Consider the following 72,089-nt stretch of genomic DNA (forward strand, 5'->3'; position numbering starts at 1 on the left):
GTCACATTGACATTATCACTGACTCTTACATTGATGTTGATGTTGATGTTTACAATCACATTGACGTTTATGTTGAGGTTGATATTCACGTTGACATTGATATTTACATTAATATTAATATTGACAAAGACATTCACATTTATTACTACGTTGATGTTGATGTTTATGTTGACATAGTCATTGCCGATCATGTTGATCTAGATGTTTACATTTACGATGATGTTAATATTGACATTGATGCTGACGGTAACATTCACATTGACATTAACATTAATGTTCACATTGTTATTGATGATTACATTGATGTTGACGTTAACTTATTGATGTTGACATTTATATTGACATTAATGTTTACGTTTAGATACATGTTCACATTAACATTAACTTTCACGTTAATGGTGATTTTGATTTAGACGTTCACGTTGATGTTGACGTTAACATTCAGGCTGACAACATAATATGAGATTAATGCAAAAGATGATATCAATCTCAAATGAGCCTAAGTAAATGTTACCAAACCGTACTCACTTATGAAAGTATAAAGTTAATGAAGAGACAAGTCTCAATGAACATTCTGATGAAAATACTTTGATTAAAACACTTAATACTAATGATGAGATGAGAAATCATCTGTTGAACTATGATGTACTCATACTAGATACAAACTTCCATGACGTATGAGTTGAACGTAATGGAACTTTATACTGAGCACCGGTAGACAAGCTATGAGTGGTGATGCCTTCTTAGGGATTCCGGGTATTGTTCTCCGGATAGACTGTCCGACGTGCCGGGTATTGGTCTCCTTATATCTCATAGTCTTCAAAACAATACTGCCAATATAGGCATCTAGCGAGGTTCAATTCCCATGTACCCGAGCATGTTTTGGGTCACTTTGTCCAGTCATTCCACCTCTTTTCGGTGTGGGATTTTATGATGCTCATATTATGAATGTCGGTTAAAGTTAAAGATCCCAATGAATGAATGAGGCCAGCCTCAAATGATGCACATAATGAAACAAATGATACCAAAGTTGTTAGGATAGGATAATGAAGAAGTGAGTTAGACACAAGTAATGAAATTAGGTCATTCTGTGTCATTTTACAATTAACCAGATGAAAGTCTTCAACTACATCCTAGGTATAGCTGGTGTTTTCACTTGACCATGAATGAAATTAAATAAAGTGCGTATGAATGAACAAAGCATACTTTGTGTTTGCTAAAGCAGACCCTTTAGTTAAGGTAACATATGTTGAGTCCTCATTTTGGGAAGTCTTAATTTCCAGTCTATGATTCCAAGGTCTCATGGCATACGAATAACTGAAATGAATAATGTTATGTGTTATATGAATTATGGTATGTGCAATGTGTACGCTGTTGTGTGATGTGTGCAAAATGTTAAGTATGATGATGTATGTTATTCTAATGGCATGAATTTCGTAATAAAAATTTGGAAAGCTCCTTCACTTTTCTAATCCAAATATTGAAAGATCATTAACATTCCTAATCTCAATTTGGCATGTCCACTAAGTTGACTTTCCATAATCATGTTTTTAGGAATGAGCTAATCTTACTCATGCATTTCCTTGGCGTTTGATTTCATATAATCATAGTTAGAACAAGGGTGTACTAAATTTATACAACTATACAATTTTTTGTGCAGGCACAGGTGGACTCTAGGAATTACACGTTGAAATTGGATCTATCCGTATGTATCTCGTTCATCCGGACTTGGTAGGACCTCATGCTTTCGAGGATGTCACAGTTACTATCCATATTAGATGTAGGCTTTCGCTAGTGGAGCATGTTCCAGTAGTGTTTCTTTCCACTTTCATTTGACACTTTCTATTAGTGCACTTTTTGCAAAAATACGTTTAGTGAAGTTATGAATTGCTTCTTTCATTTGTTATCACTATATTAGATTGTTGATTTGTGAACTCCTATGATGTTTAGTTTAAAATGTTTAGCATGAAATAACAAAGAAAAAATTTCAAATTTTTTGTTAAAATTAACCTAGATGAAGTAAGAATAACGTATGTAGGCTTGTCTGCGACTTCTGAGAGGTCAACAACGCCGGGCTCGTCTAGGTTCTAGATTACGGTCGTGACAACCTTTAATATGAGATTCATTTTATTTTGATACAGTTCTAGACATACGTTTTAACATTGGGTCATCAAGTTACACACCCTACATGTTTCTCATAATCATATACTTAATTTGGACTTAAACTAGGTCAAGCATGCAATTCAAGCTACACCAAAATACAATACAAGAACCATTTCCAATATCTTCATTTCACATGTTAGAACTTCAAGATAACTTATTCAATCATACTAAATTAAACAAAGTTCCTCAATTAGAACAACCATCCATAAGATGGACCATACCACTCAATATTAATTCATAATACGAAATAAAAAATGATAGAAACTAAAGATGAATTAAAACGATCATCACTCATAAGCAATATATCAATATTTTGCAATATTAAAGCCCTTAGGGAAGTAGCTTCCCCAGCATGACAAATACAAGATGACCCAAGTTGATACTCTACTCAAATCATACTGACATAACCCATTTTAAAGCCAAAAGTTAAAGTTTACATAAACAAGAGTTTCGTAAGAGTTTTAACATCAAAATCATCAATTTAACCCAAACTAAATAAATTTAAATCATTAAAACAAAAATACAAAAATATTCCTACAAGAAATCGAAGTTAGAAGGAGTTTGAGTTTAGAAACCCTTTTTGGAAGTTGGCTTCTTAAATTAAAAATATTCAAGAATGGATAACATACCTCACTCAAGGATGCAAAATCGAAGAGTTTTTGATGAAGAGAGACATCAAACAAGCCCTCCTATCCTTCATTGACCTCTAGCTTTCAATGTAGTATTGAGAGAGTATGTCTATAGAGGGAGAGAGATTGAAAATATTGAAAAGAGGGGTCTTGTTTAGGTCTAGGGTTTAAAACTATTTTCTTATAACTGAAAAACACTAATACTATCAACAAAGAGTCATAAAATACTTGGGGTGTATTTACATAATACACCCCTAGTTTGTAGGAACTTCACAGATTTAGAGGCCTCACCGACGGACCTTCACCAACGGACCATCGTTGAGCCAAGGGACCGTTGGTAGGGTATAGTTGGTGGATACTTAGCTCCAAATGGACGATGGAAAATTTGAACTCACTGGTTCAATCTACGCCTTGTTCGACGGACCTTTGAGGGACCAACAGACATATGTTGGGGTCGTCGATGGCCACTATTTTTGGTAGATTTTGCCCAAGTCTTGAGCCCTTCTTCTAGGGTCCCTTTTGGGACCTAGGTGGGGTCGTGCACAAGCGTTAAACCCCTAAAATAAGTCCTCTAGGTCTAAGTAGCATGTAATGCTTGTTTCAAGTAAAACTAACACGTAAAACTCGTCTAAACACAACAGGACACCCTAGTACATTCTAAGGCATACTTTCCAAACATTATGGACATTTTTTGTCGATTCAACTTTAAACATAACAAATCTTCACACGCTCCCTAAGGACACTAAATTTACTTAGTTTAATTTTAAATAAACTTACCAAACAACCACGATGCTCTACTTCACCTAGTTCATTTTAGGGCTTTACAACGACTTCTAAAGGGACCCACAAGAGGCCCCAAAAGAACGACCAAAAACTACCTAAGACGCTGCAAGGATGTTTCCATTGACGGACCCAACGACGGATTGTTGTTCCCCAAACGGATAATCGAGCAGGTCTCATCGAAGGATACATGACTTTGGCTGGTCTTAAGCAAAAATTTTTCTAAGTGTCAGGCAACGGAGTGTAGGAACGGACGTTCATGACCTCGATGCCCCGTCGTTTCCATCGTCACGAACGTTATCACCCTACTCTAGAATCCTCTCACACCATTGAATACTTTCCATCCAAAAACATTTCCCTTTAAACCTCCATTGCTGGTTAAATTTATGAACTTCTGGGAGCTGGGTTTTGTATGGATGAATCATCATGTTTTTGAGGGTTTTAACCAGAAAATGTATCTTTATAAAATGGTTTTGAACAACTGAATCATGATTAATTTAAGTTGATACAATGTTTTTAACATGAATTTTTCTCCAATTAAATTATTTACCCATGATCAATCACCAAAATGATTTAGCCTTGCATGGGCTTTGTGATATTGAATGTCTATCAATTGAATTATGATTCTATTATGTTGAAGTGATTGTATATGTTGTTATCAACATGAATTTATGTTGACTTGATGTTGAAGAATCCATGAGGATCAATGTATTAAGTTTTGAGCGTGTTTACCTTAGTTTCCATGGTTGATTGTAACATTGGCATCAAAATGAATTAACGTGGATTTCGATTACGTTAGGTTGGTTTTATCTAATATTTTGTGTCAGTATCATGATTATATTATGAATACAAATCTTTTATGATTGAAGTAAAGATGGCTTATGTGAATTGACCTAGTCTTCTAGTCTATCGATGGATAATTTTATATACATGATGATATCTTGAATTTTGGATAGATGAAGCATGATTTCCTTTGATGAAGTGATTTATGTAGCTGCTTCCTATTATGTACATTATTTTAAAATGTTATTGAATATCAAGGTCTTAGAGAATCAAAAGGTTTGGTTGATTTCCTTTCTACATTATAGCGAATTGACAAGTCTAATGTCTATGTTGTAGCTTGATCTTTAAGTGGTTTAAGCATGATGCCTTTATGATTAAAGGTATTAAAAGCTACCATCTTAGATTGACATTATATATGAGATATGACTTAAAATCAATCTAACTGAAATTAGCGAGTGATTTATGTTCTTTTACTCTCCTAGTATATGGTGTGTTGTATTATGTTATAAATGTAGGGAACTTGTACATGGTTTTTTATATATTTGATGTAAATTTAGCTACTTCCGTATTTATGAATTGTTGATGAACAAGGTTTATTGATCAATGATGATCAAATGGTGAGAAATTTTTAAGAATGCTTTTCTCTTCTAATTTTTGTATAGTATTGAAGTTGATGAAGCCTTATAAGGAACTGTGTGGTATGGTCCACTTATGGTGGTGGTGTTTACTTTATTTTCAAATCTCTATATGTGCAGACCATGTCCATGAAGACAAATTGATGAAAATATGAGCATGTGCTTATGATGATACTATGTGAAGCTTATGCCTACTTTCTTATTTTAATTGTGATTTAGGTTTTATGTCAATTGTGTAAGCATGTGTATATCCATGACAAGGTGAAATATAGGTGTTTCTATTGATGAGTTAAAAATGGTTAATGATCCCTTACCTATGTTCCCCTATGTGAATGCATGAATAGCACAAGTTAGTAGTCTTAAGTGTAATATGAAGTTGGCTTGTCCCCTATGCTATTGTGTGTTGTGTGCTTTATGCTTGAAGGTATATTATTGTCTAAAAGGGTGGATGCCTCAATATGTTATTTATATCCATTGTGTGATCATGTTGGACAATGTACACACACACTCCCTCACATGCATGTTACAAGTAGTATAGGTCATGGTGTCTAAATGAAAGGTAGTTCTCATATTCACTAGTGTCTACTAGTATGTATGTTAAGATGATTTTTATGAAAGCATGTTATCTGTTTCCTTAGATAGGATGACTTGATAGGTATACTAGTGTGGTCAAGGGTATGGGACTTTGCCTATGCATTCCACATGTATAGCTTGATAGAATAATTCTAGTTTTGATTTGTATATGTACATGAATATGAATATAGGGTCATCTGTAGTTTTAATGTGTTATTTGAAAGGTTTGTTCACATCTTTGTATAAATACACACACATGAATGATGATCTAGTTAATAGAGGGACATTGAGAGGTGTGCCGAAGAATACTCTAAAATAGATAGGTGCTTGAGTATGCTTATAAGCATATGATAATCAAATATACTAAGCCTATGTTTCATAAATAAATGTAATAAAGATTTTCAATAAAGGAAACTTAAGCATTGCACCGAGTGAACTTGACATTGAGAGGTGTGACTTTCTTTGGAGGAAGATTCACCATTTTTTCCTTATAAAGTGCTGACTTCCCTCAGAGGAATACTCACCTAAGGACCCACATGAGGTTTTGAATTTCCTTGGAGGAATATTTACCCCTGTTTTCTCATGAGGTGAGGCCCCAGTTACCTAATGGTATGAATAGGGAATATCTATCTCTTAGTTTCTTAAACTATTCTTGCCACATTTGATCTAGCAAGGTGAATTCACTTAGGACGCTAGGATATATGTTAATTTTCTACCTTTGCTAGGTAGGAACACATTCCATTGGTGTGAGGATCTACAACATCAAATTCCATGTTTATCATCCATGGTCTTATTATCGGTCAAGGATATCCTCTAAAGTAAAATTGAGAATAGAAGTAATTGAATAGGATCCTAACTAGGAGGACTTAACGTTAGTTACTTAGGGCCCGTTCGGATGGGTTTAATACAAGCATCTTTAGCAAAGTACTTTTGAAAGTGCTAAAGCTTATTTTAAAAATAAACAATTATACGTTTGGATAAAAGTGCTAAAGTTGCTATGCCAAATGTTAAAAGGGAAAAATTAAAGGAAGAGATGTTAGGGTTATGTGGGTAATTTGGAGATTGTATAAAAATATTAAGGGCAAAAGATAAAAATGTGGTCAACTTAAAACAGCTTGTAAGCTTTTAATAAAAAGCATCCCTACCTCATCTTTTAACTTTTGTCATAAAATAAGTTTTTGTTAAACTTAAAATAATTATTTTTGAGTACTGCCAAACAACAAAATAAGTCAAAAACCAGCTGTTAAGTAAGTTTGACCAGCATTAAGATGAGCCAAACATGCTCTTAGTATAGGTGGAAGTAATGAACCCACCTAGAAAATGCACAAGTAGATTATTAGGAAATCCTAGGAAGGGGACCTGAAGTTTTATGTTTATGCTTCTGTCCATATGCATGAATTTGTATTATTGGTCTACTTGTAATGAAGATGTACATGAAATGAGTCTCTATGCATGATGTTGATCTTGTTGACTCTATGATGAGGGTCTTGACTTAACTATGCCTATGTTGTATTATACTTCTATGATAGTATTTCTTTTCTTATGTAGATGATACGTATGATTATCATTGTGATCCTAAGGTGATACATTGAACCAAGTATCGTTAAAGGATTACTTAAGATACTAATAAGTTAAAAGGAAGAGCTTCACTGTAAAGAGGAATGAGCTTACTGTAAAGTGACCTCAAATTGGACTTAAATTTTATATGTGCTTTTCTATGATGTTTTGCCTTTGTTTGTGCTTCTTTGAAGTATGAAAATGATATAAATGCTATTGTTTAGATGTTTCATAGGATTTACTCAAAAAGGCGTGAAATATAATTTTCAAGAAAAAGGTCCCTTTAAAATGCATGTTTTTGCATGGTTACCATACTTAGTGCATTCTTGTACTAATTCCATTCTTCTATACATTCTACACAATGTGTAGCTTATGGATACATAAAGAATGTCATGAATGATGAAGAGCTTGTTAGGTTATTCCCTATCTCAAGGAAAGGAATTCTTAAGTCCAAAGATGTCCTAGTGTGTATTCATTGTAAAGTCTATTAAAAATTGTATAGCTTTGTATTATGTCTTAAGGGTCGTGTCCCTAACATATTCTAATGTTGTTGAGTCTAAGATGACAAATAGACTTAGAATCTATATATGTCTTATGACTTATATTTTATATGTAAATTAAGTAAATTTTCGTGCATATGAGTTGTTATGAAAGTTCTAAATTTTTCGCTTAATTTACTATGGCGATATAATAAATGATAACTATGGGCTTGTATAAGACCTCCAAGAGATCAAGTACGGCATTTTACTTTTATGGGTGCTCCCTAGTGGTGACATTCACATTTATGTGGATGTTGACTTTCATGTTCACAATGACATAAATGTTCACATTGACATTGACATTGAAGTTGACGCAGACGTTTACATTTATTTTGATGTTGACGTTCAAATTTACATTGACGTTAAAATTTACATTGATGTTCACAATGACATTGACATTAATATTTATGTTGACATTAATGTTTACGTTGATGTTGATGTTAACGTTCACGTTAATGTTGACCTTGACGTTTATATTGATATTGACGTTCACGGTTACCGTGATATTGACATTCATGTTGACATTGAAGTTCACAGTTATTCGATATTGACGTTGAAGTTCACGTTTAAATTTACATTGATGTAGATAAAAATATTCATATTGACGTTGACGTTAACATAGATGTTCATATTGACGTTTACATTCACAAAAATGTTAACATTTACGTTCATGCTTATGTTGACATTGAGGTTACCATTGTAATTTACGTTGACATTGACATTGACATTTACATTGATATTGACATTGAAGTTGATGTTAACATTCATATTGATGTTCTCCCTCACATTGATGTTAACATTCACCTTGATTTTGACATTGACATTTATATTGATATTGACATTCACATTTACATTTACCTATATTTTTATGTTCATATTAATGTTGATGTTCACATTCACGTTCACATTGATATTGACGTTCATGTAGACATTTAAGTTGGCGTTCATGTTAATGTTAAAGTTGACGAGCACGTTGAAGTTCACATTGACATTAATGTTCACGTTCACGTTGGCATTCAAATTTATGTTCACATTGACATTGACATTCATGCTTACTCTTACATTTTTGTAGACATTGATGTTTATGTTTACGTTGACATTAACATTTATGTTGACATTCACGCTGACGTTAATGTTCAGATGGATATTCACATTTATGTCGAAGTTCACATTTACATTGACGTTAACATTAACATTGATGTTCATGATCACGTTGATGCAGGCATTTACATTTTCATTGACGTTCATGTTTACATGTACACTGACTTTGACAATTACATTAACGTGGACGTTCACATTGACATTGACGTTAAAATTCATAGTGTCATTGACAATGATGTTCACATTATAGTTCACGTTGGCATTCGCGTTAATGCAGAGGTTCACCTTGACATTGACATTGACGTACACGTTCTTATTCACGTTGATGTGTACATTGATGTTGACGTTCATATTGAAGTTAGCCTAGACATTGATGTTGACGTTTACATTGATGATCACATTAACGTTCACATAGACATTGACAATTAAGTTGATATTCACATTTGATGTTCATATTTATGTTGATATTAACTTTTACTTTGACTTTGACATTCATGTTGACGTTGATATTAACGTTTAAATTAACGTTTATATTGACGTTCACATTCAGACATTGATGTTTCCTTTGATGTTCACGCGAACATTTATATTTATGTTGACAGTGTCATTCACGTTTATATTTACGTTGACGTTCATGTTCATGTGGAGTTTACCTTCATGTTGTTGTTAACGTTGATGAAGACGTTTACATTTATGTTGACATTCACATTGACTTTAATGCTGACATTGACATTCATGTTAACGTTGATGTTAACATTAGTGTTGATGATATATGTGACGTTCATGTTAACATTGACGTTGACGTTCAGGTTTTCTTTCACATTCACGTTTATGGTTACATTAATTTTAACATTGATGTTCATAATCAATTGACATTGACATTCACCTTTATGTTAATGTTTATGTTGTTGTTGACATTGACTTTGTTTTTGATCCTGACATTCACATAAATTTTAACGTTTACATTAACTTTAATGTTTTCATTGACGTTAATATTATAATAGTCATTGACGTCGACAATGACGTTCACGTTTATGTATTTATTGAAATTCATATTGACCTACATGTTTAAATTCACCTTGATATTTATTTTTATGTTGAAGTTTACTTTGATGTAGATGTTGACGTTCAATCAATCATTGATGTTCACATACACGTTTACAATAATATTGACGTTAGCATTCATACATACTCTTACGTTCATGTTGACATTCAAGATTACCTTGATGTTTATGTTGACGTTGATGTTTACGTTTACATTGACACTCTCTATAACTTTGATGCTATCATTTACTTTGATGTTGACGCTCATGTTTACGTTGACACTGACGTTGACGATCATATTAACGTTGACATTCATATTGAAATTGATGTTAAAATTCACACTTTCATTGACATTGATGTTCATGTTCACATAGGTAATCGCTTTAACGTAGAGCTTCACCTTGAGGTTGACATTGACGTACACATTCACGTTCACGTTTATGTGTACATTGATGTGGACATTCATATTGAAGTTAACATAGACATTGACGTTAACGTTAACATTGACGATCATTTTAACGGTCATGTACACGTTGACGATCATGTTGACATTCACATTGACGTTCTTATTTATGTTGATATTAATGTTGACTTAGAGGTTGACTTCTATATTGGCGTTTACATTGACGTTGACATTAATGTTTCCAATGACATTCACATTTATACATTGATGTTTCCTTTAATGTTCACGTGGACGTTTATATTTATGTTGATATTGTCATTCACGTCAACATTAACATTGACAATCATATTCACGTTGATTAAAAGGTTTACATGTATGTTCACGTTTACATTTACATTGATGCTTACTTTGACATTTACATTGACATTGACATTAACACTGATGTTGATGTTAACTTTTACATGCATGTTAACATTGACGTTTATGTTCATGTTGTCATTCACATTCACATTTATGGTTACGTTGATGTTGATGTCCTGTTCACAATCAATTGACATTGGCCTTCACGTTCACGTTGATATTTATGTTGCTGTTGAATTTTACGTTGACGTTGATGTTCACATTGACGTTTATGTTGATGTTCATATTGACATTGACGTTTATGTTGGCGTTCACACAAATTTTGACATTTACATTTAATTTTAATATTGTCGTTGACGTCGACAATGACGTTCATGTTTACATTGATATAGACATTCATATCGATGTATATGTTAACATTCACCTTGACGTTGATGTTGATGATGACGTTCACCTTCATGTCGATGTTGATGTTCAACAAGACGTTGATGTTCACATGCACGTTTACAATCACATAGATGTTAACATTTATGCTGACTCTTACGTTTATGTTGACATTCGCGATTACATTGGCATTTATGTTGACGTTGACACTCACTCTAATATTGATGCTTTCATTTACTTTGATTTTAACTTTAACATTTATAAGCTCACATTGACGTTCACTCTCATATTTACATTAATGATGACATAGACATTGACGTTGATGTTGAGGTCATGTTTATCTTTACATTTACATTGACGTTAACATTTATGAAGTTGTTTCTGTGTACATTGACTGTATGTTTAATAATGATGTTTACATTTACGTTCACGTTTATGCTGACATTTATATTGACATTCAATTTTACATTGATGTTCACATTGATGTTGACACTAATGTTTATGTATCATTTATGTTTATGCTGATGCTTATGTTAATATTTACATTCATGTTTACATTCATGCTTACGTTGGCCTTGACCATCACATGGACTCTAACGTTTATATTGATGTTCAAGATTATGTTAATGTTCATATTAAAGTTGAAGTTAATGTTCACGCAGTTGTAGGCGTTTACATTGATGCTAATAATATTTATGTTGATGTTGACATTCACATTCTCTTTCATGTTGACATTCACATTTATGTTGATGTTTATGTTGATATTCACATTGACGTTCATGTTGACATTTATATTAATATTAACTTAGATGTTAACGTCAGCGTGGACATTGAAATTAACATTGATGATCACATTCATATTGATGTTTAAGTTGACATTCACATTGACATTTATATTGACATTATCAGTGACTCTTACATTGACTATAACACCCCATATCAAAAAAAGAACATAAAGCAGTTTTTAAGAAATATTCAGGTGCAATGGATGGACAGTAGCCTGACCCAGAGTTCGTCCTGCTCATCCGTTGATGGAGTAAGAAACCCCCAAAAATCATAGCCCAAAAAAATTTGACTAAGTGCTGAACGACGGACGGACCTACGGTCCTTAGTCTTGTTTGTCGATCAACACTCCATTTATCGATTCTATGATATGAACCACGATTGAACAACATAGATCATTGTTTGAACTACTGTCCGTAGGTCAGACCGTAGTTTTAAATTAACAAACAGATATGGGGGAGCGATATAGTTGGATCAACTTCATTTGATCATAACACTTAGCACAAAATGAATTAAGTGTCCCATGACATACCTACAAATACATAATTGTATTAGGTTTCCAAAGGCATTAACCATGCCAAAATAAATCATTGAGTATAATGTTATGCGCGTTTTAATAAAGTCCTGTCGAAGAAATTCAGCCTATAGACCCAAAACACGGATGGTCGATTGAACGAAGGACGATCAATCTAGGTCGTCATTTGGTCTAATAACAACTAACTCATGGGGTTTTTTGGTATTTTCCCACTTCGTTTAAACCCTGAGATACATAATTTTTATCCTTAATCATAAGATTTTTGTCAGCTTAATCGTAGAAACAAAACTAATACTTACCTAAGTTAAATCATTAATCAATAAGAGAAAATTAAAAGCAAGAAAGGAGAAAAAGCTCAAGAACCCTATTTCAAGAATGCAACAAAGTTCCAGCAGTTCTTGCCCAAAATCTGAATATTTCTCTATGAATTTCATCACATGTTATGTGGTATTTCACTAGTGGGTTTAGTTAACCCATTGGGTCCCTAATTTTGAGTCAGTTTTTTATTCTCTTATCATGGTAAAAACTAGGGTTTATAATTACTCGATAGAACTTTATGAATTAATTAAATATATGTTCCACATCATATTGTTATGTTACAATTCAGTTTATCACTTGAATTTCAAATACATAGTTAAGTATTTCTTTGATTCTTGAACTACACATGCTTGGTAAGATATTTCAGTTATTTCGTTATACATGCCTAGTTATTCACACATCATTACCATATTAAATGTTGCATCCTCCGTTTGTATGTTCAATTTTGATCTATCTACTATTTATAGAAATTCTGACATAATTAGTTATTATATAAATGTATGGGAGTAGCATAATACTCAGTAGGACTAGGGTTTACCTTACCCAAATAGTCTCAGAACTACTAGCCAAGTAGGTTGTAAGTCCTCTATGTGTGAATTAGTTTAATTATTACACCAATATGCCTTAATACCTCCTGCAGTGTATATTGGGTCATCTCGATGCGGCGTATACATCAAACTTCACATTTAGCTCATGTGGTTTTAATACCTGACGCATAAATGCTCTACATGTTCTCTTGTTGATGTTAAGGTTCTCAGCATCTACATCACGCTTACTTAGATTTTAGATCTCCAATTCAGCAAATTCAGTTGTGATTCCTCATTCATCGAGGAAAATATCAATGAGTTCAGTTATGTCTTTCAGTCATTTAGCTTCAGTTTTTGCTAGACTTAGTTGCGGCTTGTCTGAGCATTTCTAGTAAGTTAGATGCATATTTCAGACATAGTTACATTCATATTAGTATTGAGTTAATATTTCCTTTGTATTAAACTCATTGTTTTTCAAATATGTTAGTTATAAAAAATGGGTAGTCCCTATCTTTTTGGTGTAAATTATGATTTAGCTTCCGCATTTAGTTTATATCTTTGGTATGCTAATGATCATACCAGTAGGGTTAGCTTGGGATCAGTTGTGGTCCTAGGATTCGTGTATGCGTCTGGGGGAAGCTCGGTGCTTGACAAAACTTTGTATCAAAGCACTACATTTAGGAGTAATATCATGTATGAAGATCCACACTAAGTAGAGTCCGTTTCATTGGTATGAGGTGTAGCACATCTAATGAGAGGGAGGCTATGAAATGTTTTAGAAAAAGTTCACTTTGTTGTTACTTTTATCGTGCGTAATGTATGATTATATCCGTTCTAACATGACGTTCTACATTTCAGATAATTCTCACTTGTAGAGCTAACACTAGGAATTTGAATGCCAGGAATGAAAGTCACTCAGAATGATTCGGGTGAGTTGCATCATACAAGTTGAAGGATGTTGCTCATATCTGGTACACTTAGTGGAGGGAAAATATAGGTGCAAATGCAACTCCTATTACTTCGGATTGCTTCGGGGAGACTTTTCTTGACTTGTTTTCCCAGTGAAGATGAGAGAAGCAAAAGCTAAGGAATTCATGAACTTAAGGCAGGGAAACATAACGGTCCAAGAGTATGGGATGAAGTGTAACGAACTCTCCAAGTATGCCTCTCACATGGTTGCTAACTTCAAGGCTCAGATGAATATGTTTTGTATGGAGTGTATTTTTTTGTGAAAACTGAGTGAAGAAATGTTATGTTACTTAAACATTAAAAGATCTCTAGGCTCTTTATTCATGCTCAGCAGGTTAAGTGTGATATGATTAGGAAAAAGGCCAAGGAGAATAAGAAGGCTAGAAATGGAAACTATGAATATTCTTAACAAAAATCGTGTGGTGGGAATCCCTCACAGAGTCAGCAAGAGATTTCAGCTCCAGTCACTTCATTAACTAGGGTTCCATCCTCTCAGAAGAGGTTAACTAGAAGGGTAGAGCACTAGGCTCTACGTCGCAATGATGTGTTTCAGGAACAAGGAGTTACCTCACTTGACCTAAGTATGGTAAAAACAATCTTGGCGAGTGTCTCTCAGGAAAAGAGGGATGCTTTGGGTGCGGTCAGTATGGTCAAAGGCTGAGACATTGTCCTTCTAGATAGGGTAAAGAATGTGGAAATGGTAGAGCTCAATATACAACTTCATTATAACCAACAAGTCGCCTGACTTAGCAGGAAAACTCATCCGATACAGGTGTTCGTAAAGTCAGAACACGTTGTAAGATCTTCAGGCTCACCAGGATCAGGATGATTCTCTTGATGTAATCACTGGTACATTACAAACATTGACCTTGATTTTTATGTATTGTTAGATTTACGGGATAATGTTTGTTTTGGTAACCCCCTACATAATAGTCCAATTATTTTTTAGTGTATAAGCTCTCGCAGAACCTTTCTCAGTCACTAATCTTGTCGGTCACCCCGCTAAACTAGACGGTTATACGGAAATTTCCCTGTCATAGTCTCTAAGAAAGTCACCTCAGCAGTTCTTGTAGAGTTAGAAATGGTAGACTGTGATGTCATTCCAGGCATAGAATTGTTACATTTTTGTTATGCCTTAGTCAATTTTAGAACTAGGATTGTTCGTTTTCAGTTTCAAGATGATCCAATGTTAGAGTGGAAGGGTAGTAGGTTAGGGCCTATGGGTCGATTCATTTCTCACCTTAAGGGGAGACATAAGATCTCTAAGGGTTATTTCTGTCATCTAGTTCGTGATAAGGAATGTAGCTTTGAAATCCAAACTTTTGAGACAATTTGAGTAGTTAGTGAGTTTCTAGTGGTGTTTGAAGAAGATCTTCTTATAGTCCCTCTTGAACGGAAATTTACTTTGGAATTGATCTCCTTCCTGAATCAAGCCTATTTCTATTCCTCCCTACTGAATGGCTCCAACAGAGCTTATGGAATTGAAAGAACAGTTGAAAGACCTTCTAGATATGGGATTCATCAGACCTTGTATTTCATAATGGGGTCCACTAGTGTTGTTCGTAAAGAAGAAAGATGGCTCTCTCACAATGTACATTGACTATAGACAGTTAAATGACGTCATAATAAACAATAACTATCCAATCCCTAGGATTGACGACTTGTTTGACCAACTTCAGGGTGCTAGTAGCTTCTGAAAGATAGACCTCAGATTGGGTTATCATCTACTTAGAGTCAGAGATAGTGACATTTAAAAATAGCCTTCAGAACTCGATTTGGTCATTATGAATTTCTACTTAAATCGTTAGAACTAACCAATGCTCATGCAGCTTTCATGGATTTGACGAATAGGGTGTTTAAACATGTGGAAGAATCTCCTAATGCATATAATTCTCTTCAACCCTCCTAGGTGGTGTCCTCCTCATATTCAGCTTCCTAGAAACACAAGGAAAACCATAAAAAAAGAGTACTCATAACTTTTAATATATGGCACCACATAGGAGTAGAAAATAAGGGAAACTCTATCGTCCTATAGCCACTCTCCAAAGGATGTGTCGAGACTCACACTGATGGTCAGGACTCTACTATATTTGACTTGATGAGACATTTTGATCCCTAATTCTACTTTCACAACCTATGCTCTGATACCAAGCTTGTTACACCCTGAGACCACAAAGTATAAGATATGGAACTCTTGAAGTGCAATCGGCGTACTTGACCTATTGGAGGTCTTATACAAGCCTATAGGTATCGTTTATGGCATATAAATAATCAAAAGTAGTGCGGAATTAAATCTTTCCACAAAATATTTTGTAGCCTTTAAAATATCTTTCACATAAAATCGTAGAAAATAGTAAGTCTCAATCTCATAAAACCTAGACACAAGAATACTTTACGGACACAGCCTATACAATACTAATATAGAAATACTTAGTCTATTACAATACTTTAAAAATTACAGACAAAAAAGATATCCATATATGCCCTCGAGTCAATTGAGGACATACTTCAACTTCACTTGAATGATATTATGAACCAAGTAATGCTTCCCAAATTCTCCTCACTTACCAACAACTATAGAGATAGGTAAAAGCATTGAATTTGTACAACCACATTTACTACGTATGGCATTATGTATAAAATATTGAAAACAGAATTTATTAGAAATGTGCATCTTTTCGTTTAAAAATCATATCATAATCATACTAATAACATTCATCAACTTAGAAATACATAAGGAAACTCTTGAAACAATTAACAATATTTTTGGAAGCACTTAACAATATCTTAACTTCATAGTTAAAGTGAAGTTACTAACCTTCAACTAAGACATCTTTTATTATGTACTTACCTCACTACAAGCTATCCTAAGACTCTCTTAAGTCATAAAAAGAGAGACCGCACATACACTTATCCTCAAGACTACTCACAATGAGATACATACACACTTACTAGAAACCAAAACATGTAACATGTATAATATTACATTTTCCTTACCAAAACTTTCAAAAGACATACTTAAGTAAATCAAGAATATAGACAATGATTAACCTCTTTAAGAGTAAATAAATAATCCTTAAGAATACCTAAGGCTTATATCATGTCCACATAATCAACATCTTCCCTAACAAGACTCATTCATAAGACTTATATAGGTATGGTACGAAGTGACTATTCCTATGCCCTTTCACACCTTAACTAGACAACCCTTAAATACTCTAGATAAGTAGTTATGCATTTAAAATAAATTCTTTAATAATTTAAGTCGTTACATTCATAAGTTCATTTAAGACTCCATCATCACGTAAGGACATTAAAGTAATGGTCTTGGACAAGACCAAAGGAATCTAATCAACACTTTCAAAGCCTATTGTGTAATGTCTAGATAGCGTCGTATGCCACCACCTAAACTTCATAGAACTTCTCTAATTAGTAGGTATCCGATATGGTGAGAATTGTAACATTCCGGTAAATCATATGTGTAATGAAGAGACTGTATGCCCTTAGGATAGCTCATTAGGGGTACATAGGCACCCCAATGCCCAATATTGAGAAATATTTGGCATAGTTTAGAAAAATTGGCTAAGGGATATTAGGTAATTTTCTATATATAAGTAAGAAATATACTTTTTAGGGTGTCATACCCCAATACAAGATTGTTGTTCAATAAATGTACCTGCAATGAAGACCCTAAACTAAAATGCTTTTTGTGTTAACTCAAAAACAGGTACGAGGCATCCAAGTGGCAAGTCTAGATACCATGTAACATGATCAATTAAAATGATCATGTAGAGTGATTAGTGCCCAAGGACATAGTGAGGATCCTTGGGAAAATAAGTAAATATTCTCAAAGGAACCATGAATAATAGTTAGTTAGGAATGTACAACAAACCCATGTGCAATAACATGTGCAAGACATGTGAAGAAGTTAAAAGGAGGGGACCACTCTAAATGAATTCTGTTAGGGTAGTTAAAGGACCAAAACGTTCATAAGGGACTACTCCATGTTGGACCTAACTTCCTAATTAATTTTGTACTGGAACCTATTACCCCAACTAGATAACTAACGTAGTTCTAACTGAAATGCAACCACTAGTGCACCCGACAACCTAGGACATAAACTTGGTTGACACTAACCTAGTACTAGTTAAAGAGACAACTTAGTACCTAACCTAGGATGGTCCAAAAAGATAATTATGGTTCTATGAACTAATGGGTACTTTAGTAAAACCCCCTAGGTTACCTAATTAATTTATTTAGCAAATTAATTAATTAATTTTAAAAGTATAAAACAAAAACTACATAGAAAATTTCAGATTTTGGTTAAGACAAGAAAGAGACAACCTAGTACCTAATCTAGGATAGTCCAAAAAGTTAGTTAAGGTCCTAAAAACTTAGGGATACTTTACTAAGTACCCTAGGATACTTAATTAATTATTTTAGCAGCTTAATTAATTAATTTAAATTGTCATAAGCGAAATAACAAAAAAGTATCTAGATTTTGGTTGACACAAGAGTAAGACAACCTATTATGTAACATAGGATGATCCAAAGGATTAGTTATGGGTATAAAAACTTAAGGGTACTTTTGTTATTACGCTAGGTTACTTAATTAATTAAATTATACATTTAACCTAGGATGGTCCTAAAGGGTTGATTATGGTTCCAATAACTTAAGGGTACTATAGTACTTACCCTAGGTCCCTAAATTAATTAAATTATGGATTTAATTATTTAATATAAATTAAAAATGTTTACCTAAACCTCAGTAAACATAAAAAATTTAGATTTTCGGTTAAGTCAACATTCTCCTATGTTTAGTCAATTTAGAAGGGGTTTTTTAGTTATTAGTTGATTAATTTATTTAATTAAATTATTAAACCCTAAGTTGAATAATCTAATGTCATTTCCTAAACCTAAAAACCACATTCAAACTCAAACAAATACACGACTAAAACCAGAAAACAAGCGTGAGAAAAACAGTGAACAAAACGTAAGAAAAATAAACAGAAAATTTCTTAGACGATTTTTCAAGCTTTCTTCAAGGTTCGTTCAAGGTGGTATTCTGAAATTATGTTCTACTTAAGGAATTGGTTTCTCTCCTTGACTTCATTCTTCAAGAGAGCATTCATTCGAATGATTCAAAGATCTTGAAAACTAGGGTTGTTTCCCGTTATTCTTGTCAAACTCCCTTCACTAGTATCCTTTTTACAATTTCAATGTTGAATAGATTAGAAATCATGTTATTAATGTGTATTTGAATGAATAATGATTCAATGAATTTATTAATTTAACTCGTTTGATGCTAAGTGTTATTATGTGAACCAAAAGAATGATACTATGTTAAAGATATGTCCGAAAATGTTATGTATGAAGATGTTACGGTAGGTTGTTTATAGTTGCTGTTAATATGACGTTATAAAGACTAGATACTCATGAAATGCTAATATGATTCATTCCAAGATGTTAAAAATAAAGTTATCCCCAAAGTTATATTATAAGGTTAGCTAAAAAGGATCTCCGTGAAATCATAATTTGAGTGAATGTTTGACTAATGTCAATAAAATATCTAACAAAAACATTTTTAAAAATTTAAATAGGAATTGGCTATAATGTTATCTATAAATAAGTAAAAGATTGCCTAATGTATAATGCATATAAACTTGAGCATGTTTCACATGATGTCACGACCCAAACCGGGTTGCGACAGGCACCCACACTTACCCTCCTATATGAGCGAACCAACCAATCTAAACCTTAACATTTCAATGTAATAACAACACAAAATAATGCGGTAGACTTACCTCATTAATAAAATCAATTCAATAACTATCAATATTCAACATCTATTATTCCCAAAACCTGGAAGTCATCATCACAAGAACATCTACGATCAAATGACTAAACTAAGAGTATTCTAAAAGCTAAAAATACATAAGAAGCAAGTCCATGCTGGAAGTTCAAGGCATCAAGACTTGAAGAAGAAGATCCAGTCCAAGCTAGAAGCATTAGCTCACCCTGAATTTCCGATGTAGTAAGACTGGCTTGAATTACTGTTGAGTTGAAGACGATGGCACGTTTGCTGCACTCCACAAATAAACAAGAAGAAAACATAAAAGTAGGGGTCAGTACAAAACACGGGTACTGAGTAGATATCATCGGCCAACTCAAAATAGGGAACAATATATATTAATATTATCGTAAATCAACTATAAAACTCATCATGTAGCCACAACAAGTATTATAATCATCAACAAGTACCATCAAGTTCATCCATGAGGGCTCAAGCCTCAACACCATACTCATTTGGGAATTATGTTCGTTAGATTGAGTATATTAACATCTTTCAAGATTCATTATCTTTAATTGTCTTGTGTCGGTACGTGACACTCCGATACGTCATATTCATTATTCCTCTTGTGTTGGTACGTGACACTCCGATCCCCTATATCTACGTGTCGGTTCGTGACACCCGATCCCCTATATCTACGTGTCTGTTCGTGACACCCGATCCCCTAATTCTACGTGTCGGTTCGTGACACCCGATCCCCTAATTCTACGTGTCGGTTCGTGACACCCGATCCCCTAATTCTACGTGTCGGTTCGTGACACCCGATCCCCTAATTCTATGTTTCGGTTCGTGACACCCGATCCCCTACATCATTCTGTAAATCATCAGGCCTTCTCTATACCAAGGCATCATCAATCCCATTACTTTAATTCATCAAGCCTTCTTCTATACCAAGGAATCATCATTAATAATGTATATTAAAGTTTCCTTTCAAGATTTCGGATTCAATATTTGCATCATGCTTATCTTATCACAATCACATAATCATATTCACGCAAACATACAATTAAGCTTATAGTAGGGTTTACAATACTACCAATACATATCATTCTCTATTAAGAGTTTAGTATGAAAGCATGAAAACCATAACCTACCTCCACCGAAGAATTGAAATCAAGCAAGTTAATCCTCAAAGCTTGGTGTTTTCCTCTTCTTCTCGATCGTTTCTCTCTCTCCCTTCTTGTTCTTTCTATTTTCTTATTCAAACCCTCTTTCTTTTACCCTAATTAGTATATAATTAAGAATAAAAGATGGCAATAATACCCCACTAATTAACTTAGGGTTACCTCTTTTAACCCCCAAGAATTTGAGTTATTAATATAAACCCACGAACTTTATAATTAAGGCAAGAACAGTCAAAAACGTCCCTTAAAAACTTAACCAGAAATCCGATTCTGCCTGGGATTTGCGCAACCTGTGACGGGTCGTCGTGCCTGCGACGGTCTGTTCTGCAGGTCGTCGCAGAGTTCAAAGACCCAATATTTCCACCAAGGGTCTGTGACGGTCCGTCCTGCCATTCCATCACAAAGTTCAGAGAGTCGATTTTCAGTACCCAATTTCAGATTTCCTCCGTCGTGGGGTCCGTCGCTTCTGCCAATTTTTCCAGAATTGAAGTCTGTTGCTCAAAACGACTAAACGGGTCGTTACATTAGATACCAATTTACCCATCGTTCGTCCCCGAACGATTAAAAGAAGGAAAACAAGGGCGAAAATGAGTACCTGAATCTTTAAACAGATGTGGGTATCTTTCTCGCATATCTGCCTCCTACTACCAAGTGGCTTCTTCAACGCGTCGATTCTTCCGTTGCACCTTGATGGATGCAATTTCTCTTGACCTCAACTTGCGAACTTCTCTATCTAAAATAGCAACAGGCTCCTCCTCATAAGACAAGTTCTCATCAAGCAAGACTGAATCCCAACGGATAATGTAATTTCCATCCCCATGATATCTTTTCAACATAGACACATGCAATACCGGATGCACTCCGGACATCCCTGGAGGCAAGGCTAACTCATAAGCCACCTCCCCTACTCGCTTAAGTACTTCAAATGGACCAATATACCTTGGGCTAAGTTTACCTCGCTTACCAAATCGCATCACCCCTTTCATTGGCGAAACCTTCAACAAGACTTGTTCACCTTCCATGAACTCTAAGTCTCTAACCTTTCGATCTGCATATTCTTTATGTCTACTTTGCGCCGCTAGAAGCTTTTCTTGAATAGACCTCACTTTTTCCATCGAATCCCTCAAGAGATCAGTACCCCAAGGTCTGACCTCGAACGCATCAAACCAACCAATGGGAGACCTACATCTCCTACCATACAATGCTTCAAATGGGGCCATATCAATTCTTGAGTGATAGCTATTATGGTATGAAAACTCCGCTAAGGGTAAGAAGCTATCCCAATGACCACAAAACTCTATCACACACGCACGAAGCATATCCTCCATCACTTGAATCGTTCGCTCAGACTGACCATCGGTCTGGGGATGGAACGCAGTACTAAGGTCCAACCTAGTACCCAATTCTGCATGCAATGTTTTCCAAAACTTAGAAGTAAACTGTGTACCTCTATCTGATATTATTGATAGTGGAACCCCATGCAATCGCACCACTTCCGAGATGTAATGTTTGGCTAACTTCTCTTCATTGTAAGTCACCTTGACCGGAATGAAATGAGCAGATTTAGTTAACCTATCAACAATCACCCAAATGGAGTCATACTTACCCATTGTCTTCGGAAGACCACCACAAAATCCATTGCAATTCTTTCCCACTTCCATTCCGGAATGGGCATTCTCTGAAGTGTTCCTCCAGGCCTTTGGTGTTCATACTTTACTTGTTGACAGTTTGGACATTTGGCAATAAAATCCACAATGTCATGCTTCATTCTACTCTACTAAAAGTGTTGCTTTAGGTCACGATACATCTTGGTTGCACCCGGATGTATAGAATACCTTGAACTATGAGCCTCTGTCAGAATAGTATTGATCAAATCATCAACGCGGGGTACACATACCCTTCCCTTGATTCTCAAAACACCTTCCTCATCGATTTGTGCTTCCTTAGCCTCTCCTCGCAATACTTTATCTTGAATTCTGCGCAGTTTCTCATCATCAGACTGTCTTCCCTTAATCTTGTCAAGAAAGGAAGATCTTGCCTCCACAGAAGCCAACAATCCTCCCCTCTCATTTACTCCTAATCTCATCAAGTCATTAGCTAGAGTCTGAACCTCTCTAGCCAATGGGCGTCTAGAAGCTTGCAAGTGAGCTAGACTTCCCATGCTTCCCGCCTTCCTACTTAAAGCATCCGCTACAACATTCGCCTTCCCCGGATGATACAAGATAGTGATATCGTAGTCCTTTAGTAACTCCATCCATCTCCTCTGTCTTAGGTTCAAATCTTTCTGAGTAAAGACATACTGAAGGGTACGATGATCCGTATAGATCTCACACTTAACCCCATATAAATAGTGTCTCTATTGTTTTAATGCAAACACTACCGCGGCCAATTCCAAATCATGAGTGGGATAGTTACGTTCATGCACTTTTAATTGTCTTGAAGCATAAGCAATCACACTCTTCTCTTGCATTAGTACTGCACCCAAACAAAAATAGGATGCATCACAATAAACAATGAAGTTCTTACCCTCTACTGGCAAGGTAAGGATAGGTGCGGTAGTCAACAAAGTCTTGAGCTTCTGAAAGCTTTCCTCACATTCATCCGACCATACAAATGGGACGTTCTGCTTAGTCAAGTTCATCAATTGGGAAGCAATAGAAGAGAATCCCTTGACAAATCGGCGGTAGTAGCTAGCTAACCCAACAAAGCTCCTTATTTCTAACACATTAGTGAGTCTTACCCAATTCTTAACTGTCTCAATCTTAGAAGGATCCACCATCACTCCATCCTTAGAAACCACGTGCCCCAAGAAGGACACCGCATCTAGCCAAAACTCACACTTAGAGAACTTGGCATAAAGCTTTTTCTCCCTCAATATTTCCAATACCATTCTCAAATGCTCTTCATGTTCCTTCTTCCTCTTTGAGTATACCAATATATCATCAATAAATACGATCACGAAGAGGTCCAAATATGGCTTAAAAATCCCGTTCATCAAGCTCATGAACGCAGCAGGGGCATTCGTAAGACCAAAGGACATCACTACAAATTCGTAATGCCCATACCTCGTTCGAAAAGCAGTCTTTGGTACGTCCGTTGCCCGTATTTTCAATGGATGATAACCGGATCTCAAGTCAATCTTAGAGAAGACACAAGCACCTTGTAACTGATCGAACAAATCATCAATGCGGGGAAGAGGATACTTGTTCTTTATGGTTACCATGTTTAGTTGTCTGTAGTCTATACACATTCGAAAACTCCCATCCTTCTTCTTTACAAACAAAACCGGAGCACCCCAAGGAGATGCACTTGGTCTAATGAAGCCTTTGTTCAATAACTCTTGAAGTTGTGCTTTTAACTCTCTTAACTCCGCGGGAGCCATTCTATAAGGGGGTATAGAAATGGGGCGAGTACCAGGTTCAAGATCAATACAGAAGTCAATATCCCTATCCTGTGGCATACCAGGAAGATCTGCAGGGAACACATCCAGAAACTCACGAACTACTAAAACCGACTCAATCGAAGGTACTTGGGTAGTGTCATCCTTGAGATGTGCCAAGAAAGCTAAACACCCTTTACTAATCATTTTCTTAGCATGAATAAAGGAGACGATGCGGACCAGATTGGAAGTGTAGTCACCCTCCCACACTAACGGATCTGTCCCAGGCTTGGCTAACGTCACCGTTTTAGCATTACAATCCAAGATCGCAAATTGCGGAGAAATCCATGTCATACCCAGAATTACATCAAAATCATCCATTTCTAAGATAATCAAATCTACATAAGTGTTGCTCCCCACAAAGTTCACCAAACAAGACCTATATACCTTTTCAACTACCATAGACTCACCCACCGGAGTAGAAACACGAATAGGCATATCATGTAATTCAAAATGTAAATTTAGACCATTAGCAAATGAGGAAGATACATAAGAAAACGTGGATCCAGGATAAAATAATACAGAAGCCATGCAATCACAAACCAGAAGATTACCTGTGATGACAGCATCAGATGCCTCCGCTTCAGACCACCCAGGGAAAGCGTAACAATGGGCCCTATCGTTCGTCTGTCCGTTGCCCCTACCATGTTGTGATGTAGTGGCCCCAGTTTGCCCATTACCTCTGCCGTTTTGGTGACCACTATTACCTCGACCACCACGCCCTCCAGAAAAACGGCCTCTACCATGACCACCTCTATCTCTAGCTATTGGGGGTCTGTAACTTGGTCTGGGACAATTTCTCCTAATATGTCCAATCTCCCCACATCCATAACATTCTTTGGAGTCAATCATATGTCCCTCATAGAAGTGTTGACCGGTCTGAGGTGGTCCCCCAACTACAGTCTGTAGTGAAGACTGAATTGGTCGGACTGAGTAACTTCCCGAACCCTGTCCTCTAGTGTAAGAACCATTAAACTCACCTCCCTTTCGAAGCCTTTTTGATGTCGATGTTGTGGTGAAGTCGTCTGGCTTCACTCCTTCCACTTCTATCACAAAGTCTACCACCTCTTGGAAGGATTTTGCCGTTGCCGCTATCTGTAAGGCCGAAATCCACAATTCTGATCTCAACCCCTTCACAAACCGGCGAACCTGCTCTTGAGGACTGAAACAGAGTTGAGTGGCATATCTGGATAGTGCACGAAACTTAGCCTCATAAGCATTAACCGACATCCTACCTTGCTCTGGGCTCAAGAACTCATCCCTTTTCCGATCCCTCAAAGTCCGGGGGATATACTTCTCCATAAACAAACTAGAGAATGAGGCCAAAGTCATAGGTGGTGCCTCTATTGGTTGACACTCGATATGTGACCGCCACCACATTTTGGCGTTCCCTTGAAACTTATAAGTCACAAACTCCACACCAAACCGTTCTACTATACCCATCTTGTGTAGTAGCTCATGACAGTCAACCAGAAAATCATAAGCATCCTCTGATTAAGCGCCCTTGAAGACCGGAGGTTTCAATTTCAAGAACTTACTGAAAAGTTCGTGCTGATCATTTGTCATTATAGGCCCAGTAGTCAGACGTGGAAACGTTCCTATTTTCAATGGAACATTCATGCGGGGAGCCATAGTAGCCGCATATTGTACTTCTGAAACCGGAGGTGTTGGCGCAGAAAACACTGGAGGTGCCTGACCTTGATCAGATAACCCGCTAAGATAAGCCAGAACCTGATTGATCTTCTCTGGGGTAGGTTGGGGTGGCATTTCCTCATTTTGCACTTGTTCAGTTTCCCCATCCTCCCCTTCTCTTATTACTTCCTCAGTCGGTGGAGGAGTCATTGCCCTAGTATCAGATGGGTTAGGTGTTCGTCCTCTTCCCCTAGAGGACGTCTTCCCACGACCTCTTCCACGGCCCCTCGCCGCTGTTCTTCCTCGAGCCACAGCCCCAGTGGCTGGCTCAGTTGTTTCTTGTCTGGCCGGTGTTGGTGTTGACGTAGTCGTTGCTCTAGTTCTAACCATCTGCGAAAGAGAGTGAAGATGGTTAGATACCAATTCGTCTCGCCTAGATACCAATTGGACTCAAGTAGTCGCACGAAATAAAGAATGAAAGAGTGAAATTTTCCTAAAGTCTTATAGCCTCTCAACGAAAAGTAAAGGCGTCCCCCTACCGTTCCTTAAGACTCTACTAGACCTGTTCTTGTGTGATGAGACCAACGAACCTAATGCTCTGATACCAAGTTTGTCACGACCCAAACCGGGTTGCGACTGGCACCCACACTTACCCTCCTATGTGAGCGAACCAACAAATCTAAACCTTAACATTTCAATGTAATAATAGCAGAAAATAATGCGGAAGACTTATCTCATTAATAAAATCAATTCAATAACTATCAATATTCAACATCTATTATTCCCAAAACCTGGAAGTCATCATCACAAGAACATCTACGATCAAATGACTAAACTAAGAGTATTCTAAAAGCTAAAAATACATAAGAAGCTAGTCCATGCCGGAAGTTCAAGGCATCAAGACTTGAAGAAGAAGATCCAGTCCAACCTAGAAGCATTAGCTCACCCTGAATTTCCGATGTAGTAAGACTGGCTTGAATTACTGTTGAGTTGAAGACGATGGCACGTTTGCTGCACTCCACAAATAAACAAGAAGAAAACATAAAAGTAGGGGTCAGTACAAAACACGGGTACTGAGTAGATATCATCGGCCAACTCAAAATAGGGAACAGTATATATTAATATTATCGTAAATCAACTATAAAACTCAACATGTAGCCACAACAAGTATTATAATCATCAACAAGTACCATCAAGTTCATCCATGAGGGCTCAAGCCTCAACACCATACTCATTTGGGAATTATGTTCGTTAGATTGAGTATATTAACATCTTTCAAGATTCATTATCTTTAATTCTCTTGTGTCAGTACGTGACACTCCGATCCCTCATATTCATTATTCCTCTTGTGTCGGTACGTGACACTCCGATCCCCTATATCTACGTGTCGGTTCGTGACACTCCGATCCCCTACATCATTCTGTAAATCATCAGGCCTTCTCTATACCAAGGCATCATCAATCCCATTACTTTAATTCATAAAGCCTTCTTCTATACCAAGGCATCATCATTAATAATGTATATTAAAGTTTCCTTTCAAGATTTGGGATTCAATATTTGCATCATGCTTATCTTATCACAATCACATAATCATATTCACGCAAACATACAATTAAGCTTATAGTAGGGTTTACAATACTACCAATACATATCATTCTCTATTAAGAGTTTACCATGAAAGCATGAAAACCATAACCTACCTCCACCGAAGAATTGAAATCAAGCAAGTTAATCCTCAAAGCTTGGTGTTTTCCTCCTCTTCTCGATCGTTTCTCTCTCTCCCTTCTTGTTCTTTCTATTTTCTTATTCAAACCATCTTTCTTTTACCCTAATTAGTATATAATTAAGAATAAAATATGGCAATAATACCCCACTAATTAACTTAGGGTTACCTCTTTTAACCCCCAAGAATTTCAGTTATTAATATAAACCCACGAACTTTATAATTAAGGCAAGAACTGTCAAAAACGTCCCTTAAAACTTAACCAGAAATCCGATTCTGCCTGGGATTTGCGCAACCTGTGACGGGCCGTCGTGCCTGTGACGGTCCGTCCTGCAGGTCGTCGCAGAGTTTAGAGACCCAATTTTTCCACCAAGGGTCTGTGACGGTTCGTCACACCTGTGACGGTCCGTCCTGCCATTTCGTCACAAAGTTCAGACAGTCGATTTTCAGTACCCAATTTCAGATTTCCTAAGTGTTTTGAAACGAGACTCTGCGACGGTCCGTCGTGCCCATGACGTTCCATCGTGGGGTCCGTCGCTTCTGCCAGTTTTTCTAGAATTGAAGTCTGTTGCTCAAAATGACTAAACGGGTCGTTACACATGAAAATTGGCTTATGTCAACAACTATGGTTATGAATTCTATGGCAAATTGTTTATGCCAATAGTAATCATATGCCAATAAAATGTCTAACAATACATTGTCTAAAAGTGATTTATATATATGGATATAATATTATGTTATATAAATAAAAGATTGGCTAATGGTTCATACATATTGAATTTAGATATGAACATATGTAGAAGTGGGACATTCCTACAATAATGGTTATGCAGTTTAATTTTCAAAGGTTGAGGCCAATACAAATTATATGTAAATCTTGTGTTGTTAGAGTATCAAATGATAATATAAGCACTTATAAACTAATTTAATGAACCAATAATCAATGGCATGCCACTCATTGAGACAACTCTCAACATTTTTCAAAAGAATGACATATAAACTCATGAAACTCATGAAGTGCACATCGTCCATGAATGATAATATGAATCTACTACACTAAAAGAAGTATGTAACGTGAGTTATAGCATAATTAAAGGGAATTAAAATAATCAAGTGACCATAATGGGGTGCTAAAGGAAGTAAGACAAGTCTCACTTATACCTAAGCTACTATCTTAAAAGAATACTCACGTATGAAGGTGTTAGAATTTTTGAGCAAGTCTCATTAATAACAAATGATTATATGCAAGTAAAAATCAATGTAAAGTAAGGATGTCCAGTTATTAATAGAGTAAGTAAATCTTAACCTAGAAGCAAGCCTCCATAATGCTTGGAGTCAATACTACAAGATAAAGAAGAAATACATTCATGTAAAAGGGTGAGTAATTATGAAAAGAAAATGTTCACATATTCATGAATGTGGTGAAGACATGATAAGAGGCTAATGTGAAAGATAAGAGCAATCTCAAATGATCCTAAGTAAATGTTATTAAAACGTATTCCTCTATGAGAGTGTATAACTAATGAACAAACCAGCCTCAATGTACACTCTAATGAATGTATTGAGATTAATGTATACTTAATACTAATATGAGATGAGAAATCATCTATTGAGCTATGATGTCCTAATACTAGAGGCTAGCTTCTATGATGTATGAGTTGAATGTAATGGAACTTTATCTTGAGAACCGATAGGCTAGCAAGAAGCGGTGATTCCTTCTTTCGAGAAGTGGGGAGGTTCACGTAACTCTAATTAGATGAGACTGTCCATCATGCTTGATATGGGTCTCCTTATATCTCCTAGTCGTCAAAACTATACTACCATTATAGGGTTCTGGCGGGGTTCAATGCACATGTACGCTAGCATGTTTTGGGTCACTTTGGCTGGTGATTCCGCCTCTTTTAAGTGTGGGGTAGACACTTGATTCATGATGCTCCCATGATATATGTCATTTAAGGTTTGAGTTCCTCAATGTATGAAAAATAATTAAATAAAAGATATCGAAGGTGTTTGTCCAAGACAATCAAGAGGTGTAATCAGATTCAACTAATGACATTAGGTCATTCTTTGTCATTTCACCTCATGATCCCAATGAGAGTCTTGAACTTCATCCTAAATATAGTTGGTGTTTACATCAGCGTACGAATGAAAGAAATGAATAATGTGAAGTACGAATGAACGAATGAACGAGACTCTGTGTTTGCTAAAGAAAGCCCTCTAGTTGAGGTCCCATATGTTGGGCCCTCACTTGAGATGTATTATGCTATATCAAACATTCAAAATTCTCATGTATATGAAATATATAATATATAAAATATGAAATTAATGAAATCAATGTCATGACACATAGGGAATTTCTTATGAAAGGTAAGGCAGGGAAATCATTCCTTAGTCCTTAGATTACTTACATCGATTTATTGTGGGTATGGGACTACAGTGAATTATTGAACTTGCAAGTAAAACATAGGAAAAAATGAGTTATTGACTACACAAGAAAAAGGGGAAAAAGACTGCAAAATAATCTAGAGGTACAAAGAGGACCTCTCGTCCTAAAAGGATCAAACTGAAATCTTTGCCCGAGGTAGTCTAAAATTATGTGGCTGATATTGATTTTTTGTAATCATATATAAAAGGATTTGTGTGATTTGAATGCATTAAAATACATCATATTCATACCACAGTTCACATCTAACGATTTAGGAAACTCTAATTACTAAGCTTTCTATAAATAGCATGTGGTTTAGGAAGATCTTTCTTTGATCATGCATAGATTTATGTGTATGTGTGAATACATGATACTTATTACAAGTGGTGTACTAACCCCCTACTATTTACTATTTTTATAGGTGCAGGTTAGGGGACAGGTTGACAACCCTTGTAGCGATTTGGACTTAAGCTTTTCTCCAAATCATTTGGTAGGTCCTCATGATTTCGAGGATGCTAAAGATTTAGTCTAGACATAGTTTTTGACATAGATAATGGATGTTTCGCTAGCGTTTCTGTTGCACATTCATTTCGAAGATTTGTAAAATGGCCTTGTTTTGCAAACTATTTATGATATATTCAACTGCAGTTTCGAATTGATTCTTATGTTAGATGGTTGTTCTCTTATCTTGAGCTTAGTAATATGATGTATCTGGTTAATAATTATATGATGTCTATGTGTACTTCATACATATAAAAACTTTTAAATTTTCCATATATTTTACTAGATGAATGTGTTGAATGCAAGATGAGGCTTGTCTGCGACCTCTGAGAGGTTAACGATGTCGGTTGCCATCCGGATTCCAGACTCTGAGTCTTAAGAAGAATAGAAAAGAACCGACATAGACCATTATAGCAAAGCATAGAATCCAGAGTTCCATCCTACTCCGATGACAGTGTTCCACTTGACAATGGTAGAAATCTAACAAATACCATGTAGGCACATGGTTAAGGAATACGAAGTGCATGCTTTGTACTTTAGTCTCATTCTCTAACTAGAACTACTTTCCCCACCATATTCACTTGATGCCAGCCTTTGTTCTCATAGAGTAATTTACATTAAATATTCATTTATATGGGTTCCATATCAGGTTAATAACCCAATAACAGTTACCCTACAAAAGAAAGATCCAATAGATCTTCTTTACAATGGCAACAAGAAGCTAATAATTGCTTTCCTAAGGTTTGATATGATGTCGTTCCAGCAAATCAACCTTAAGTCTATCATTTCTTTCATGAAGGACACCATTGCGACTTTCGACTTCAACGTTTATAACCTTATCAATAGGTTCAAGGTTTCACATGAAGGACCCTCTTAACATCATATAAGGTCACATCTCATTGTTTAACATCCTAAGTAAAGACATCACATATTCACTTTCATACATGCATCAAGTAAGGGACACAAGTCAACAAATACAAGACAAAACATATTTCACTTTCACACATATTACATGTCATTCTAGAAGAACATAGAAATAACTCTAATCATTTTTAAGTCATCTTATAAACTATCATATCATCATCAATTTGTCCATCATAGATCTCACATCGTCAAAAAGGATCAACAATGCATAAACCCTAAGCATATAAGCATATAGTCATAGTCTACATGATCTCCTAACATACATAGAAAGAACACACACTTTCAGATTACTTTATATATTGATAGAAATTCTCATAGTTCACATAAATAAAGTACACAAATCATCGTAATACTTCAATTAGTGTGGACAAGGCCATGATCATCGTATTATATAAAGTAACGCCCACAATGCCACAATAATTGTAAGTAAAGCACTTAGCACCACTACCATTAGTGGACTGTAACAATCAATCAATATACAATGCTTAAAAACCTATTATGCAAGAACCTATGCATAGACCATGAAATTTGACAATTCATCTTAGAAAACTTTAGGAAACATCTTTGAAAGTTGGGATCCTTTATAATTAGAGTTTCAAGGATCAACAACCATACCTCAATGAAGCTAATTATTCAATTTGATGAAGAATCTCCACTGAATTCTCCTATCCGATTCTTTCCTTCAGATTTAGCTCCAATGGAGTTCTGGATAATTTATAAAGGAATTTGGGTTTTGATTTTGAAGAATTAAATATTCTAAGTATTTTAGGCTTATCAACATAGTTTAAAGTATCCAAAAGACCCTTTAGGAACCTTCCTTTCTCTTAATTTGACGTGGATTGAATTTACAAGTTCACCCCTCAATTTAACAGTGAATGCACGCAGGGACAGTACTCAGAGATAGAGGACCATCGACAACCCGTCCTTTGACAAACGGACCGTCCTGCTTGTTTGTGGTCTAGGACTGAAGCTTGTATTTGTTATCTCCTCTCCCAAGACTAAGTGTTACACGATGATACACAACCAAAAGGCCGACGACTTACTCAGAGGGCGTCGATTGCTATCTGTTGGTGGGCTGTCTTGGGCAGTCTTGGACACTAACTTGGGTCCTTCCTTAATGAACCTTTTCATGGTCCTTGGCGATATTTTCCTGGAAGTTTCCAACCTGAACATTCTTCTATACAAGTTTAGTACGTTTAACATAAATTTAATCTAAAACGAACACTTAAAACATAATGAAACATGCATACACACATAAGGTCATTTCAAGGAAAATCTTTCAAACATCATGGAAGTTAGACCTCCAAACTTCACAAAACTTGACACACTGTATATATATACCATGATAACTCATTTAACGGCATTATAACCTCATGAAAAACACATAAACATATATGTGTACCCACATATAAGGCACATAGGTGAGTTAGTCGTCGAACATCTTAGGTGCCCCTTAACGTTTGACTTTGAATGCACCAAAAATCTTAGACACATCCTCAATACCATATTTTCGACCACTTGAGGAACTTAGACCATCATGACAACCATGTTACTCTCTAGTTGACCTATGTTATTTTGGTGAACTTACAAGGTTTATGTTCACGTTGACATTCACAATGACGTTCTCATGGACTTCAATATTTCACCAAATCTTATGTTTTTTAGGTTGACGTTCACATTTTGATTAACGTTTCTGTTGATGTTAAATTGACGTTCATTTTGACGTTTAAGTTGATGATTATTTACACTCTGATGTAAACATTGACGTTGAAGTTTATATTTATGTTAACTTTCACATTTATACGTTGACATTGCAATTGATATTTATGTGGATTTATATTGATGTTTATTTTTACTTTAACATTAATGTTGATGTTGATATTGACGTTGATGTTTACATTGATGTTGACGTTGAGGTTCATGTTGATGTTGAAGTTGATATTTACGTTGACACAGATGTTTAAATTTACGTTTACGTTCACATTTATGTTGACGTTAACATTGACGTTCACATAGACGTTCCAATTGATGTTGACGTTTTTATTGATGTTGACATTGAAGTTAAAATTGACATTGACGTTTATATTGATTTTCACATTAACTTTATGCTGACGTTCAAATTCACATTGATGTTCATTTTCACATTCACGTTAATGTTTACAATCATCTGACATTGATGTTGACATTGATGTTTACGTCGAAGTTAATGTTGATATTCATAATAAGTTGACATTTACATTGACCTTTATGCTTACATTGACAGTCATACAAATTTTGACGTACGTTCATGCTGAGGTTGACACTTACACGACCATTGTTATTGACGTTGACATTGATGTATACGTTCAAGTTGACATTGATGTTGACGTTGAGGTACACATTGATGTTCACCTTGACTTTGATGTTGATGTTGATGTTCACCTTTATGTAGATGTTGAGGTTCATATTTACATTGACGTTGAACTATATATTTAGGTTGACGTTGAAGTTCATGTTCACGTTCACATTGAGGTTCACATTAAGGTTGACATTCTCGATGACTCATACTTTTACGTTAACTTTTAGGTTGAAATTGACGTTGACTTTTATATTGACGTTAAAATTGACAATCACGTTCACATAGACATTCTTATTAACGTTCCCATAGACATTGACATTGTTGTAAACGTAGACGATCCCGTTGATGTTCACATTGACATTGACGTTCATGCTCATGTTGACATTCACATTAACGTTCACGTTGACATTGACTTTATCGATGACTCTTACATTCAGGTTGATGTTCATGTTTATGTTGATGTGGACATTGACGTTTACATTTATGTTCACGTTCATGTTTGTACGTTCATGTTGCCATTGATGGTCAAATAGATGTTCACACTTACGTTTACATAAAAGTTGTTGTTTACATTGACGTTACCATTGACTTTCACATTGATGTTTATGTTGACGTTCACCTTTACATTGACACTGACGTAGATTTTAATATTTACATTGATGTTAACTTTGACATTTTAATTGATGGTGACATTATTGTTGATGTCGACGTTGACATTTACGTTAACATTCACGTTGAGGTTGACGTGAACATTGACATTGATATTTATGTTGATGATCACTGTAACGTTTATGTTGACAGTGACATTCATATTGATGTTTATCTTAACGTTCACAGTGATATAGACGTTGATGTTCATGCATATGTTAATGTTTATATTTAAGTTGATGTTGATATTAATATAACTGTCGTCATTGATGTTGACGTGCAACTTGACATTGACGTTGATGTTGATGTTCACCTTGTAATTTAAGTTGAAATTCATGTTCACATTGACATTGACGTTCAGTTCACGTTGAAATTGATGTTAACATTCACGTTAACGATCACATTGACGCTCACATTGACTTTCACTTTAACGTTTATGTTGAAGTTCATGTTAACATTAACATTGACATTGACGTTCACATAGATGTAAACATAGGCGTTCACTTTCACATTAACATTGACTATCACATCGAGGATCATGTAGACGTTGATGTTCATGTTAACAATTACATTAACATTGACATTAATATTCTCACTAACTCTTACATTTATGCTAACTTGACGTTGATGTTGATGTTTACGTTTAAATTTTTATTCATGCTACGTAGACATTTATGTTTGACATTGATGTTGAGGTTATGGTGTAAATTTACATTTATGTTGAAGTTCACATTGATGTTTGTCATGAACGGAATCTAGACCCTAGATGAGACCGGCGTGGTTAGCCTCTAAGTGGTCGCAGACAAGCCTACATACGTCATTATTAATTCATCTAGGTTAATTTTGGCGTAAAATTTGAAAACTTTTGTTTCTTAACATGCTTACTAAACTTTCTACTACATACGTAATTGTTCACCATCAACTATCAAACATAAATCATCAAATGAAAGAAACAGTTTATTATAACGATGAAGATGTACTATCAAAAATGGCACCAATACAATGTCTGCACTAAAAGGGGTAAAGAAACACCAGTGGAACATACTCTACATGCTAAATCCTTCAAAAAAACCTAGAATGTAAATGGGCAAGCATCCTCGAAAGTGTGAGGGCCTACGAAGTACGACTTAATGCTCGACGTTCAGATAACTACACCGTTTATCCTATAGGTCTAGCGTCCACCTGTGCCTGCACCTAAAATTTTAGAGTTGTATAGGGTTTGAACACACTTGTACTAAGTATGGGTATACGCAAGCACACAACAAGGACATGCATGAGTAAGATTAGCTCTTCCTAACAACATGATTATAGAAGGTCAACTCACTGGACTTGCAAATTTGAGAGTAGGAACATGAGTGGGATTTCCAAATATGAATTAGGAGCGTTATTGAGCTTTCAAAATTTGGATTACGAAAGTTATGCCATTAGAGTAACATGCACCATCATACTTAACATTTTACACATAGTACACAACAATGTACACATAGAACATAACATAATTCCTATAACACATAACATTGTTCATATCATTCATTAGAATGCCACGAGACCTTGGAAAAATGTACTTGACATTATGACTTCCAAAAAATGAGGGATCAACATATGGGACCTCAACTAGGGAGTCTACTTTAGCAAACACAGAGTCTGCTTCATTTATTCATATGTAATTAATTTCATTTCATTCATGGGCCACTGTAAACGCCTGTTTTACCTAGGATGTGGTTTAACACTTTCATTCGGTTCATTTTGCAATGACAATAAATGAACTAATGTCATTAATTAAATCTATCTCACCTCTTGATTATCCTATCCTAACACCTATGGTATCATTCGTTTCATTATATGCATCATTTGAGGTTGGACTCATTCATTGATTGGGAACTTTAACATTAACCGACATAAATCATGTGATCATCATGAAATCTAGTGTCATGAAACCCCATACTAAAAAGAGCTTGAATCACCAGTGAAAGTTACTCAAAACATGCTAGTGTACATTGTATTCAACCACTTCAGATCCCTATAGTGGGTGTTTAGGTTCGAAGACTAGGAGATATCAAGAGACCCTTACCCGGGATGAGGAATAATCTCATCTCATGAGAGTTACTGAACCTTTATCCTTACTGAAAGAAGGCATCACCGCTCATAGCTAGTCTATCGGTGATCATTATAAACATCCATTACAGTCAACTCGTACCTCATGGAAGCTGACTTCTATGACGAGGACTTCATATCTTAATACATGATTTATCATCTCATCATTAGTAATAAGTGTGTTAATCTCAATACTTTTATTAGCTTTAAACTCCCATAAGTGAGTACGTTTTGGTAACATTTACTTAGGCGCATTTGAGATTGCTCTGATCTTTTACATTAGCCTCATATCATGTTGTCACCACATTCATCAACATTAGGACATCTGCTCTTCATAATTACTCACCCATTATTACTTAAATGTTCATTTCATCATATGCTTATGCACTTGTCTATTTGTGTGTTTCACACTCTTATTTAACCCTTTTAGAATTTCATCATTTCTTTACATAATAATCAATATATCATATACGAATGCACTTTGCCATTTAGTGTATTTTGTACTCGTACTTAAACTTTCAAGGGTTACATCATTCATTACATACATCTTAGATTCACTTATTTTTAAACGTATGCTAGACATATGGGTCTATATATACAATCCATGAGGCTTCATTCATAGTTCGTTTAAGTGATTAATATCTTCCTATGATTATATAGTACAAGACTTATGCATCTTGTGTGTATGACAAGGTCTCGATTTCGATCAAAGTAGGCAACGTTATTTTTGAAGATTTAATTCACGTATGACTTATGCATCTATATGTAATTTGGGCAAGGGAACACAATTTTGACCCTTAAACAAAACTTACATTTTATTCATTTATTGAATTTTTGTCCACATGACATTTCAGACCCTAGATCGAGCCCCTACATAAATGTTTCCTCTTTATTTTTCTCCTTTTAATTACCTCTTACTTGGACGAGGAATTGTGGGATCCAACCCCCACAACCCCTTTGAATTTTTTTTATCGATTTCTCTTTGTCTATTTCATGTTTGTTATGAGGTTGTGGGATCAAACGCCGAAAGCCTCTCATTATTTATCTTTTATTCACCTGCTTATATCTGCCTAAGAGGTCGTGGGTTCGCTTACCACATGCCTCCCCGTTTATTTTTCATTTATTCACCTCCTTAGTCTACCTAAGAGGTTGTGGTTTCGATTCCCACATGCCTTTCCCTTTAGTTTTCTTTTATTCTCCTCCTTAATCTGCCTAAGAGGTTGTAGGTTCAATTACCATAGGCCTCCCCCTTTATTTTTCTTTTATTCTTCTCCTTAAATCTTATTGAGAGGTGGTGGCTTCGAACCCCACTACTCTCATTTCTTACTTTTTTTCATTTAAGTTACATTTTCCAGCCAATACCATGGTTCGAATCCCCTTCACTACATTTCTTTTTACTTCTATTTTTTCATGGTTTTTAACATGGTGAGGTCACGAGTTCAATCCTGCATGACTTGACTTGTTTCAAATCATTTTTTTTCAACATTTTGAACCCTCTTTGCTTAGAGAAATTCATCTCTAGAAGCTTGAAATTTCTTTTAATTTTCAACATCCTTTCTTCAACTTACACCGTAGTTCTTAGGGGAATCTCCTAGTTCATTTAGAACATTTTATGTGCGTTTTCAAGTATTCCTTTAGAAAAGACATTATCCCTCAAATAAGCTACATTTCAACTCATATGAACATCACATTTACATAAACATCTGTATATGAAATATAATGTAGTATCATGCCATTTCGTGTCCTAAAGAGTGAAAAGTAGTCACGGCAACACGCACAAACACACGTAGTTACATTTTTGGAAACATCAATATCAGTCATATAATTCCAAACATACTTATAAACACCCAATCTTCACGATAATAAGTTTCATCCAAAATTTTCTACCAGCAAACATAATAAACCTATGATTCAATGGAGCTAGTGACAGGGACATGCAACGGGGAACAATCCTAGCTTTTGGAATAGATATCTCTGAACCATAGGGGGTCTCTTGGGAAAGGTTTCAAGATATAAAAGAAACCATACCTTTTTGACGTTCTAACCTCGACTTTTTTCCAAAATAACTCCTCGAAACACACGTCCAACACCAAAAATTCGACACCAACCTCAATGAATAAACTTCTCTTTTGTCCTACATGATTGTTGACATTTGTTTTTCTTATATTTTCGTGTAAGTTCTTCAAGTGTGAAGAAATTAAGTTTACCTACTGTTTATGGAGTTATTTTGGCAGATAAAACGTAAAAGAGAGTGATAGAGACGCGAGAGAGATAGATGAGCTTGGGAGAATAGAGTTTTCTTAGGCTTAGGAGTCTAGTTTAGGACGTAGTAAAATAAAATTTTATTTAATTATTAAAAATCTGATTTCCATTTATTTAAAATAACATAACAACTAATAAATATAAATTAATTACACTAATTTACCAACATAAATTAAAAACAATTTAATTCATTGCTTCCACCTAGGTTCGATTCGGGTGGAGCACCACTTCACTTTAACAGCCTAATTTCGACCCTCTATCCCAAAAATACACCTCCACCTTATTAATTAAATAGTTAATTATATAGTTAGGGTAATTGAAATACTAAACTTAGACTGTAAAAATACCATTTTACCCCTAGACTCTCCAAACCTAAGAATTTCTCTTTTTAGGTCTTGTAAAGACTCTTTTGAGTAAATCTTCGTATTCGAGAGCCATACATTGTTGGAACCAACCTTCCATAGATAAAAAAAACTTGGCAAGTTAGTTGTCTATGATGTATCATGGGTTCCGAGTTCTGGTTCTATGCGCATAAAATCATGTGAAACCGTTCTAATCATTGCCATTCTAGACACATTAAACATTACTAAGCATATCAATTTTTAGGTTGTTATAATATCTACGTTGATGCTTACATTTACATTTATGTTGATCTTGATGGTCCCATTGATGTTAATTTTAAAGTTCACATTGTCATTCACGTAGGTGTTCACATTGACTTAGATATTAACGTCGACATCAACCTACACATAGATATTCACCTTGATGTTGATTTCCACTTATGCATAGACGTTTACCTTGACATTGATATTGACGTAAATGTTAACGTTCATCTTTATGTGTACGTTGATGTTGACATTCATACTTACTTTCACATAGACATTGATGTTGATGTTAACGTTGATTATCACATTGATGTTCACGTAGACATTGACATTGATGGTCACATTGTCATTTACATTGACGTTAACATTCTCGCTGACTCTTACAAATATGTTGACATTCACATTTATAGTGATGTTCACGTTCACATTGATGTTGACATTCCCATTCACGTTGATGTTGAAAGTTATAGTAGATTTTCATAATCATTTTACATTGACATTCACACAAATGTTGAGGTTTATGTTCATGCTGATGTTGACATTGACACTATCATTTTTGTTGACATTGACGTTGATGTCTAGTGGAAGATGACATTAACGTTCACGTTAACCTTGACTTTGATATTGATATATATGTTCACCTTGATATTGATGTTGACATCAATATTTACGTTAACGTTGACATTCATGTTGAGGTTGACATTGACATTCACGTTCACGTTCATATTGTCGTTGATATTAGCGTTGACATTGAAATTCACGTTTACGTTGACATTTACATTGACTTTCAAATTAATAAAGACATTCTCATTGAATTTTACGTTTACGTTAAAATTGATATTTATGTTAACATTAACATTAACGTTCACGTTCATGTTGACGTGCATGTTGACATTGAAATTTTTATTGACGTTCATGTAGACGTTGATGTCTATGTCGACCTTAACATTGACAATAACGTTGATGTTCTTATTAAGATTGATGTTCATGTTCATGTTCACATTAACATACACGTTGACATTGACATTCTCACTCTTACATTTAGGTTGACGTTTACGTTTACGTTGATATTTATATTGACGTTTATGTTGATGTTGACATTGATGTTTACGTTTGTATTCACAATCACGATTATACATTGGTTTTTCCATTGATGATCGCGTGGATGTTCACATTTACATTGACAGTGACGTTGAGGTTTACGTTCCCGTTGAGGTTTACTTTTATGTTTACGTTCACGTTGACTTTTACATTGACGTTCACGTTGATGCATACGTTAACATTTATATTGACATTCACATTTATATTAACGTTGATGTTAATGTTCACATTCAAGTTGACAATAATGTTGATGTTCAAGTCGACAATGATGTTAATGTTTAAGCTAACGTTAACGTTAACATTGAAATTGATGTCAATGTTCACATTGACATTAACGTGAATGTTGACATTGAAGATTATGTTGATGTTCTCATTGACGTGTATGTTGACGTTGACACTCACATTGACGGTGATGTTAAAATTCACATTGAGAGTGACTGTAAAGCCTAAAATAAACTAAGTTGAAATAGATCTTTGTGATTATTTCTTTAAAAATTTAAGTTAAAATAAATTTTATTATTGTTCTTAGGCGGTGCATGAATTTTTGATGTCAAAAGTCCAAGAACGTCAATGACGCTCGGAAGATGTACCTTAGATAGTGCTTGTGTCTCTTGATGTGTTTGAGTGAGTTTTACGTGTTCGTTTGCTTGAAATTGGTGCACGATGTTCCTAAGACTTGGATGGATATTTTTAGTGGTTTCATGTCCAGATACAACCCAGTGTAGGACCCACAAGGGGCCATAGAGAAGGGCAGAAGACTGGACCTAGAGTTCTGGGGCAATTTTGACCAACGAGACCAAACAATGGCTATTAGGTGAACCAGCGGCCCGTCGTCTTTGTCCGGTTATTGTACCTGGAAGGTCGGTTGTCCAGGATCCAAATGGAGCCAAGTATCATACCACGAGAGACACTAATGGACCGTTGATGGACAGACGGTCCGTTGGTTAGCAACCGTCTATTGAAACCTGTGAAAAAACTGCCTTTACCTGTGAAGTCTTGCGGTTTTTGGTAAATTCACCCCAAGTCTTTTATGAATCTAAGAATTTTTTAGAGTTTATTAGGTATATTGAAGTGTTTCACACACCAAGACCTAATTTTAGAGTCCATTTATCAAAATAAAAAACCCCTTCCCTTACGAATTCTCTCTCAAGTCTCTTTGGAAGGTAGACATTAAGAAAAACTAGGAGTCCTGTTGGTCGGCGTTTCTTCATAAAAAATTATTGGGGTTTCTCTTATCTAATTTATTCTATCTATCCTTTAATCCTCTTCCATTTAAGGAGCCCCTTTCTAAAAGATTTCAAAAAGAGTTTCCAACCCTAGATTCCTCAATCTTCAACTTTTAATATGGGTCTTGATGAAAAGGTTTCTAATAATTTCAAAATAATGATTCTAAGGTTAGTTTGTTATTTTAATTCTAAAACTTCAATGAAATCATGATAAAATGTTTCACCAAATTTTTGCTTAAGAAATAGGTTAAATGAGCATGAATTTGTAGTCTTTCACTTTTCATTTCTTATGGTTAACATTGTTGTTTAGATCCAATCCAAAGGGATTTATTATGATGATATATTGTGTAAAATGTCATAGGTGATGAAAGCTTGTATTAAAGGGTAAGTTGGTTATGTTGTTTAGATTTAATTTCAAAATGCTCTTCAATGGAATGGTCCACCTTCTTGGTGGAGGTTTTTACATTAATTGTATGAATGTGAAGTTACTTGTTTATTGTGAATGAGTCCATGAAGTCTTGTTATTTTATGTAATATTATAATAATTTTATTCTTGTTAAATGTGCCTTATGAAGCTATTATGTGAAGTAGGCTAGAGTTTATGCTTAATTGAAGTTATTCTTCATTATTGTTTTATGAAGCTTGTTTAGAAGTTTAATGTAAATGAAGTGATGTTTTTTATGAAAGGTGTGCTCACATGTACACACACCTAGACTAGAATAAATGGATGAAGCTAAGGTGAGCAAATAAAGGAGTTTTGAGGTTGACACTCTTTGTGAGTTGAGATGAAGTTTTAGTATCAACCTCACTACGTCCTAAGAGCATTATAAGATACATCAGAGGATGAATGTTTTTTGTGAGTTGAGATCAGGTGTCCATTACTTATCCTTAACCTATAGTATGTAATGTTTAGAATCTGTGGGGGTTATGTCTGGCGCCGAGAGAATATGAAAAAGAGGTGTCTCTTCATAAGTTTATATGTTGTATTCCAATGTATCTCTTGTCATAAGTACTATTCGTTAGTAGAGAATGAGTTAGCTAGTAAAAAACTCCATATCCGTTAACTATGCGCCTGCTTAAGTGTAGCTATTAGGAAAGCCATAAAAAAGCCAAGAGAATGACCTTACTCTAGGCAAGTGAGGACCCTCATCTGATAGAGGTTAATATCCACATTTTAAGTCTATATTTCATGGTCTATATTCATTAATCTAAGTCCTTTTAAAGTATTTAATGAACTAAGTATCCTAGAAGAACGTAATACTGAGGGTAGGTGGTGGTATGAGACGCTATTTGTCCATAGAACAAGCTAGGACCTTCCGAAAGGAGAGTCTTGGTGACAACTCTTTTAAAATAGATTACTACTTATGGTAGGTGGTGGAAAGATATCCCAAGACGCGGACTAGGAACTTAGGACCACATGTGATCCCAAGCTAACAATGCTGGAATAAACAGGAGCATACTAAATATAATAAACTGAATGTGGAAGATAATTCATAATTTAAAACTGAAAAGATGGGGAATACCCATATTCTATGACAGAGATAATAGAAAACAATGATCTTATTACAAAGAAAATATTATATGAATACTAATCTCAAACTAACTATGTCCTCAGAGATTAAGGACTCATCACTGAATCTCCTGAACTGGAGATAAAAAATTGACCTAAGAGTGATCTAAATGCTGAGAACCTGAAACTACATCACGGGAAGATGTAGCGCACGTATTCATCAGTACTTGAAGGTACAGACCATGTATGATAGAAAAAAGATTAAATAAAAGATAAACGTACAAGCACAAAAGCAAGTATTATAATCATAAAATGATATACTATTTTTATGAGTTAACTTAATGCAATGACCAATTTATAGCACGCTCAAACTGAATATACTTATCAATGGTTAATGTAAGATATGAGTATGTTATGGGTGCTACTAATAACCGATAGTAAAATCACATGAGCTGAATTTGGAGTCCGATGTATACGCCCCATTGAGAGGAACCAATATACCCTGCCAGAGCTAAAAAGGCATGTTGGCATGATCACTAAATTAATGTCCACGTAGGGGACTTACAACCTACTTGGCTAGTAGTTTTTGAACTATTTGATTGTGCTAAACACTACTCGAACTCGGTATTATGCTAGTCCCATCAATTTATTTAGTTTACTTATTATGTCTAAATTTATGTAAATACTGGGTAACTCAAAACTAAAGATGCAAACTTAGAATGGAACATTTAATCTAATAATGATGCATTATTAACCGAGGCATGTATAACTAAATAAATGACATATCTGACACATTATTTGTATTTTATGAACTAAAGAACTACAAATCTATGTTTTTGAAATTCATGTGATCAACTTAATAATAACTTCAGAATATGATTTGGAACTTATATTTAATAAATTCATGACCTTCTATTGAGATTCTAGAAACCCTACGTTTAATTGGAACTATTTGATTGTGCTAAACACTACTCCAACTCTGTATTATGCAACTCCCATCGATTTATTTAGTTAACTTATTATATCTGAATTTATGTAAATACTGGAGCGACGGACAGAGACTACAGACCATAGTCTGACCTACGGACCGTATGTCCATCCGTTGTTCAACAATTGATAAAAAAAATTTAGGTTGAATGTTTTGAGGTTTATGATTAAAACGACAGATGTGCAGGACGGGCCGTGTGTCAGTCTATTGTCCGTTGATAGAAGCCGTCGACTATAGCTGCAGATTTTTTTGAAAAGTTATTTTTTTGCCAATTTTGGATAGACGCATTACATTATCTCCCCTTTGGGAACAATTTTCTTTGAATGAGGACACAACCAGCAGAAATAGAGGGAGAGAGATGCTAATAATTTTGCTAAAAACTAAGAACTAACTTTCTTATTGAATTTAGTTTCGAGAACATGCAAACACACTGAAAATGCAAGTACTAACGAGGGAACATGATTCTATGACTGAATCCATGCATGAATGACATGAAAACCGAAGAGGACCTATTACCTAAGGCTGAAGTGACTCAGATGGAAAGAGGTGAGGATACTTGGTTTTCATGGATGCTTCTACTTCCCAAGTAGCTTCCTCTACGGACATACTCCTCCACTAAACCCTGACTGAAGAAACTTCTTTATGTTTCAACCTTTTTACCTGACAGCCAAGAATCTCAACTGGTACATTCTCATAAGAAAGACTATCTTTCAAGGCCACAATCTCTAATGGCCCTACAGAGGCTTGATCACCCACACACTACATCAGAAGGAAGATGTGGAAGACCGGATGCACTGCTTCTAATTCTACTGGCAAATCTAACTCATATATAACCTTGAAAACCCTTTTCAATATCTTGTAAAAGGCTCATATCTTGGACTAAACTTCCCTTTCTTTCCAAATATTATTACCCCTTCATAGGTGACACATTCGAGAAAACCCAATCATCAATTTGCAACTCTAGTTTCTTCTTCTAACATCTGCATAAGATTTTTGACAACTTTGGGTTGTCTTAAGTATATATATAATGAGTTTCACTTTTTTATACAATAAAGGATGGAATATGTCCTTATTAAATTTGTTTCATCAACTTAAAACCAACCAATAGGAAATTTACATCTATGCCATACAAACCTTCATAAGGGACCATAGGAATGCTGGAATTGTAGTTTTGGTTGTAGGAAAGATCAATAAGAGTAAGGTGATCATCCAAAATAACCTTGAAATATATCACACATGCTCTCAAAATATACTCTAGGGTATGAATAGTACGCTTTGCATGTCTATCCATCTGTGGATGAAATGTTGTGCTAAGGTTAACTTGAGTTACCAAACCCTTCTTAAATGTCTTCAAAAAATTAAAGGTAAACATAGGACCTCTATCTGAAATGATAAAAAAAGGAACCTCATGCAACCTCACAAACTCTTAAATGTAAATCTTGGCATAGTTTTCAACAAAATGTGTATCCTTTACTGCAAAAAAAATCTTGAAGACTTACTCATCCTATCAACTATTACCCATATTGAGTCATGTTGTCTGCAAGTACAAGGTAACACTGTGAAGAAATCTATATTGATCACATCCCACTTCCAAGTAGGAATATAGATCTCTTGAGTCATACCTCCTAGTTTCTGATGTTCTACCTTGACATGCTTGCAATTAGGGCACTTACTCACATAGTCTTTTATAGCCCTCTTCATAACAATTCGACCAATAGACTTCTTGCAGATCATCGTACATCCTAATGTCACCTGCGTGAATAGAATATCTTGAGTTATGGGTTCTTCAAGGATATACTTTCTAAACTCACCCGCATTAGGAACACACAATCTACACTTGTAGCGAAGTACACCATCTCCCGTTTTAGAGAAAATCTCCACTCTGAGATTGTGGACTACACTTTTATGTTTGAGCAAGATTGGATCATTGTCTTGATTTTCCTTTACCTCCACTACCAAAGAAGATTCTTCCCCTTTATGAACTGTTACACCAACGTTTGATATGCTCTTAAGGCAAACTTCTAGGCGAGCAAACTTGTGACCTTCCTACCCTAGCTCTTTTCTTTCTTCCTCAATATGGTTTCCACTACCCGTAGAAAATCTGCTAATAGCATATGCTACTACATTTTCCTTACAAGGATGACAATGCACACTCATATCATAATCCTTTAGGATCTGAAGCCATCTCCTCTTGAGAAGAATAAACTCTTTCTCGGTGAACACGTATTGAAGGATCTAACGATCAGTGAATACATCGACGTGAACACCATAAAAGTAGGGTTTCCAGATCTTGAATTCAAACACCACTGCTTCAAACTCGAGGTCATGAGTTTGATAGTTCTTCTCATGAACCTTAAGTTTTTTAGAGGCATTATATATTTATCACGCAGCATCAATACACAAGCTAGCACAACTCTGGATGCATCACTATAGGTCACATAACAATATGAACTGTCTTACTCAGGTCGTAGACCCTAGAGAAACAGGCGTCGTTAACCTCCCAAAGGTCGCAGACAAGCTTCTTCTATGATTCAATCACAATCACACATTTCAATTTAGAGGAAAATTTAAAACTTTTTAAATTTAGTGAAGTGTACTTAGACATCATATAACTCTTGCATAAGAGTGAGATACTAACAGCTCAAAATAAACAACCATCTATTAAAAGATTAAACAATTGAAATGAAGAATACATAAAATCGTTAATATTTTCCAAAACGACCTTAATAAGAAAGCTTGAATAAATTTTTGAAAGGAAAATCTATGTAAAACATCCACTATCTATATCTTGTCTACAAAAGCTAGAGAATAAAGTGTAGGCATCCTCGAACTTAAAAGGACCTATCAAAGTCTGGAGGTACTAGTGCAAACTACTTCAACTGATCTTCAATATTTTTCAAGAACATGCACCTATAAAAATAATAATTTTATATGGGTTAGTACACATTTATACTTAGTATTGTTGTATGCACATAAACACATAAGTACTATGCATGATCAAAGAAAGCTCTTCTTTTAGCAAAATGCAATTTTATGGAAGCGAAGTCACTTCACTTTCCGAATTCGTTATTTATGAATCATGATATTAATATGACATATTTTCATGCATTTAAATCATCAATTAATTTTCTGTATGAACATAAGACCTTCAAATCATTAACATAATTCTGGAACAACTCTAGAAAAATTTATTTATCCTTAGGCCAAGAGCTCCCTCTCCCAGACATAATTATTTTTCACTCTTCTATTCTTTTTTAATGTAGTTCAATGATCACCTTTGATTCAATGTTCTACTTACGAGTGGAATGATTCATTTTAGTCACATTACTTCAATGAATCAAGTAAGTAATCGAAAAGTCTAAGGAAACGATTTTACTACCCTACTTGCAAGTTATTCTTTCCATTTTTGTTCAATTAGGCATGAAATATTTATAAGACAATGTTTATTGGATATTCCCATTATTTGACAATTTTCATAATATAAAGATGTTGGGGTGTATATTCATACTCCAATTGATGAGTCATTATGTTTTGCTCACTTTATTGGCATAAGCCAATATTTGTATTCTAATCAAACACTGATGATTTGATATTCTTAAGTTTTTGCTTACTTTGTTAACTTTCAACTTAAATTTATCGTTCTTTGAATTCATGTTCTCTTTGAACATGCTGGGTTAACTTAGGATATTCTTTTTAGACATCCATTTGGATCTTCCTATGCAATGACTAAGAATGACTTACATCATTACTTAGTCTTACCTCACCCATTTGTTCATCCTATTTGATACTTAATAATAACTTGATAATCTCATTTGGAACTTATATTTAACAAATTCATGAACTTCTATTGAGATTCTAAAATTCCTAGGTTTAATCATGATACGTAAATCAAAAATCTAACCGAAAACTAGGGACCCAATGGGTGAAAGGAATAAACTAGTAAATCCCATATATCTTGTGATTAAATCCATTGAAAAATATATAGATTTCAGGGCTAGAACTGCGGGAATATTTTTGCGCTTTTCAACTAGGGTTCCTGACATTTTTATCCTTTCTTGCTTCTAATTTTCTACGTTTTGATTTATTTATTTGACTTAGGTAAATTTTAGTTATGTTTTTAGGCTTAAGCTTACTAAAATCTTATAATTTATGCTTAAAATGTATCTTAGGACGTAAGTGATGTGGGAAAGACCAAAACACCCCTGAGTCAATGGCTATCAGACCAAACAACAACCTTCACAGACAAGTGGTTATTTAATCGACTATTCGTCATTTATGTCAGTAGGTTAGGTTTGTCCAACAGACATTTACTAAAATGGGAATAACGTTTTACTCGAAGGTCTGATGTTAGCAAGGTCAGTGGCTATGAAAGCTAATGCAATTATCTATCAGTTGGTGTGTCATGGTACACCTATTTAATTTTGTTGTTAGATTTATGATCAACTAAAGTTGACTTAACTGCATTCCTTCCATAACTGTCTGTTAATTCCCACCTAAAGTAATACCTATGATCGTAGATCTGGTCAATCGTCGTTCATATCAGAGAATGGGTAAATGGTGTTGATCGACGGACACAGACTACAGACCGGTAGTCTAACCTACGGACTGTAAGTCCATCCGTCATTCGACAATTCATCAAATTTTTTTCGATTGAGAGTTTTGAGGTTTCTGATTCAATTGACGGATATGTAGGACGGGCCGTGGGTTAGGCTATTGTCCGTCGATGGAGACCGTCGACTACAGCTACAGATTTTTCTTAAAAGTTGTTTTTTTGTCAAATTTGGATAGACGCAATACATTATCTCCCCTTTAGGAACACTTTTCCTTGAATGAAGATTAAACTAGCAGAAATAGAGGGAGAGAGTTGCAAATCATTTTACTAAACACTGAGAACTGATTTTCTTATTATATTGAGTTTTGGAGAAGATGCAAATACACTGAAAATTCAAGTACTAACTGAGGGAAAATGATTCTATGACTTAATCCACGAATGAATGACTTGAAAACTGAAGAGGAACAATTACCTCAGGCTGGAGTGGACTCAGATGGAAAGAGGTGAGGATACATTGTTTTTATGGATACTTCTACTTCCCAAGTAGCTCCTTCTACGGACTTACTCCTCCACAAAACCTTGACTGAAGCAACTTCTTTATCTCTCAACCTTTTTACCTGACAGTTAAGCATATCAACTGGTACATTCTCATAAGAAAGACTATCTTTCACAGCCACAATCTCTAATGGCACTACAGAGGCTTAATCACTCACACACTTTTTCAGGAGTTAGATGTAGAAGACTAGATGCATTTCTTCTAATTCTACTGGCAATTCTAAATCATATATCACCTTTGCAACCTTTTTTAATATCTTGTAAGAGGCTTATATCTAGGACTGAACTTCCCTTTCATTCCAAATCTTATTACCCCTTCACAGGTGACACTTTCAATAAAATCCAATCATCAATTTGTAACTCTAGTTCCTTCTTCTGACATCTGCATAAGATTTCTGACAACGATGGGTTGTCTTATGTCTATATCTAATGATTTACACTTTCTCCATAAAATAAAGTACTTAATATGTGCTTATTAAAATTATTTCACCAATTTCAAACAAACCAATAGGAAATTTACATCTATGTCATACAAAGCTTCATGAGGGGCCATAAGAATGCTTGAATTGTAGCTATTGTTGTGGGAAAACACAATGAGAGTAAGGTGATCATCCCAAATAAGCTTGAAATATTTCACACATGCTCTAAAAATATACTTTAGGGTATGAATCGTATGCTTTGCCTATCTAGCCATCTGTGGATGAAATGTTGTGCTAAGGTTAACTTGAGTTCCCAGACCTTTCTGAAATGACTTCCAAAAATTAGACATAAACTTATGACCTCTATCTGAGATGATAGACAAAGGAACCCCATGGAACCTCACAAATTCTTAAATTCAAATCTTGGAATAGTCTTCTGAAAAATTTGTAGCCTTGACCGCAAAAAAATTGAGAAGACTTATTCATCCTATGAAATATTACCCTAATGGAGTCATGTTGTCTGCAAGTACGAGGTAACCCTCTGATGAAATCTATATTGATCACATCCCACTTCGAAGTAGGAATATCGAACTTTTCAGTCATACCACCTAGTTTCTGATGTTTTACCTTGACATGTTGGTATTTAGGGCACTGAATCACAAAGTCTTCTATATCTCTATTCATACTAATTCAACAAATAGACTTCCTGCAGATCTTGGTACATCTTAATGGCACCTAGATAAAAAGATTATCTAGAGTTATGGGGTTCTTCAAGGATATACTTCCTAAAGTCACCCACATTAGGATCACACAATCTACCCTGGTAGCGAAGTATACCATCTCCCCATTTAGAGAAAACCTCCACTGTGTGATTGTGGACTACGCTGTTATGTTGAAGCAAGATTCGATCACGGTCTTGATTTTCCTTTACCTCCACTTCCAAAGCAGATTGTGCCCCATTCTAAACTGTTACACCACTGTTTGATATTCTCATAAGGCAAACTTCCAAGAGAGCAAATTTGTGAACATCCTACCCTATCTCTTTCATTTCTTCCCTAATATGGTTTCCACTACCCATAGATAATCTGCAAAGAGCATATGGTACATCATTTTCCTAACAATGATGATAATGCACACTCATATCATAATACTTAAGGAACTCAAGCCATCTCCTCTGGCAAAGATTCAACTCTTTCTGGGTGAACACGTATTGAAGGATCTTATGATTAGTGAACACATCTACGTGAACACCATACAAGTAGTGTTTCCAGATCATGAATGAAAACACCACTGCTTCAAACTCGTGGTCAAGAGACTGATAGCTCTTCTCATGAACCTTAAGTTGTTTAGAGGCATAAGATATTTATGTCCCAGCATCAATATACAAGCTAGGCCAAAGCTTGATGCATCACTATAGATCACATAACAATCTAAACTGTCTTACTCAGGTTATAGAACCTAGATGACTGGCGTCAATAACCTCTCAAAGGTCGCACACAAGCTTCTTCATAGCTTTCATCACAATCATCCAATTAAATTAACAAGAAAATTTAAAACTTTTTAAATTTAGTGAAGTGTACTTATACTTCATAAATTTTTTGCATAAGAGTGATATACTAACAACATAAAATAAACAACCATCTATTAAAAGATTAAACGATTGAAACGAATAGTTCATAATATCATTAATATTTTCCAAAAAGGCCTTAATAAAAAAGCTTGAATAAATTTTTGAAAGGAAATTCTAGGTAAAACATCCACTATATATATCATATCTACAAAAGTTAGAGAATAAAGCATAGGCATCCTTGAACGGAAGAGGACCTATCAATGTCTAGAGGTCCTTGCCAAACGACTTCAATTGATCTTCAATATTTTTGAAGGACATAGACATATGAAAACAATAATGTATATGGGTTAGTACACATTTTTACTATGTATGGTTGTATGCACACTAACACATAAGGACTATGCATGATCAAAGAAAGCTCTTCCTATAGAAAAATTCAATATTATGGAAGCGAAGTCAATTCACTTTCCTAATTCGTTATTAATGAATTATACTATGAATATGACATATTTTCATCCATTTAAATCACACAATTCATTTTCTGTATGAACATAAGACCTTCAAATCATGAGAATAATTCTACAACAACTGTAGCAAAATTTATTAGTTTTTCTCTCCTTAGGCCAAGAGCTCCCTCTTGCAGACATATATTATTTTTCACTCTTTTCTTCTTTTTCTATGTAGTTAAATGATCTCCTTTGATTCAATGTTCTACTTACGAGTGCAACGATTCAATGTAGTCCCATTACTTCAATGAATCAAGTACAAGTATGTAATCCAAAAGTCTAAGGAAACGATTTTACTACCCTACTTACAAGTAATTCTTTCCATTTTTGTTAAAGTAGGAATGAAATAATTAGAAGACAATTTTATTGGCTATTCTCATTATTTGATAATTTTCATAATATAATGATTTTGGGGAGTATATTCATACTCCAATTGATGAGTCATTATGTTTTGCTCCCTTTATTGGCATAAGCCAACTACTGTTAAAGCTTCATTCTAATCAAACACTTATGATTTGATATTCTTAAGCTTTTGCTTACTTTGTTAACTTTGAACATACATTTTTTGTTCTTTGATTTCATGTGTTCTTTGAACATGCTAAGTTGACTTAGGATATTCTTTTTAGACTTCCATTGGATCTTCCTGTGCAATGACTAAGAATGACTTACATCATTACTTAGTCTAACCTCATCCTTTGGTCATCCTATCCGAACACCCCTCATCTTCGTAGTTCTTTTTTCTTTCTTTCTTTGTTACATTCTTGAGGAAATATTTAGCATTTAACCAACATAGATCATTTGAGCTAACATGAAATCCAATGTCTTCCCCACAATGAAAAGTGGTTTTTCACTAGCCAATGTAAAATCAAATAGTTCCTAGGTTTCTTACGTGGATCCACTAGATAATAACCTATGCTGGTGACATAGTTCAAAGACTAGGAGAATTTGGATAGACTTATCCACCATTGTGGTAGTCTTATCTCATGAGGATTAAAAGTGCTTGCACAAGTTCATTCGTTGTCTATCGGTGCTTATATTAATTTATCATACTTGACAACTTTTAGATTTGACTCATACAAAATGGAAGGTTGCTTCTACTATGAGGTATGCTTATATTAATGGATGACTTTTCAAACATTTCTATACTTGATGAATGTGAACTAAAACCTTATGTTATTATTATGGTGTGAATAAGACTTGTCTCACTATTTCTAACACCCTTCTATGTGAGTATCTTTAACATAATTGTTTACGTTTAAGTGAGACTTGTCTCACTTGTTTTAACACCCCATTCTAGATCAACTTCATAACTCATAAGCTTGAAGTTATTTGATTACTCACCTCATCTATTTCAATCTTATTTGGTAGTCCTTTACCATTCTTTATGAAAGTTATAATGACTTATTCAATGTGCTACTACATTCACAAGTTCATTTAGATAGGGTATGTTGGGACATGTCCCAATAATTGGAATACCCTAGGTTATGAGTTTATTGAGTTACATATTTTCAAGTCAATATTTAACATGTATTTGGTCTTACAAGAAAAAACATTATTCAAATTGGTCATATAAGATTGCAATTCTATTACATATTTTTGAAATAATATTGCTGGCCAATTTATAGGCATTAAAAAATTTTTCACTTAACACTTGTCATGATACTTTTACTTTCCAAGTCAATTAACTTCATGTATATACTATAGTAATCTCATTATTTTGGGCAAGCCCACTTTTAACATTGAATTAGCTTTACGAACATTTCATTTCTTAGATTGGCCAAGCTATGAAGAGATTTGGCATTGTAGATTCTATAAATTTCTTTGATTCTCATTCTTATTTATTCTTAGAAACATCACATTCCAAACACTAACAAACATATCAACTGTAAACATACATAGTAATTGAAACCGTCATTCCTTTCAATAGTAAACTGAATTTCGATAAATGACTTATAACAATTTCATCTTCTCAAAGACAATTGTGCATTAGAACAATTCTTATCTTATCTAAAAGATATGCCAATCATACGGATCAAACCTATCTGTCTCAATCCACATTTTCAAACCATAGAAACATACACGTAATGATCATTTAGCCCCACTTACTAACAAAACACTCGAGATTAGCATTATGCAAACTACCAAAATAAGAAATAAGAAGAACTAGGGAGATGAACATTCAATAATTTCGTTGGGAACAACCCTAGTTTCGGTTTTCTTGAATTCAAAACGTTTGGAAATCCTCTTGGGTAAATCAATCCAAGAGAGAAACCCACACCGTATTGGAGAATTAAATCTACGAAGATCATCCTATAATTTGCATGAAAATCTTACAGAATTTCCTTGAAATTGCCTAAGGAGAACCGAGAGTATTTTTCTATTTTTCTTACGTTTGTTCGTTGTTTTTTAGTCCTTAGTATGGATAAATGTGAATATAAATATTAGGAACTTAATAATTACTAATTAAACTTATGTTAATTAACTTGATTAAATAAATCAATTATCTAATTACCAAAAGGTCGCTCCTAAATTGACTGAAAATAGGACATCATTTCACTTAGAAAATTTTTTAAAATTATCTAAGTCTCTCGAGTTTGACCATAAATTTAAATTAATTGATTAAGTTTCAAATATACACTGTATTTGCACTTGAAAAGTTCACTTCTGGTCCTAAGGATCCTCACTATGTCCTTTAGCACTTCATAATCAACATGATCATTTTAAGTGATCATGTGTTATGGTACCTAGGCTTGAGACTTGGATGCATTGTACCTAATGTGTGTATGTTAAGAAAACAAAAAATTTAGCTTAGGGTCTTCAATGTAGGTACAATTCCTAAACAAGCATGGATTGGAGCATTTGAACATCAAAGTGGATTTTAAGTTACATGTTAATACATAGAAACTGGCTAACAACCTTAGGCCAATATTCTTTATCATGCCCAAATTTACGCAATATTGGGCATTGGGATGCCTATGTAACCCAATACATATTTATCAAAACCTAATAGACTCCTCAATAGACAAGTACATTTTCTTGAATGTTACACTATCCCCCCATAGGAACATTCCTCCCCGAATGACACTACACATTATTTTGAATCGAAGAGGGTATTTTTGAAAAACACATCAACATACTTGAAACTTCACTCTTTGTGAATATCTTGTTCACAAATTACTTTGGATGATGCCACATGACTGAAACCTTATCTAAAGCTTCATATTTGAGATCAAGGAACTTCCTTCTCAATCTCACTTTAAGTCAATGCACATTACAACTGATGCAACAAAAAATCATGCCAACACTATACAAAAATAACAACATGAATGCAAGCATGAAATCATATCATGTCATAGAGTGCAAGTATAAAACACACAGTTATGGACTTAAAACAAAAAACTGAGTAATGCACTAAAATTTTAGAGTGTCAAAAACAAAATTAGACTAGAAAGAGTATATCTAACCTCAAGAACTGTAAAATTAAGAGTTAGAAGATCTATTGTCGGCCTCGACCCCCCATGGTTGTCCCTCAACAAGGTGGTTCCTCCATAACACCTTTACGTTGGAAACCTCCTTTTTCCTCAGCTGCTTCACTTGGCAATCTAAAATTTCAAGCGGAACCTCTTCATAAGAAAGGTTCTCATCGACTAACCCCTCAACAAGAAGGATGGATATTGGATCACGTAGAAACTTTTTAATCATCGAAACATGAAATACTGGATGAACAGAAGCAAAGTCATTTGGTAACATTACTTCATAGGCAACAACCCTTACTTGCTCTAACACCTCATAAGGATATATATATCTCACACTCTACTTCCCTTTCTTACAAAACCTGATCACCCCTTTCTTCGGTAATATCATCAGGTAGACTTGATCACCTACCTCAATTTTAACTACCCTCCTCCTGTTATCAGCATAGGATTCTTGACGACTGTAAGAAGTAGTTAATCTATCCTTGATGGTTCTCACCTTTTCCATAGCCTCATGTATGATCTATGGGCAAAATATGGATGCATCTCTTACCTCAAACCACCCAACTTGGGACCTATATCTACTTCCATACAGTCCTTCAAAATGTGCCATCCTAATGCTACAATTGTACCTATTATCATAAGAGAACTCAACAAGTGGCAAGTGATCATCCTAACTCCCCAAGAAGTCAATAACACATGCTCTTAGTATGTATTCAAGTATCTGAATAGTACGCACTATTTGTCCATCCGTCTGAGGATGAAAAGAAATATTGAGCTTCACTTGTGTACTCAATATTTTATTGAAAGATATCTAAAAGTGAGAAGTAAATTGGGATCCCCTATCCGAAATAATTTATAAAGAGATCCCATGCCGCTTCACTATCTCGTCAATATAATGCTTTGTATAATATTCGGCCTTGTATGTAGACTTCATAGGATTGAAGTTAGGAGACATAGTCATTATGTCAATAATAACCCAAATGGAATCATGCAGTTTCTATGTAAAGGGCAGACCAAACACAAAGTCCATATCAATAGTCTTCCACTTCCATGTTGCGATCTCAATCAACTAGGTAAGACCTCCAAGCTTAAGGTGTTTGGCCTTAACCTATTCGAAAATAGGAATTTCTCCACGAACGTAGAACTATCTCGCTTTATACCTTCCAACCAATAGATCTCCTTGAGATCATGATACATCTTTGTGGAACCTGAATGAATGGAATACTTGGAGCCATGAGCCTCTGCAATAATATTAGGGGCTTACATTATGAATATTTAGAACAGACATTCTGCCCTGGTATCTAAGCATTGCATCCCCTTCTAGGGAGAATGATTCATTCAGCTTACTGGGTTGAGATGCTTCTTAGCATTAAAATCTACAACAAATAAGGATTCAGACTGTAATGAACTGAAAACACCCACTTTGTGTATCTAGCAGCCATACACCTAAGCTAGCTAATATGTGTACCTCTTTAACAAGATCCTTCTTCTTATAATCAAGATGAGACACACTACCTATGCTTAATAAACTCAAAGCAATGGCCACTAAATTGGCCTTACGTGGGTGATAGTGGAGACTCATGTTATAATCTTTTAGCTGCTCTCACAATCTCTTTCTAAAATGATACATTCTCTCAATGTAAATAAATACTTAAGACTTATTGTTGGTAAATAAATCAACATGTATACAATATAAGTAATGTCTCCAATGTTTTAACGCAAATACTACAACAGCTAATTGAAGATCATGAGTAGGGTAATTCTTCTCATGGATTTCCAACTTTATTGATGCATATACCATAACCATTCCATCCTGTATAATAGCACATTCCAAATCTACTCGGGAAGCATAACAGTACACCACATACCCTTCACCACTCCTCGACAATCTGAGAATTGGGCCTGAAGTTGGTTGGTCTTTAATTTCTAGGAAGATCTTTTCACATATTTCAGACAACTCAAACTTCACCTTATTCTTTGTTAAAGCTATCAGTGGAGATGTAATAGCGGAAAAGCCCTCATAAAACCTGCGATAGTGTTTAGCCGAACCCAAGAAACAATAGATGTTTGTAGGAGTGAGGTGTCTTAGCCAGTTCTTTACTGACTCAATATTTTTTGGATCAACCTCTATACCCTAGTCAGACATAATATGAGAAAGAAAGGTCACTCATCTTTGCCTAAACTCACATTTTTTAATCTTTCATACAACTGATGTTCCGTGAGTACTTACAATGTCATTCTAAAATGTTATTCATGCTCTTATCTGCTCTTTGAGTATTATGAGAATGTCATCTATGATTAATATGACAAAATAATGAAGGTATTCACGGAATACCCTCTTCATAAGGTTCGTAAACATGCCTTGTGTGTTAGTGAGACAAAATGATATGATAAGAAACTCGTAATGACCATACCCACTACGGATGACAGTCTTAGGAATATCCTCTTTTCCTACTCTAAGCTTGTAGTACCCTTAGTGGAGATATAATTTAGAAATAAAATTGTACCTTGGATATGATCAAATAGATCATCAATTCTCTAAGATAGTATTTGCTCTTTATAGTGACATTGTTGAGTTGCCAATAATTGATACACATTCTAAGGGATCCATCCTTTTTATTAACGAACAACACTGCAGCACCTCATGAGGATACTCAGCTTGATAAACACCTTATCAAGTATATCTTTTAACTGTAACTTCAACTCTGTGAGTTCATCTCGTTCGATTCTATAGGGAGGAACAAAAAATTGGTTTGGTGTTGGGATCTAAGTGAACACTTAAGTCAATTTCGCGTTCAGGAGGGATTCCTGGTAAATCCTCTGTAAAGATATCTTGAAACTCATTTACTATGGAAACATAGTCTATGGAAGGAACATTATTTTCTAAGTCATTGACTCTGACTAAGTGGTATAAATACACCTTACATAACATCTTAATGGCTTTAAGATGAAAAAATTTTGGCATGTTGGATTTGATTTACGCCCTTCCCATTCAAGCTCTAACTCATTAGGAAACACAAACCTTACTACCCTTTTTCTATAGTCTATGGTAGCGTAACATTTATGGAGACAATCCATACCCAAAATCATATAAAATTCAAGCACAGTTAATACTAATAGGTCAACATATGTAAATCTATCAAGAAATGTTATTAATAAATCTATCTAAACTCTTTCATCACTAGCTCCCTCTTATGTGAGTATCTTTAACATAATTGTTTAGGTGCAAGGGAGACTTGTCTCACTTACTTTAACACCCCATTCTATAATAACATCATAACTCATAAGAATTTAGTTATTTCATTACTAACCTTATCTTGTTCAATGTTATTTAGCAGTATTTTACCATTATTAATGATACTTATAAGGAGTTATTCAACGTTCTACTATGTTCAAAAGTTCATTTAGATAGGGTATGTTGGAACTTGTCCCAATCATTGGCATACCTTAGGTTATGAGTTCATTGAGTTACATCTTGTCAAGTCAATATATAACATATATTTGGCTTTACAAGAAACATCATAATTTATGACTAGCAATGATAATTAACTTTTACTAAAAACTTTTGATGATATTATCACTATCAAATATAATTAACTTCATGTATATACTATTGCAATCTCATCATTTTAAGAGAGCAAACTTTTATCATTTAATTAGCGTATAAGAACATTTCCGTGATTAGTTTGGCCAAACTATAAAGTTTATTTTGCATTAAAGGTTCATTAACTAGATTTGACTCTCATTCTTCTTTATTCTTGGAAACATTGCATTCCAAACAATTACAAACATATCTTCTATAAACAAACATAGTAACCGAAATAGGGAGAACTAGGGAGAAGAACATCGGCAATTTCATTGAGAACAACCCTAGTTTTGGTTTTCTTGAAATCAAAATATTTAAAAAAGCCTCCAGGGAAAAGGAATCAAAAAGAGGAACCCATACCTTACTATTGATTAGAATCTACGATGATCTCCCTATACTTTGCATGAAAACGTTGAAGAATTCCTTGAAATTGCATAAGGACAATCGATAGTATTTTTCTGTTTTTCTTACTTTTTTCTCTATTCATTATTCGTGAGTTTCTGCTGGATAAACGTGAGTCTAAATCATATGAATTGACTATTTAATAATTCAAGTTAAGTTAATTTATTCAATTAAATAAATCAATTATCTAATTACAAAAACGCCCCTCCTAAATTTATTAAAAATATGAAAGCATTTGACTTAGCCAAATTCTTAAAAGTATCTAAGGGTCTCCAGTTTGACCATGAATTTAAACAAAAAAATTAATTAAGTTGCTAATTTAATTAATTAAGTGTCCTTGGTAATTACTAAAGTATCCTAAGTCACTAGGACCATAACAAACCTCTTTGGACCATCCTAGGTTAGATACTAGGATGTTTCTTTAGTTAGCAACTCTGATATTGTCACCCGGCTAGGTCTTAGAATTTTCGGAACACTAGTTAGTTCATTTTAGTTAGTACTAGGTTTGTTATCTTGTTTAGTAAGATAATTAGAGCCTAAGATTTGTTATAAACCTGTACCCCATGTGGCTTGACCCGACGCGTGTAGGCCCCCAAACCGCAAAAAACGAATCAATTGGACTTCATCGCTTGGTGTCTCGGCCGGGAAAAAATGTTCTTGCACATGTTTTGCTGCGCACATTTCTAAGCGTGCACTCTGAAGTTGCAGTTTTAAAGTTTACTTCTTCTCCCAAGGATGCTTACTATGTCCTTGCACACTACTAAATCTACAGATCATTTTAAATGATCATGTTCTATGGTACCTAGGCTTGACACTTGGATGCCTCGTATCTAATGTGTGCAAGCTAAGAAAATAAATTTTTTAGCTTAAGGTCTTCATTGCAGGTACAATTCCTAAAAAAGTTGGATAGGAGCATTTGAACACCAAAGTGTATTTTAAGTTACTTGTTAATACATAGGAAGTGTCTAAGACCCTTAATCCAATATTCTCTAACATGCGCAACATTACTCAATATTGGGCATTGGGATGCCTATGTACCCCAATAAGTATTCTTAAAACCTAATAGAATCTTCACTAAGCAAGTACATTTTCTAGAATGTTACAGGAACCCTCTAGCAGAGTAAAGACAGGGGTCTTAGTCAATCTAGTTTTCAATTCTTCCAATCTTTTCTAACAATCATCTGACCATTAAAATAAGACAATTTCCTTAGTTACCTTAGTCAATAGTGAGTCAATGGATGAGAATCCTTCAAATAAAATTTTCTAATAATCTGCTATACCTAAGAAAATTTTATAATATTAGTAGCAGATATAAGTCTCGAACATTGTTTCACTACTTCTATCTTCTATGAATCCACTCAGATCCCTTCACTAGATACAATGTGACCAAGGAAAGCAACGTATTGCAACAACAACTCACATTTGCTATGTTAGAGAATAACTTGCGATCCTTGAAAGTCTGTAGAACAATTCTCTAATGACTCGCATGTTCTTCCTCATTCCTTGAGTAGATGAGGATATCATTAATGAAAATAATAATGAAAAAGTCCAAGTATTGTTTGAACATTTTGTTCATTAAATCCATTAAAGTTGCTGGATCATTTGTTAGTCTAAACGACATAACTACAAATTCATGATAACCATACCGAGTTCTGAATGTTGTTTTTGAAATGTCACTATCTCTTACTATGAGGTGATGATAAACCGATATGAGGTCTATCGTTGAGAAGTGACTAGCACCCTCAAGTTAGTCAAACAAGGCATCAATCATAGGGATGCCATACTTATTATTGATAGTGAATTTGTCAACTGTATATAGTCAATGCACATTCTGATAGATCATCTTTCTTCTTTACAAATAACATTGGTGTACCACATGGTGAAATAGTAGCTCTGATGAAGCACTTATCTTGGAGGTCTTTGAACTACTCTTTCAATTCCTTAAGCTCTGTTGGAGCCATTATGTAAAGACGAATAGAAATAGGCTAGGTATCTAGAAGAACATAAATTCCAAAGTTTATTTCCCTTTTGGGAGAGACTCCAGGAACATTATGTGGAAATAGTTCTCAAAACTCAAAGACTATTGCAATTGATGTGGGATGTTTCTACGACCTAAAAGAATTTTTTGCATTTAATGTTTGAGTATAACTCAAACTAGTGAGTGTGGGTGTTTAAATTTTTATTGACGTTGACGTTTTGATTGAGGTTGATGTTCACGTTCAAGTTGACGTTTACATTTTTTGTTGATGTTCATGTTTACATTGACATTGATGTTAATATTCGAATTGACATTGGTGTTAATGTTCACACTGTCATTTATGCTGATGTTTACGTTGACATTAATGTTTATGTTTACATTCACATTCACGTGATGTTCACGTTGATATTTACATTTATAATCCTGTTGATATTGACAATCACATTAATGTAGATGTTAACGTTCACACTTTCATTGACAATAAAGTTACATTGACGTTCGCATTAGTTTTCACGTTCATGTTCACATTTATGTTTGGGATAACATTGATGTAAGTGTTGACGTTCACATTGAAATTGTTATTAACATTCACACAAATGTTAACATTTCTGTTAATTTTTATGTAATAATTGATGTTTACATTAACATTCACACTGACTTTCATGTAGACGTTGACATTAACATTGATGTTGATTACACATTGAATGTTTTGTTGACACTCATCAAGTCATTGCCATTCATGTTCACGTTTAGTTTGACTTTGAAATTCATCCTGACCCTTAAATTTACGTTTACAATGATTTTAAAGTTTACGTTCATGATGAAATTCACATTTACATGTATTTAGACATTGACGTTAACATTTATACACTCACGTTAATGTTATCATTTACGTTCACATTTACATTGATTTTAACATTGTTTTTTAGGAAGACGTTTATGTTGATGTTAATATTTACGTTCATATTCACGTTGAGGTTCACATTGACGCTGACATTGAGCTTTGCATTGACACTGACGTTAACTTTCACACTTTATTTTATGTTTACCTTGATGATGAATTTTATGTTGACGTTAATGATCATGTTGATGTTCACTTTTACGTTGAATTTCACGTACACGTTCACAATGACGTTTATGTTTACGTTGAAGTTCACGTTTAAGTTTATGCTTATGTTGAGGTTCACCATCACATTGACGTTGACATTCTCTATAACTCTTTTGTTTATATTGATTTTGAGATTGATGTTAACATTATCATTGATGTGTACGTTAATGTTACGTTTCCTATTTACGTGTACATACACGTTGATGTTGACATTAACTTTAGCGTGAATGATCATATTTATGCTCACATAGACATTTACGTTCATTTTCACGTTGACATTCACATTGACATTTATGTGGATGTTGACATACTCACTAACTCTTACCTTTAGGTTGACATTAACATTTATGTGGACATTGATGTTTATATTGACGTTGATGTTAAAGCTGAAGATTATTTTGGCATTAATGTTTATGTTTACGTTAAAGTTTATATTTATGTTGATCTTCGGTCTTATATATTGACGTTGCCATGTATATTTACATTGAATTTGACATTTTTATTGACATTGAAGGTTACATTCACGTTCATGTTATTATTCACGTTCTTGTTCATGCTCAAATGGATGTTTACATTGATATTCTCGTCGATTCTAACAGTTACATTTAAGTTGATTTTCACATTTACATTAATGCAGACATTGATGTTTACATTTACATTTACACGAAGTACATGCAGACATTGACGTATACATTTATCTTGACATAGATGCTTTACATTTTTATATAGGTACTGGTTGATGTTCATATTGATATACTCACGTTTTCATTGACATTCACAGTCACGTTTACATAGACGTTTTTCATTTTGATGTTGACGTTCATGTTTACATTGGCGTTGACGTTAATGTTAGTGTTCATGTTCATGTTTACGCGAATGCTGACGTTCAAATTAGCGTTTACTTTGACATTAATTTTTATGTAAACATTTATGTTGACATTCAAGCTAATGTTGACATTTAAGTTTATGTTGATGTTGATGTTGATTTCGATGTTAATGTTCACATTGACGTTGATATTGATGTTGACTTTCATATTTATGTTCACGTTTATTTTAGTGTTGAAGTTGGTAATCACGTACATGTTAACGGTAGAGATCAGGATAACGCCGTTTACGTGGATTCATGATTACATTTATTTTGCATTGACATTAAGCTTGATGTGTATATTGATGGTGATATTCATATTGATGTTCATATAGATGTTGACGTTAATATTAACAATTATGTTTATGTTCAAGTATACATTGACGTTCATAATTATGTTGACATTAACATTGAAGTTCACATTGACACTAATATTCTCATTGAATATTACGGTAAGGTTGATGTTCACATTAACATTAACATTTATGTTGATGTTTGTGTTCACATTTATTATAATATAGACGTTTATGTTTACATTAATGTTCATACATACACGTTGATATTGGAATTATTGTTAACGTTGATTTACATTGACGTTAACATTAATGTTTATGTTTATGTTGATGTTTATTTTTAGTTTAATGTTTACTTTGATGTTTACATTGATGTTGACATTGATGTTGACATTGACGTTCACATTGACATTGAAGTTGATGTTCACATTGATGAACATGTTTATATTTATGATGTGTTTATGTTTTTGTTGATGCTGATGTTGACATTAACATTAACGTTGATGTTGACATTCACATTGACATTGATATTGACGGTAATATACACATTGACATTTATGTTGACGTTCACGTCAATGTTTTATGGTGGACATTCACGTTGACATTGTTTTTCACAATATGTTTACTTTGATATTGACGTTCATGTTTATGTTGAAGTTTACGTTGATGTTCACAGTCAGTTGACATTGACGTTTATGTTAACGTTGTAACACTCTTGAAATGACATGACTTAGACTATATCTAATCCATCAAATAATGTTTAAATGATGTTTCCATACCTATACTATTGTAATAAACTCATTTGGAAAATGTCAGAGCCAAAATGACTAAGAATCACCCTGACGTCACGAAACTAGATAATTTAAACTAGTTGACGCCCCTATATTTTGTGAATATTTTGAGATGTCAAATAATGTCCAAAACTTGTAAATTGACCTTTCATAGGTAGTATATAGTACAAAGGTTCCAAACATCCGGTAAGACACCCTACGGACTACCCGAAGATTCCTTGGGGTGGACATAAACATATGTGGGTAGGCTGCCTTGCAGCCTGCCAGTGGGCAAATTGTGGAGGTGTGGTGCGCGACTGTAACATCCCCAAAAATTCATATGCTATGTAATGCTTAATGTTTCTAGAATGCCTACATTTTCACTGGGTTTACACGCATTTATGTGCATAGAACTACACCTATGAACCTGTAACGACCTGTTTAGTCGTTTTGAGCAGAAGACTTTATTTCTAGAAAAACTGGCAGAAGCGACGGACCCCACGATGGACCGTCATGGGAATGACGGATCGTCGCAGGGTCTCGTTTCAAAACACTTAGAAAATCTGAAATTGGGTACTAAAAATCGACTCTCTGAACTTTGTGACGGAATGGCAGGACGCACCGTCACAGGTGTGACGGACCGTCACAGACCCTTGGTGGAAATTTGGGTCTCTGAACTCTGCGACGACCTGCAGGACGGACCGTCACCAGGCACGACGGCCCGTCACAGGTTGTGCAATCCCAGTCTGGGTCGGATTTCTTGATACGTTTTAAGGGATGTTTTTGACTATTCTTGCCTTAATTATAAAGTTAGAGGGTTAAGGATTATAAGTCTAATTACTTGGGGGTTAAAAGAGGTAACCCTAAGTTAATTAGTGGGATATTATTGCCATCTTTTACACTTAATTATATGTTAACTAGGGTAAAAGAAAGAGGGTTTGAATAAAGAAAATAGAGAGAACAAGGAGAGAGAGAAATTTGTCGATCAAGAGGCAGAGGGAATATCAAAGCTTGGGAAATTGCTTGTTGATTCCAATTCTTTGGTGAAGGTAGGTTATGGTTTCATGCTTCATATGTAAACTCTTAAAAGTGAATGATATGTATTGGTAGTATTGTAAACCCTACTATATGCTTAATGGTATGTTTGCATGAATATGATTATGTGATTGTGATAAGATAAGCATGATGAAAATATTGAATCCCAAATCTTGAAAAGAAACTTTAATATACATTATTAATGATGATGCCTTGGTATAGAAGAAGGCTTGATGAATTAAAGAAATCGGATTGATGATGCCTTGGAATAGAGAAGGCTTGATGATTTACAGAATGATATTAGTGGATCAGAGTGTCACGTTCCGACACATAGTAATAGTGGATCGGAGTGTCACGTTCCGACACATAGTATTAGTGGATCGGAGTGTCACGTTCCGACACATATAATTAGGGGATCGGAGTGTCACGTACCGACACATGTAGGGGATCGGAGTGTCACGTTCCGACACATGTAGGGGATCGGAGTGTCACGTTCCGACACATGTAAGGGATCGGAGTGTCACGTTCCGACACATGTAGGGGATCAGAGTGTCACATTCCGACACATAGAATTAGGGGATCGGAGTGTCACGTTCTGACACATAGAATTAAGGGATCGGAGTGTCACGTACCGACACATAGTAGTAGGGGATCAGAGTGTCACGTACCGACACAAGAAGAGGAAAGATAATGAATCTTGAAAGATGATAATATACTCAACTTAATATACTCAATTCCCAAATGAGTATGGTTTTGAGGCTTGAGCCCTCATGGATGAACTTGATGGTACTTATTGATGATTATAATACTTGTTGTTGCTACATGTTGAGTTTTATAGTTGATTTATGATAATATTGATATATATTGTTCCCTATTTTGAGTTGGCCGATGATATCTACTCAGTACCCATGTTTTGCACTGACCCCTACTTTTATGTTTTTCTTCTTGTTATTTGTGGAGTGCAGTAAACGTGCCGTCATCTTCGACTCAACAGTAACTCAAGCCAGTCTTCGTCACACCGGATCTTCAGGGTGAGCTAACGCTTCTAGCTTGGACTGGATCTTCTCCTTCATGTCTTGATGCCTTGAACTTCCGGCATGGACTAGCTTCTTATGTATTTTTAGCTTCTTAGAAACTCTTAGAATTAGTAGTTTAAAGTAGATATTCTTGTGATGATGACTTCCAGGTTTTGGGAATAATAGATGTTGAATATTGATAGTTATTGAATTGGTTTTTATTAATGAGTTTAAGTCTTCCGCATTACTTTCTGTTTATATTATATTGAAATGTTAAGGTTTAGATTGGTTGGTTCGCTCACATAGGAGGGTAAGTGTGGGTGCCAGTCGCGGCCCGGATTTGGGTCGTGACAGAACCGTTACGACATCCAAGCCAACTAACATGGGGATTTAGTTGATATAGAAAAGGTTAGGTCCAACAATGTAGGTCTCCCGTAAATGAAGATTTACTTGGATGAGTTATTACCAAACTATAAAAGGGAAAATCCTAGCTTTAGAGTGTCTAGGCGTAAAATGGTCTTTTTTCAGGCTAAAGGTAGTAACGTAATTATCTTAAATAAATTGGTTTTTGGGTTAAGTCTTGGACCACCCGGGTCTTAACCTAGGTAGAAGCGATTATTTAAATTGTGTTTTTTTTATTTGGGTAATTAATTAGTATTTATTATCTGATTTATGAAAAAGAAAAATCAGATTTTTAATGAAGATTTGAAAAAGTCCTAGTTTGACTAATTCCCAAACTAAAACACCTAATTCTAGGAAAATTCTCACATCTCTCGTCTATCTCTTCAAAACACACAATCAAACAATTTTTTTTCATGTTCTTCCTAAGCCACGTACAATAAGAGAATCATAAAAAAAGTTTCTCAAACTTGAAGAACTCACAATAAAAATTACAAACAAGCAATTAATCAAAAATGTTCCGTCGAATTGGTGTTGTAGTTGAGGAGATTAAGACGTGATTTTTATAGAAGGTTTTGGTAAGCAAGTTAAGGTTTGAAATACATTAAAGTTAAGGGTTTCCTTACTCTATGTCCCTTTCCCAAGAGACCCATAGGACTCAGTTGAATCTAATATAAAAACAAGGATTGTTTCCTCGTAGCATGTCGCTGTCTCTAGTTCCCTTTGATTCGTAGGTTGGGTATGTTTACTGGTAGATATTAGTCATGTAATGTGTTTTCATAATGAATATCCTCATGAATGTATGTTTGGAATCGTATGAATTATAACCTATTTTTATCGAAAATCTGAGTTTATGTGTGTGCAATGTGTAGCCGTGACTTTGAACACAGGTTGAAGCATGCAAAAGACGTTTTTATGGTTGTATTTCACGTGCACAAATTTGTGTAAATCATGATGTTCATATGAAGTATAATGTGTCTTATTTGAGTGAAAAACTATTACCTAAATTATTCACGAAATGCCCTGAGAATTAACTCAAAATGTTGATGAAAAAAGCTAAAAAATATAACTCAAATTTCAAGCAGCTTGTTGGTTAATTATTGCCAAGAAAAATTGTTTAACAAGATATGTAAAATGAAAAAAATGAGTGAGGTCGCAGAGGATCAAACCTGTGACCTCACCATGTTAAAAATCACTGAAATAACGTAAGTTAAAAAGAATGTGGCATGACAGATTCTAGCCCGTGTGACACGACAAAAACTGAAGTACAAAAAAAGAAGAAGAGTGGGATTCGAACACACCACATCTCATTCATATTTAAGGAAAAGTTAAAAGGAAAATAGGAGTTTGAGGCGTGTGGGAGTTGAAACCACAACCTCTAGGAAAAATGAAGGGAATTTAAGGAGAAAAAATAATGTTGGGCTGTGGGGGTTTGACAAACACCATCTCGGCCAAGAAGGAGAGAATTTTAGAAAAGAAAATAAAAGGAAATGAGGTTGGGGGGGGGGGGGTTCGATCCAACATCCTCTCAGTACCAATGAATAAAAAATAAATAGAAAAGTTAAGGAAAAATAAAATGAAGGAGTTGGGGCTCGACTTTGGGTCCCCATGCCGTGAGGATCAAACTAAAATAAATAAAAATGTAAGTGTTGTCTAAGGAATTCAAAATCGGGTTCCCTTGCCCAAATTATTTATGCATAAGTCATACGTGAATAAATGTTAAAATTTTTTTTTACCCAAATAGACCGAAATCGAGATCTTGCCATACATACATGATGCATAAGTCTTGTACCACATAATCTTATGAAGATATCAATCACTGAAACGAACTAGGAATGAAGCCTCATGTCTTATATGCATAAACCTATAAGTCTAGCATACGTTTAAAAGCGAGTGAACCTAAGATGTATTCAATGAAATGATTAAACCCTGGGAGGGTTGAGTAAGAGAGTGAAACACACTAAATCGCCAAGTGCATGGGCATATCATGAAATGAACATTCACGTAACAAAGGTTGACAAACTATGAAGAGAAACTGGGTTAATGTTAATGAATGTGGTAACAACATTATAAGAGGCTAATGTAAATAATGAGAGTCGTCTAAGAAAGAAAAATAGGAAAGCTAAGAGGGCAAAGTCATTTGAAAGTTGTTCTTCTAAGAGTAGGCTTGATATTCAAAACAAATCTAAGTTTAAGATGAAATTATCAAATCAGGTTACTTCTTATTTACCAAATAATCATAATGATAGAGGTTCTAATCCTAAACCTCAAAAGGGAAAATTGTGGATTCGCCAAAAGAGACACAATCTAGTAGTAGGTGTTGTAAGAAACATACGGGTGAATGTCTTGTTGGGACATAGTTTTTATGGTTGTGGGACAGGTGGCCATATGTTTAAAGATTGTCCTAATGTGAGAATCTAAGGAAAGGAGAATGGTTAGGATCAACCAAACGGTCTTAATTGTTAAACCCCAAAAAGGAATCATTTCTATGCACTCAAGGCAAGTGGTGAAGAATGAAGCTCTCCCGAAATTGTGAGAGGTATGTTAGAAGTTTTCTCTGTTAATGTCTATGCATTGATTGATCCAGGTGCTACTCTTTCTATTGTTACACCTTTTGTTGCTAAGGAGTTTGATGTATTTCTCGATGTTTTTATTGAACCCTTTTTAGTTTGTAGCAATAGGTGACTCTGTAGTTATAAAAAAGATCGATAAGAAATTTCCAAGAAATGTTTTGTGATGCTGCCCAATAGAGTTACTCTTGCTTATTATGTAGAACATGATATATTTGATTTTCATATCATCATGGGTATGGATTGGCTTCATGATTGTTTGGCTTACGTAGATTGTAGAAGAAGGAAGGGTAGTGAAATTTCATTTTCCTAATGAACCTATTCTAGAGCTTGTAAGAAAATAGAGACAAGGACCTAGAATGTGAAATTCCTTAATTTGAGTGACTCCCTGTAGTGGGGGAATTCCCAGTTGTTTTTCCTAATGACCTTCCCAGAGTTCCTCTCGAACGGGAAATTAACTTTTTCCTTGATTTATTACTCAATATGAATCCAATTTAAATTCCTCCATGTAGGATGATTCTGGCGGAATTGAAAGAGTTGAAGCCCAAAATCGATGATTTAATTAACAATGGTTTCATTAAATGTGGTATTTCTCCATGGGGTGCTCCGATCTTGTTTTTATGAAGAATGATGGATCCCTTAGAATATGCATTAATTATCGCCAACTCAATAAGATCACCATAAAGAATAAGTATCCTCTCCCTAGGATCAATAATATATTTGATCAACTCCAAGGTGCTAGTTACTTTTCGACGATTTACATACGGTCGGGATATCACCTTTTTAGGGTGAGAGGTGCAGATGTTCCCAAGATATCTTTCCAAACAAGATTATGTATTTTGGGTTTGAGAATTCCCCGACGGCGTTCATTGACCAAATGAATAGAGTGTTCTGATATTACCTCAACTCTTTGTGATTATTTTCATTGACCATATTCTTATATACTCCAAGAATAAAAATGAGCATCAGAGTCACCTGAGGTTGGCCTTTCAAGTCCTCAAAGAATAACAAATTTATGCTAAATTTTGCAAAAGTGAATTTTTGTTAAGATTGGTTGCTTTTGATGGCCATATTATCTCTAGTGATGGTGTAGACGTTGATGCAAAAGAGATGGATATGGTCTGAAATTTGCTTGCACTTTGACTCCCACAGACATAAGGAGTTTCTTTGGTCTAGACGACTATAATAGAATATTTGTTGATGGATTTTCGTCCATTGCTTCTTCTTTGAAAGCTTTTACCCAAAGAAGGTGAAGTTTGTCTTGTCAGAAACTTGTTAGAAAGGTTTTCAAGAGTTGAAATATAAGCTTACCTTCTCTCCAATTTTTACTTTATCGATGGGAAATGAAGGGTTTGTAGTGTATTGTGATTCTTGCCGAGAAATCTTTGGATGTTTCCTCATGTAGCATGGTAAGGTGATTGTGTATGGTTCTAGGCAACTCAAAGTTCATTAGAAGAATTACCCAACACATGATCGTGAGTTAGATGTTTAGTTTTTCGTTGAAAATATGGAGACATTACTTGTACGTTGTGCATGTTGATGTGTTACTGACCATAAAAGTCTTCAACATGTGTTTACACAAAAGGAGTTAAATCACTGATAGAGAAGATGGTTAGAATTGTTGAAGGATTATGAAATGAGTGTCCTTTACAACCCCTGAAAAACCGATGCGGTTGCGGATGCTTTGAGTTGTATGACTATAGGTAGTGTGTCTCATATGGAGGAAGAGAAGAAAGAACTAGTGAAAGATGTTCACCGGTTCGCTCGGTTATGTGTGCGGTTAGATATTCTCCAATTGGTGGTTTTATGGTCCATCATAACTCTGACTCATCATTAGTGGTGGACCTGGAATCTACGCAGCACCATGATCCTCTATTTATTGAGTTAAAGGAATTGGTACTTTGTATGTTTAATGAGTCATTCTCCCAAGGGGGGGTACTCTTATGTACCAAATGAGTTTATGTATACCCGATGTTGAGGATTTGAGAAAATATATTCTGGAAGAAGCCCATGGTTTTCGCTATTCTATGCATCCGGGTGGCACCAACATGTATCATTATCTTAGAGAGGTCTATTGTTGGGATGGTTTAAAGAGGGCTATAGCAGATTTTGTTGCTAAGTGTCCCAACTGCCAACAAGTTAATGTTGAGCATCTTAAACTTGGTGTTTTAATCCAAATTATGGATGTTCCTACATGGAAGTTGGAAGCCATCAATATGGACTTTGTTGTTCGGTTTCCTTGAAACCAAAAGCAAAATGATTCTGTATGGGTTATTGTGGATAGGTTGACCAAATCTGCCAATTTTATTCGTGTTAAGTTTAATTACACGACTGAAGATTATACAACTATCTACATTTATGAGATTGTGAGTCTTTATGGGATTACTTTGTCCATCATTTCTGATAGAGGTGACAAATTCACTTATCGTTTTTCATAGTCTTTTCAAAAGTGATTAGGTACGCAAGTGAAACTTAATACCTATTTTCATTCTCAGACAGATGGTCAAGTGGAAGG

General features: G+C 34.9%; 1 protein-coding gene across 1 annotated transcript; it reads left to right on the forward strand.

Annotated features, from left to right (window-relative positions):
• The first annotated feature begins 10,868 nt into the window (after positions 1-10,868).
• Positions 10,869-41,200, forward strand: LOC109119726 (uncharacterized). Its single transcript, XM_069295875.1, has 8 exons — positions 10,869-11,139; positions 33,966-34,141; positions 34,268-34,541; positions 34,682-34,876; positions 39,834-40,112; positions 40,232-40,644; positions 40,695-40,764; positions 41,034-41,200. Exons 1-8 carry the CDS (start codon positions 10,869-10,871, stop codon positions 41,198-41,200), a joined length of 1,845 nt encoding a protein of 614 aa, XP_069151976.1.
• The last annotated feature ends 30,889 nt before the right edge of the window (positions 41,201-72,089 follow it).

Source organism: Solanum lycopersicum, chromosome 3, assembly GCF_036512215.1.
Source record: "Solanum lycopersicum chromosome 3, SLM_r2.1".
Taxonomy (NCBI): Eukaryota; Viridiplantae; Streptophyta; class Magnoliopsida; order Solanales; family Solanaceae; genus Solanum; species Solanum lycopersicum.

Bases quoted from the DNA above. Each gene is read 5' to 3' on its own strand.
- LOC109119726 (XM_069295875.1), top strand. From the start codon at position 10,869: ATGTTGGCGTTCACACAAATTTTGACATTTACATTTAATTTTAATATT. The intron at 11,140-33,965 runs GCATTTATGTTG...TTACATTGACAG, and splicing joins TGACATTCGCGATTACATTG to TCATACAAATTTTGACGTAC. The intron at 40,765-41,033 runs GTATTCACAATC...TTAATGTTTAAG, and splicing joins TGACATTGATGTTTACGTTT to CTAACGTTAACGTTAACATT.